Source organism: Glycine soja, chromosome 14 (genome assembly GCF_004193775.1).
Source record: "Glycine soja cultivar W05 chromosome 14, ASM419377v2, whole genome shotgun sequence".
NCBI classification, from domain to species: Eukaryota; Viridiplantae; Streptophyta; class Magnoliopsida; order Fabales; family Fabaceae; genus Glycine; species Glycine soja.
Genome location: NC_041015.1, coordinates 47,035,316 through 47,107,404, shown reverse-complemented (window position 1 = coordinate 47,107,404; position 72,089 = coordinate 47,035,316). Strand labels below are relative to the sequence as shown.

General features: G+C 33.3%; 5 protein-coding genes and 1 long non-coding RNA gene across 7 annotated transcripts in view; 3 read left to right on the top strand and 3 right to left on the bottom strand.

Moving 5' to 3' along the window:
- LOC114384154 overlaps positions 1-7,170 on the top strand; it is a 10,886-nt gene extending 3,716 nt beyond the window's left edge. The window contains exon 6 of the mRNA XM_028343817.1: positions 6,931-7,170. Coding sequence (XP_028199618.1) covers positions 6,931-7,116 — 186 coding nt within the window. The 3' untranslated portion in view covers positions 7,117-7,170. The remainder of the gene's footprint in view (positions 1-6,930) is intronic.
- Positions 7,171-12,879: 5,709 nt separating this feature from the next.
- LOC114383231 lies at positions 12,880-13,541 on the bottom strand. Its single transcript, XR_003660433.1, has 2 exons — positions 13,346-13,541; positions 12,880-13,185 (listed from the first exon to the last, which is right to left on the bottom strand). It is a non-coding gene; the product is annotated as an uncharacterized LOC114383231 (long non-coding RNA).
- Positions 13,542-14,801: 1,260 nt separating this feature from the next.
- On the top strand, positions 14,802-18,967 carry LOC114382960 (transcription initiation factor IIA subunit 2-like). Its single transcript, XM_028342509.1, has 4 exons — positions 14,802-14,930; positions 15,093-15,241; positions 15,337-15,387; positions 18,582-18,967. Exons 2-4 carry the CDS (start codon positions 15,113-15,115, stop codon positions 18,720-18,722), a joined length of 321 nt encoding a protein of 106 aa, XP_028198310.1. The 5' UTR covers positions 14,802-14,930; positions 15,093-15,112; the 3' UTR covers positions 18,723-18,967.
- An 8,733-nt stretch (positions 18,968-27,700) lies between these two features.
- On the top strand, positions 27,701-44,994 carry LOC114384787 (E3 ubiquitin-protein ligase UPL1-like). 2 transcript variants are annotated; one of them, XM_028344578.1, is made up of 17 exons: positions 27,701-27,926; positions 28,162-28,274; positions 31,232-31,327; positions 31,415-31,618; positions 31,752-38,301; positions 38,446-39,500; positions 39,591-39,890; positions 39,970-40,174; positions 40,423-40,688; positions 40,786-41,069; positions 41,195-42,293; positions 42,374-42,520; positions 42,627-42,707; positions 42,784-43,009; positions 43,145-43,284; positions 44,223-44,329; positions 44,483-44,994. In XM_028344578.1, exons 2-17 carry the CDS (start codon positions 28,179-28,181, stop codon positions 44,583-44,585), a joined length of 10,959 nt encoding a protein of 3,652 aa, XP_028200379.1. In that variant the 5' UTR covers positions 27,701-27,926; positions 28,162-28,178; the 3' UTR covers positions 44,586-44,994. The 2 variants fall into 2 exon arrangements, with proteins under 2 accessions (XP_028200379.1, XP_028200378.1); XM_028344577.1 differs by having other exon boundaries at positions 27,702-27,926; positions 28,150-28,274.
- Positions 44,995-47,914: 2,920 nt separating this feature from the next.
- On the bottom strand, positions 47,915-51,590 carry LOC114382973. The gene is made up of 5 exons (XM_028342529.1): positions 51,341-51,590; positions 51,195-51,221; positions 50,729-50,851; positions 49,452-49,872; positions 47,915-49,181 (listed from the first exon to the last, which is right to left on the bottom strand). Exons 1-5 carry the CDS (start codon positions 51,397-51,399, stop codon positions 48,399-48,401), a joined length of 1,413 nt encoding a protein of 470 aa, XP_028198330.1. The 5' UTR covers positions 51,400-51,590; the 3' UTR covers positions 47,915-48,398.
- Positions 51,591-66,356: 14,766 nt separating this feature from the next.
- On the bottom strand, positions 66,357-71,300 carry LOC114382940 (GATA transcription factor 25-like). Its single transcript, XM_028342485.1, has 7 exons — positions 70,767-71,300; positions 70,516-70,605; positions 69,898-70,028; positions 68,010-68,117; positions 67,648-67,753; positions 66,801-66,860; positions 66,357-66,722 (listed from the first exon to the last, which is right to left on the bottom strand). The coding sequence occupies exons 1-7, from the start codon at positions 71,052-71,054 to the stop codon at positions 66,582-66,584; spliced, it is 924 nt and encodes a 307-aa protein (XP_028198286.1). The 5' UTR covers positions 71,055-71,300; the 3' UTR covers positions 66,357-66,581.
- Positions 71,301-72,089: the final 789 nt, after the last annotated feature.

The window sequence follows — 72,089 nt, the reverse complement described above, 5'->3', positions numbered from 1 at the left end:
CCCTAGCTTCTTGTTCTATGGAAAAATGCTCAATATGTTCCCTCTTTTTTTCCCCTCTTAAAATGCAGCACAATATGGGTGGTTAAGCACGCACCATGCACTAAGCAAGGGGATAAGTGGCCACTATTCGCGATGCGTCGGCAAGTGTACCGATTCGCTCAAGTAATAAATAAAATGGTAAGAACCGAGTATCGTATCCACAGGGAATTTGTATCACTCAGAAAATTGTATATTCAGTGAGCAAACATTTGTTTTGTATAAACTGAAAGCAAGTGAATGACAAGTTGGGTTTTTGTATGAAAATTTAGTTAACTATAAACTAAATATCTACGGTTTGAGAAGTAAAAACAGTCAAGTAAAAATCGTTGGGTTGTTATACTGAATCTACCTTGATGTTGTTAAAGATTTTTCTCTATTTAATGTTATCATAGTGTTTTTATGCTAAGAAATTACCCAAACCAAAATCCCTCGGGTGAATGGGCCTAACTCTCTTTAAACCTCGTCCTTGATCCCTCAACAAACTTATCATAAAAGAGTTGCATTAAGTTTACAACATAATATGGACTAGATCGCTCCACTCCATTCCTAGACATACAGTTTTCTAGCTTGCTCTATCAAGTTCCAAGGCTTTAAAACACTATCCAGTACTAAAAATCCTAACTATACATACAAATGGGTGATCAAGCCACAAGCATGCAAAAATAAGCATAGATAGAAGCAATGAACACATAAAAACAACATTAAATAGATAGTAAGAGAATTTTACATCAACGGTTCAGTAGAACTCCCTAACCAAGAGGTTTAGCCTTCCATTACAAGTAATGAGCTTTCAATACAAAGGTCAGATTTTGAGGGAAGAAAATGGCTAAGGAGGGTTGAGTATGTCTCATTCAACCTCTAGAATCCTAATTTCACTCCTTTAACCTAGACTCTCTTGGTGGCTTCGTTTCTGTCGCTCTAGCTTCTCCCTTAGCTCTGTTTTTTCGACTCTTCCTTTAGTTTCCACCAACTTCAGTGTTTTAAAGGCTCATTGACGTTTCAAATTCTGAAGGCTCGCTTAGCGAGAGTAAGTGAATTTTGGCTTAGCGAGTTGGGCGCGCTAAGCGCGAGAAGAGACAAACGACTCGTTGGGCGAGCTTGTGGCACGCTGGGCGAGCACATCTCTGACTGATCCTCTTCTAGGGTTTCTTAACACGCTAAGCGAGCTGCATGCCTCGCTTAGCGGATGTCACTCGCTAAGCACATATGCCTCGCTTAGCGAGATAGCAGCTGCTTGAACCTTCTCTTCTTTTAGCCTAAAATTGAAGTAATTTCAACATTAATTCATAAAATGAGAGTATCTACTATATAAAATCAAACTAAACATGAAAGTATGTACAATTCCTACAAAAAGAACCATAGATTGGAGGAAAGATGTTAATTTCATGTAACTATTCAATACAAAAGTTAGTCGTAAATGACGACTAACAGCCACGCGCTAAGCGAGCATGCACGTGACAGTTGGCTTTCCATGTGGCTTCTCACGCTGAGTGAAGGCGACACGCTTAGAAAGACTGTTCAATTCTTCAACTCCCTTCCATGCCTTCTTGTGTTTGCAAAAAAAAAAAAGATACCACTAAAACACTATAACTTTACCAGTTTGAGCACCTACGAGATAAAAACTCGGGAGATGTTAGAATCCTAATGTTTAACACAAAAATAAGCAATAAAAGAGAGAAAAATCAGATAATTCTTGTGTGATTTACTTACACAATTTATGTATACATAGCAATTATCATTGACGATACAAATAAAATATTTATTTATATCAAGTCATATTATATTATATTTATAAGATGTTGAAATTTAATTATTAATTTTATTTATTTATATTAAATGATACATCAATTTATTTATCCCTAAAAAAATTTATGTACTATTTATATTGTATAAATATGTAATATATATGATTGTATAATTTATATAAATTTATAAAATCCTTTATTTTTATATTTATTTAATATATATTTATATTTAGATAAATATTTTTCTATTTATATTGTATAAATGTATAATATATATGATTGTATATTTTATATAAATTTATTGTGTTCGATAGAATCCCATTACGCAGTAGGAATCCACTTTGTCACTTTCTCCAATTAGCATAAATAACAACTTTATATAAAGGGATACCAATAATGAGTACTTGACTACTTGTCTAAGAATGGTCTATTTGCATATGAAGTGTACCAAAATACACTATTCTTAGACAATCAAAATACATAACAACCAACATAATACCAAGAATATCCAAATTACAACCAACAAATATTTCCAAAATACAACCACAAAACATTGACAGAAACTACAAAGTTCAGTTCACATCTAAGAAAGTTTTTTTTTCATTGGAGACCAGTGCAGAGTTTGTGGTACAGATTCAACTACATTTTGACTGGTTGATGAATGAAATGAAGTTTGGTTGATTGGTGGTGCGGCAGATGATGGTTGGCTACCAAGTGGTGTAGGACCAAAATCGCAAAAATGTCAAATCAAGGGACCAAAGTTGAAATTTAGCCAAAATTTAAATTAACAATATGTTAAAACTAAACCTAATTAAAATACATAATACCCTTCAAATTGTTTTACAAATGCTGCTAATTTTAGCTAACAAAAAATTATTAAACCATTTTTTAAAATCACACAATTTTATAAGTATGAAAAATATTTTAAAGCATACATAGACAAACCAACCCTTACTCTATGACATTATTCGTGCTTATTGAAATTTATTTTTGACCGATTAAGGTGGATGACAACTACCAATACTCAAGTGAGAACAAAGATCTTATGGTTCATGGGTGGATAAGTTCTCGATCCAAAGATGATCCATCCATGGGGTTTTGGGTAATCTTACCCAGCAATGAGTTTTGATCAGGTGGCCTTGTTAAACAAAACCTTACCTTTCACTAACCCTCACGGTAAGTTTTTCATTGTGTAGCTAAAGCATAAACTAACCTATTAATTTAGAGTAAATTCTACCGTGAACCCCTAAATAGGTGGTTCACATGGATCAATATTTTTTGAATTGGAAATTTCATTTTTAGCCATTTTTATAACCATTGGATCTTAGTTTAAATAATTGGATGATTGAGATTTATGAGGAGTGATTATTGTTATCTATAAGTATATTTTGGGATTAAATTATGTAAGAATTGTTAATTTTTCAATCTTATTTCGTTCTTTTTGTGTGAATAATTACAATTTTAACATCATTGAAGTTTCTGTGCAAAAAGTGTTAAAAGTTTGTGAATTTATAGTGTTTGGTGAATAATTGGCGCAGAAAAACAAAGTAAAGCCCAAAGAATCAAAATTGAAGATATGAGATTGTTCGCTCAGCGCGTCTTAAGCGCCTAGCGCGATGCAGTCGCTTAGTGTCAGGAAGTATGGAGAAGTCTGGATCGTGAAGGCATGCTTAGTGAGAATATTAATTTGATTATACAATGAATTGTTTATAGATTATATGTTGAGTAGACCATTTTAACCTTCACTCTCAGATCTCACTTCTACCTAACTCTCTCCAAACCCGAAACCCTTATTCCTCTATACCTCGCCGCCCAGCGCGGCAGCAATGCTACCTCCATGCTCCAAATCTATGCCAAGGTCAACTCTTAAATGACAACAACGTCATTGTTTCTCTTTTCGTCTTCCTTGTCTATGGCCCTCTTTGTCTTCCTTGTCGACAATGAAGGTGAGAGAATGTGAGAGTAGTGGTTGTGGAAGAGAAGGAAAGAAAATGAGAAGAAGGATCTGTGAATTTTTCTTCCACAATAGAAGGATCTATTAATTGAAGATTCATTTCTTGTTGTTGGAAATCGTTGAATCAAATATCCTTTTTGCAAGCTTACGCATCTAATTTACTCCTTTCGGTTTCAAGTTTTGTTGATCTCATTCTAATTTGTGATTCATAACTTGGTTGCATTCATCAGTAGGACATTTGAAAGTTTGGTTGATGTTTGTGATGTTGGATTACATAGGTGGTAGTATGTTTTTCCTTAATAGGGAATCAACAATTGTGTGTTGGTTTTGTGTGTTTGAATAGATTGATTTGTTTATACAAGAGTGAATTGAATTAGATTCTAATGTAGAAAACTCATCTGCTGTGAGACGATTAAATTGTAGAGTGTAAATTGAAAAGAAGAGTTAATTAAAAGAGAATTCTTATAAGTTGATATTTCAAAGTATGGGGTTCACTATGCTCATGAACAAATATATTAGATTCTGTGAAGAAAATAGCTAATCGACATTGATAAATTAAGTTCAATGTAACATTGTTGGATAAACAATTAAACAATTAAATGTCAATTTGAAACACCTATCGAGATTCACACGTGAATGATGGAAATCCCTTTGTATTTGTCGGTTTGGATGAACACAATATTGTTCACTGCCCAAAGTATTGTTGGAGCCAACGAGTACCTTTTTTACTATTAAACAATTTAACTTATTGGATTTGTAATAAATAAGGGCATAATTGACATTTTCTATGTTATCACTAAATATTATTTAACTATTTATCTTATTTTAATATCATTTTCATGTATTATTTGCTACAAAATTTCAATTCCACCAATGGACCACTTGTTACATAATCCACCGAACACTCCTTAATATTAGTTGTTAATGAATGTTAGATTTCAATTTCAGATGGATTCTACCGTGCAAAAGTGAAATAACTTTCACATGGTGCACAAGGTTTTTTAAATCGTCAGATCTACTAGTTTTTAAATAAATGATTGGGATCATTTTTCATTTTGATTTTTTTTTATTTTCTTTGTTATCTTTTGTATTTTCCAATTTAACGCTATCCCTACCCCTTCTCTCCCATCAGAAACTAATTAATAACACCAATGACACCTTTGAAATCGCCCTATGGCAACCAAGTTTTTTCAACACCCAAAATAAAACAAAAAAATAAAATAAATCAGCCAGCAAGCAACACCAAACACCACTCAACAACAACAACACAATGGAGGGTCAAATTTCTGTTTCCTTTTTTCTTTTTTTTTTCTTTGTCTTTCTTCGGTATGTCCTTACCCCTCTCACTCGTAACTTCCTTCGTCATTGTCACGACAACACTGAATTTGTCGTCATCGACGTTCTACTACTTCTATGCACAAAACACCACCACCTCCAGAGAACCATCGATTTGGAAAACTGACGTGCAAGCTTCATTGTGATATCAATCTAGAAGGTTCAAATTCAGATCTTGATGACAATGCTCAACGACTATGCCCTCCCATTCCATATCTGACGGCTATCTCACATTGTATATTCGTGGGTGTTTGATGGATTGTGCTTAAGCATGGCAATGGCGTGCTGTCGATCTCGAGCACAACCTTGACGATGACGACATTGGTGTCAACCTAGACGCCAATGTGACATCAACGTTAGAGAGACACAACACAAAGAGGATCTTGGTTGGGGACGAGGGAGTAGGTCAGTTTCTCTTTCCACACACAAACAAACACCCTTCATCCTCTTTCTTCCGTTCCAATCAAATTCTATGAAACTCAAAACAAAATTTGCAGAAGAATAGATGTATATCAATTTCAAAGAATAAGCAATAATTGTGGTCAAAGTTCATCACCATCAAGGTCTGAATGGATTCCACTATGTCGACGAAGGTAATCAATCAATGGATACAGGCGGTGAGATGGTTCGCCGTCGAGAAGGGAGGGAGAAGAGAGATCCGAAGAAGGAAGGAATTTCTCAAAAGGACAAGTTGAAAAAAGAGAGAAAAAAAGAAAAAGAAAATATTTAACCATAGATTTAATGCTCATGAATATTTAACGGTCCATTTTTACTTTTATATTGTGCGAAAAAAGTTTTTGGAACTCCAGCCTAGCGAGCCGTGGAAGAAAGTTTTTGGACCAACTTTTGTTTATCTTAACACTTTGTTAGATGGTGTGACCCGCTAGAGCTCTGGGAGGACGCTAAGTGTCGGATTTCAATTTCATTATCAAGTTATTAAAATTATGGAGATTTTTTATTCCATGTAGGGAAATTATGTAATAAAGAATAAACACTAGGGGGACGTAGCCCCTCCTCATCAAAGTACAAATTAAAACTGAGTACTAACTCTAAGAAAACCAAAAATGGTTTCTAGATGAACGAGGAAGTTCAAAGTGGGCCCTATGACTTTCTAGCTTCAGAAGATTTTAAAAAATCTAGCCAACGGGGCAGTTTATGTGGCACGTTACTAGTTCGAGTTAGACAGGTATAACAACAAAGTTCCAATAAAAGATTATGAAAAAATTTAAGTAAATAATATTTTTGTAAAATTAAGAACAAAATGTAACTTTTGTAAAGTGAAATTTTCAGGTGTATAAGTGACTGTTAGAATATATATAAGCTAAAAATATAGCTAAAAGATAAATCTAATAAATATAATAATTATAAAATTAAAGATAAATCTAATAATTAAAAATATGATTAATGATAAATCTAATAGATATAATAACATATAAAATTAGAATATATTATTAAATATTTTAATTGTGACAAGAACATAATAGCAGAAGGCGCATACGTTGGACTGGCACCACCAGGAAAAGCTGGATCCTGGCAAAGAGAATGCAAGGTTTAAACTACCGGAGCATATACTTGTTTAAACCCAAAGTTTGAGTTATATATTATTGGTTTAAATATGTCTTTTAAGTCCTTCAATTTTGAGATTAATCTTTTTTAATCTTTCAAATTAAAATTTATATTTTTCGGTTTGGGTACATAATTTGTGATTATTTTTAACTGAAGAGGAATTAAAAACATAAATAAATCTATATTAATTTATTGTTCTATGGAGAATAATTAAACACTTCAACATTTACTTGTCCAAGTAGTGAGTGATTGAGCAGCAATCTTAACTTTCAAGACCTTTTTGTTGGTCAGGGATACCAATTTTGGACTAGAGCTAACGAGAAAGGCTACTTCTCAATCAATAATATATGCGGTGGGGATTACAATCTCTATGCATGGGTTCCAGGTTTCATTGGAGAATATTGGAACAATATTGTTCTCGCCATAACACCAGGTTCATTTAATTATATTTTACTAGAGAGAAGATATAACCCCTGAATGTTCCTTTAAAATAAACCGAATTTGTGAAGTCTTAAAAGAAATTTATACTTATCCTTAATTTAATGTACATCATAATTTTAAAATCGTACATATATGCACTTTACACACACATATGCGGATTTTGTGATATTATGTCACTTGTTTATATTTTAATTCATGTTTATTAAATACTATAAGAACAATATGCAATGTGCAGGTTGTGAAATACACGTTGGTGACATTAGAGATGAGTCAAAAATTAATCAATGTTATGAGAATTGATTTTGAATTTAAAATTAATTTTAAATAAATTTACATATTTAATTTTACATTAGAGATGAGTCAAAAATTAATTTTAACATAAAAAATTAATTTTGAGTTAAGTAACTTCAGGTAATCTTTATATTAAGTTTTATTTTTATAATAAAACATACAAATATAAATCATATCACTTCAAAATTAAATTTAATTAAAATCAATAATCCAAAATGAATTCATTCAAAATCAATTTTGTAAACATGAATTTGTTGAGTATTTTCGCATACAATTCCTTGTCTCATACCTTGACGTTTTTGGTTTGGAATTTAAAGGTTAGAGTGAATGATCCAAAACAAGATCCTCCTCTGTTCATTACTGGAGTGATTGGGAAGGACAGTGCAATAGCAAGACATGGAATTCACGGACTCTATTGGCTATTGAACATCAATGTGTCTGGTCTTCTGCTAGAGAAAGGAGTTAATACTATATTTCTAACACATACTATATTCGTCTAGAAGGTCCTAAGCCCTTTCCTCCCATAAAAAAAAATACTAAATTAGTTTATTAAATATGAACCTGCTCCTACCTACAACACCTTTTACTATTTACTATTGGAACAATAAAGTTCTTATACGCACTCCCACTATGTATTTATTGTCAATGTATTTATTGTCACTCTATGTTAGAGAATAAGAGAAGATGATAAAAAAATTGATTGAGAGAAAATAGAAGGAATTTAGAATTCTAAAAAAAATTTCTGCACTCTCATGCTTCTCATTGAAGATCACTACTATTTTTATACACACTATACATGTAGCTATAACAAACTTCATAGTTGTCAAACTAACTTCAAAATGAATCACTAACTAACTCCTAACTAACTAATTGAATTAAAGCATACATCAACATCCCTCTTTAATTTAGATTTGTCACTCCTAACTTGTCTCTCAATTCCTTCAACTTGATAGACTTCAATGGTTAGTTAGTATGTCTGCAACTTGATCTTCAGACCTACAAAACTCCAATTCAAGCTTCTCCTTACTCACTTGATCACGCAAGAAATGAAACTTGGTTTCAATATGTTTACTCCTGTCATGTGCCACAGGATGCTTGGCTAAATCAATTGTTGGTTTGTTATCAATCAATAACCTCATAGGACTGCAATCTCTCATGTTCAGTTCTTCCATTAAAGCTTCCAGCCGTAGAGCTTGACAAGTTGTCATAACGGCAACAATATATTCTGCCTCACATGTTGACAAAGCAACTACACTTTGCTTCTTTGAGCACCAAGAGATTGGTGATGTTCCAAATTTGAAAACATACCCAACAGTGTTTTTCCTATCATCCTTATCATCACACCAATCTGAATCACTATAATCAAACACTTCTCCTTCTATATTCTTTTGACTATAAGGATATAAAATGCCAAGATCCAATGTTCCTTTCACATACCTCAGAATCCTCTTTGCTGCCAAGAAGTGAGGTGTCTTTGATTTCTCCATAAACTTCCTTATCAACCCAACACAATAGGCAATGTCAGGTCTAGTGTTACATAGGTACCCAATGAGCCTACAATTTGCTTGTACAAGGTAGGATCAACTTCTTTCTCATCCCTATTTATTTGCAGCTTGATTCTAGTTTCAGTTGGTGTGATCACAGAATTGCACTCCATCATATTGAACCTCTTCAGAATGTCTTATGCATACTTCTTTTGATGCATGAAAATCCCTTTACTAGTAGAAACAAATTCAATACCCAGGAAGTATGATAGTTCACCAAGATCAGACATCTCAAATTCTTCCATTATTCTTTCTTTGAACACTCTCATATCTTCTTTGCTACTGTCAGTCACTAGCAAATCATCTACATAAAGACATATTATCAAAAACTCACCAGAATCTGAGTTTCTAACATAAAATCCATGCTCAGTAGTTCACTTGGTGAAATTCTGCTGGACTAGGAAGCTATCAATTCTTATATTCTAGGCTCTAGGAGCCTGCTTAAGGCCATACAATGCCTTATTCAACTTGTAAACTTTATCCTCTTGACCTTCCACTTCATAACTAGGTGGTTGAGTTATGTAGAGCCCATTCAAAAATGCTAACTTCACATCAAGTTGATATAGAGACCAGTTTCTGTTGCTAGCAGCTGCCACAATGAGCCTAACAGTTTCAAGCCTTGCAACTGGAGCGAAAACCTCATTGTAATCCAAGCCATGTTTCTGCAAAAATTCCCTCGTTACTAATCTTGCCTTATACTTGGATACATCTTCATTAGGCTTTACTTTAGTCTTATAGACCCACTTCACATCAATTGGTCTTTTTCCTTAAGGTAAATGGACTAACTCCCAAGTTTGGTTCTTCTCAATTGATCTTTTTCCTTAAGGTAAATGGACTAACTCCCAAGTTTGGTTCTTCTCAATTGATCTCAATTCTTCTTCCATAGTTGCTCTCCAATGTGAACTTTGTGAGGCTTCATCATGACTCATTGGTTCTAATTCAGCAAGTAGGGCAAAGTGCACAAAATTCCCTTCTACAGTGATTGTTGTATCAGGATACAATTCATATTCTTTGAGTGTTTGTGGTACTTGTCTCTTTCTTTGTGACCTTCTGAGTTGCTCTCCACATGATGGTACATCATCTTCACTTTGTTTGTCTTCAAGGTTCATAATCACCTTTATTTCACAACTGTCAGTAGCATTTATTTCCCAATTCCAGCCCTTTGTTTCATCTATCAAGACATCTCTGCTAATCACAGCCTTCCACATTCTAGGATCATACAACTTGTAGGCACCAGTTGGATGATATCCAATGAGTATCATTGGTTCAGCCTTGTCATTAAGTTTCTTTCTGATCTGCTTAGGCGCATGCTTAAAACACAGTGAACTAAATATTCTGAAATGACTCACACTAGGCTTCTTTTCTGACCATGCTTCTTCAGGTGTGTATCCTTGCAATCTCTTAGTGGGACATCTGTTCAAAATATACACAGCAATAGAAGTTTCCTCTCCCCAAAAGTAATGAGGCATTCTCTTCCCTTTTATCATGCTCCTGGCCATGTTCAAAATGGTTCTATTTCTTCTCTCAGCAACACCATTATGTTGAGGTGTATAGGTAGATTTCACTTCATGAATTATTCCTTCTTCATCACAAAATACTTGAAATTCATGTGAGTTATACTCACCACCTCCATCTGTTCTAAGCACTTTGATTACCTTATCACTCTGCTTTTCACTCAATAGCTTAAACTTCTTAAAAATGTTAAACACTTTACTTTTCTGCTTAATGAGATAGATCCATATTTTTCTAGTAAATTCATCAATGAGTGACACAAAGTAACTGTTACCTCCTAGGGATTTCACTTCAAAAGGACCACACACATCAGAATAGATCACTTCAAGCTTTCTTTTAGATCTGATTGGAATTTTTGACTTGAAAGAATTCTTTGGTTGCTTTGACACATAACACTCAACACACAACTATTTTGGTATCTCAATTTGAGGGAAACCAGGAACCATTTTCTTACTTTTCAATTCACTTAAACTCCTAAAATTTAGATGACCAAACCTGTGATGCCACATCCAGCTTTCATCACTTATAGAAGCAACCAAGCATTGAAATTTTGCAATTTGAATTCCAATCTTGAATGTTCTGTTTCTTGACAAAGGGGCCTTTAGAATCAACCTACTATTGCTATCAAATATCTTCATTTGACTGTCCTCCATCTGTATTGAGTAGCCCTTTTCTAGCAACTGTCCCAAACTCAACAAATTATTCTTCATATTTGGAACATATAGCACATCATTGATAAATGAGTGTTGTCCATCCTTCCTCTGAATCATCACCTTTCCAATGCCTTCTGCAGTTACAAAGTTGTTATCTGCAAACTTGATCTTATTCTTCATCTTATCATCAATGTTTACAAACCACTCTTTATATCCAATCATGTGATTGGAACAGCCTGTGTCAAGAAACCACAGATTAACACTGTCTTCTTCTGAGTTTGTAGTTGTCATTTCTTGGAACCTTTTTATTTCTGCATTCATCTGCAAAATGTTCCCATTTCTGATAGTTATAACACTGAATCCCTTTCTTGTTGAATTTCTTCTTGCCCACTTTGTGATTCCCTCCATTTTTCTTGTCAATTTCTTCATTCTGGTTATGATTTCCAGAACTGATGGAGCTCTCACCTGATCCCTTCCACTTATTGTTCTTCCACTTTCCTTTTCCCTTCTTATTCTTGCTACCATCATAGTTGCTTCCTTTGGTTGTTTGGACTTGCATAGCTTGCTCAGCTGATCTTTGTGAATTTCTTTCATTGAGCTTCATCTCTTGAGCTTCAAGTATTCCTTGCAGTTCTTCAACCTTCATTTCTTCAAGATCTTGGCCTTGCTCAATTGCCACCACTATATGATCGAATCTTGGTGTCAAGGTTCTTAATACCTTGTCAATGATCCCCAAGTCTAATTGCTTGTCACCATAAGCATTCATTTGATTTGTAATTGCCAAGATTCGAAAAAAGAACTCACCAATGTTTTCTTGATCACTCATTTGTAAAAGTTCATACTGCCTTCTCAAGGTCTGCAACTTCACCTTCTTGAGTTTGCTATACCCTGCATAGGATTTCTCTAGAGTATCCCATGCCTTCTTTGCAGTATCAGTAGATCTAATTTTCTGGAAATTATCTGCATCTATACACTGATGAATAATGAACCCTGCATTTGCATCTCTTTTCATCAAATCACGGTGAGCCGCCTTCTGTTCATTAGTTGGGTTCTTGTCAGGTTCTTGAACCCCTTCTTGCACCACTTCTGTCACATCTTGAAATCGAAAGATTACCTTCATCTAAGCAAACCAATCATCATAGTTCTTGCCTATGAGAACATGCATAGATGTTGGAAAATTTTCATTCGAGGAAATCATCTCAATTTCGATATCCAAGGATCTTGAACCTCAACTTTGATACCAGATTGTTGGAACAATAAAGTTCTCGCACGCACTCACATTATGCATTCAAAAAAAAACTTTTGCACTCTCATGCTTCTCATTGAAGATCACTATTATTTTTATACATACTGCACATGTAGATATAACAAACTTCATAACTGTCAAACTAATTTCAAAATGAATCACTAACTAACTGAATTACAGCATACATCAATATTTACAAAACTATCATCTCATTTGCTTGTATTGTATATTTTTGTTTTTTGAATTCTTGTATTGTATATAGTAGTATAATATTAGACATTGAACTTAAGATAATTACAAATTGCAGACATTATAGTGATCGCAAAATGTTGTTCCATTTTGCTAGGCCCACGAATTGATGGGTTTGTTTCTTTCTTTTAGTTGCCAACTTGTTAATTGGTTTGATATGCGTTGATTTTTTCGTGAAGAGTATTCATGTTTTGTCCATGACAAGGTTTACTTGGAAAAATCAAAGTTTTTTGGCCATCGCCCGTGACCTTCAGAAATAAAATAGAGACTAGAAGTTACTAATGTATAAAAATGAAGCAAAAAATTGTATAAAAGAAGTTAAGTTGGATTAATTCACACATGTGTAACGAACAAGGTATATTGGAGCTACTAAAAGAGATTTTTGTTTCCCGGCCCACATGCCCGTATGCATCAGTTCCAGTAGAAAGAAAGAAAAGGAAAAAAAAAAAAAAGACAGAAATTTGGTAGTAATTAACTAGTGAAAAGCGAAAAGTTATGCAGATTTATTATGCCTGTTCTTGATATCTTCAGCAGCCTCAACTTACATCTTGGTAGCCTCAAGTTCCGCTTCACTTGCTTCCTTCTCATTTCTTGCAGTAATAGTCTTCACCTGTTTTTCCAAACAAAAAACACCAAGTCTTCCATTACACGAAGTCATGAATTAATAAACTAACATTTCCGAATATAAAAAAGACACGAAGCCATTTCAATTAATAATAATTCACCACAGCACCAAAAAAAAATGCAAAGGGCTTGTTTGGATTTCAAACCTGACCCACAAAAAACGCTTTTACATATTGAAAACCTTCCTGTAAAGAAGCTGCGAAAGACAAACAATCCATGTCTCCTATTGCTACTTGATAAATTAGTTACCTGAAAAAAAAAATTATCCTTCCCTATCAAATTCAGAGTTTGGAAAGAGAAAATAGTAGTAGCAGTATCTTAACATACAAACGGAACCAAATTTTCCCTTTAACAAACAAAATGAGATGAGTTTGGCTTACACGTTTCTGGAATACATGGCTTCTTTCTTTACGTGGCACATATTTAGAATATTGGAGTGTTCATAAACCAATTCAATCCAGCATAATAATAATAAAAATCGATCTAAAACACTGAAAATCGAATGCATCAAGAAATTTAAAAATCAAATTTTTTTATTGGATCGATTTTCATCAACTTTATATATATATATATATATATATTTATAAATTTATAATATCACTCATTTTTATTTTTATTTCTTATAAATTTATAAAATTATCATATAATTTATATTATTTATAAAAATATATTTAATTAAAAACATTTTTACTGATTATTTGGGTTAAGATGTATAAATATTTTATTATTAGTTATATAATGACATAAAATAAATTATTTAATATTTTAAATTTTTATTATATATCTTATCTTTTATTTAATACTTTAGTAGAATTAAAATCGATAGTTGATTCAATCCAAACTATTTTAAATTAGATTGGATCATATCGAATCAAATTAAAAATTTAAACTAAACCAATTCAATTATAAATTAATAAAATCAAAACAATAGGTAGTTTCATTATTAATAGAACGACAGAATGAGTTGCTCGATCGATACGCCAAGTATGAAAAATGAGTTAGATCAAGGTAGGCAAAATTTAAAATGAATTATTTTATTCTGGCCCAACTTGACCAACAGATTAAACTAAATTGGTCTATTTTACTTTTTCATTATCTAATTTTATATAATTTACAATAAAAAAATTTAAAAATAAAATAATATTGAATCAAAATAAATCTGATTAAATTTAAGTCTATGTTTATTGAACCGACCCATCGAGTCCATTAAATCAGATCAAATTGACTTAGTTTTTTTTGGCCAAATTTTTTTAAAGTAGACTTGCCAACAATGATTACTAATAATATATATTCTTTTTTTTAACCATTAAAAGGAAAGAAGATTGCGAGTTTATAATAATATAACTCAATGCAAAGTATATAATATATATAAATATAAGTATATATAATATAACTTAGAAAATAAAATAAAATGCAGTAAAATAGATATAAAAACTAAAAAATGTATTAACGTAAGTTGTCAACTTAACAAGGTACACGGGATGCATTTTTTATGTGCCAGCGACACCTATCACGTGTCAAAAACGTGATCGAGGGCACGATAGTCATTGCGCACTGTTCTCCAACCTTCTCTATATATACCCCTCTCCTCCAAATTCTAGGGTATAAAAAGCCCCAAATTTCTCCAACGCTATCGAGCCAAACCCAAACGTTAACTCAGACGAAGCACCAACAGAAGAAGAAGAAACAAAACCGAACCTCTCTAAACTCTCCAACGTCGCCACCCGATTCGTAATTCGAATTCCGCCCCTTAGATCTCCGTTTTTTGCTGCTTCTGTGCTTTCTCGCTTTCTCCGCAATCGCAATTATTTTTTCTATTATTACTTTCAATTCTCTGAATTCCTTCGAATTGTTTCGGTTCCGTTATCGACGCGTGCGTTTTGTTCGTCGCAGATCGCATTTCGCAGGCTGCAATGGCGACGTTCGAACTGTACCGCAGGTCGACGATTGGAATGTGCCTGACGGAGACGCTGGACGAGATGGTTCAGAACGGCACTCTAAGCCCCGAGCTCGCGATTCAGGTTCTGGTCCAGTTCGATAAGGTAGGGTTTTCTTCAATTGGTTATGATGGTTCGGTTTCGGTTTCTGGATCTGTTTTAATGTTCTTTTATTTTGTTCGCCGTGGATAATATTTCAGTCCATGACTGAGGCTCTGGAAACGCAAGTTAAGAGTAAGGTCTCCATCAAGGTAACATAACTGATTAACACCGTTTATTTTCCACTTATATGTATAATACACACACACACACACACATATATATATATATATTGCATGAGATGTTAAATTTTGGATATGGTTTGGACATTTATTTACTCTTCTGCAGTTGGTTGTAGTTAGGGTTGAAGTGACTTGAGGTATTTGAATCTAATCGACTCTTGTTTGAATTGCTCTTTTTTTTTTGTTGGCTCAATGAGTTAAGCTTGACTCTTTTTTTTTTATGATATGTACAATTAGCTAAAACAATTTAGTTGAAATAAAATAAAATTAAATGCTAATGTTTACTGAATATAAGCATTTTTTATGGTATTGTGCTTGAAAAGTTTTCATGTCAAAGCCAATTCACGTGGTAAGGCTATAACATGTGAAAGTAGAAATTTGTGTTATTTATAAAGAAGCCAAAAATTTCAGCTCATTCAGCGCATCTTTGGTTATATGTTCCGCAAAATTTGATCCATGTCCAACCCAACACTTCCTTTTATAGATTTCATGTCATATTTGACTGGACATGAAAACATGCCCTTGTATGCACATTTGTAACGCCCTTCAAAACATGCTATCAGTCATTAATGAATCGAGCTGCTAGCAAGCTTTCAAGTTAGCAAGTTTCTCTTCCCGCAGTTTGGTGTGTGAGGACATGCTTGCTTTTCTGTTGCTGTTTGCTTTCTTTATTGGTCATGTTAGGGAATAGATAAAGCATGAAGTATATTTTGGTAACTTTATCCTTAACATTAATCATAGTAGTCAATAGTGGACAGCAGCAAAGAGCTGCCAAAAAATGCTATAGCAAGATAGCAGGATGACCACTATTTGAATGTGTGTGTGTGTGTTTAATTATATGTTTTGTTTCTATATATTTAATTATTACATTTTTGTTTGTATGTTCTGTTTCTATATATTTATAGATTATTAAATGTTATATATTTTTCAGTATTTTTGAATGTTCTTAAATATTATTTATAGAGTAGTAAGAGTACGCATTGAATGCAATAAAATTATTGATGATCATAGAACAGATAAAGCTTGATATTTGGTATTTTGCCAAAAGGTGGTGTTGAAATATGGAAATCCCCCTTCTCCCCCTTACAAGCCTGCTTTTTAGGGTTAAGTTAACCTAAACCCACATTGTTACACTTTCATTAAATATTCTTAACAATGTGCATATCTTTTGTTATTTTCATGATTGAGTATTGTTTTTTTGAGTGGAAAAAGTATGTTCATTAAAATTTAAATTTATGGTTGTAAGGAGCATGCTGACATTTATTATTTAACTCAATTACAAGACATTGGTCTTCCTTTTTACAAAATTATTAATACCAACAGATGTTATTCAAATTGAGAATGTTGACATGATTATCCCATCTATAAAATACCTTTTCACACAATTATAGCTTTCGACATTTGTTTGGTGTAAGGTCTACTAATTATATATAATATTCTGAGGGCTGATTTCTGGAAATGAAGCTAAACATATGTCCTTTTTTTGTCATGGTGGCTTGCTGTATTGTTTGTCATTATGACTACCATAGCCATCAGATTATTTGATTATTACTGTTAAGATTTGCTTTTGCAGCCATTCATACTATAGTCTCTCTTGGTCTTGCTTGCTTCCCTCTTTTTTTTTGTTTTTCTTTTTTGGTGGGGGAGAGGGCTAAAACTAGACATATGAATTTGTTTGAGTAGCATTTTTATTTGTGTAGATGCTTGGTTGGAAGAGTTTTGATTTGTTTCTCCCAGTTAGTCTATATGGGGAACAGAATATAGAACTTTTTTGGTTTAATAGACTGAAGTTTTCATTGCTTGTTATGAAATCAATAGAGAAGACCAAAATATTTGTTTTCCAAATATATAATTTTTTTTTCAAAAAATATGGGGAACAAAATGCCCAATCTTTTTATGTGAGCGCTGCAATAATTCTTTAGGCTGATCCTATTAAATAGTAGTAGAATATTATTATACACAAGTTTTTTTTTTTTTGTTTTTTCGTCTAGTTATATATTATTATTGGTGGGTTAACTATTCATTTTATCCATATAGTTTTCATTTTAAATTTTAGTCCCTATACGACAAAGTTTGTCCCTACATGTGCATAAAAGTTAACTCTTGGTCCCTATTGCTAATATCAAAGAAAACTTTTTTGGCAGTGTAAAACTGCTACAAAAGGTTTTTGCCAGTGATAAACCACCACAAAAAACTGTTCAGAAACTTTTCTTGTATGGAGATTAAAACTTAAAATGGGAACAACTATAGGGATCAATGAATAGTTTAACTTTATTAGTGTATAGAAGAAGAACTATAGGGATAAACCACCACAAAAAACTGTTAAGAAACTTTTCTTGTATGGAGATTAAAACTTAAAATGGGAACAACTATAGGGATCAATGAATAGTTTAACTTTATTAGTGTATAGAAGAAGAATTCAACAATGGAATAGTCAAATAGAAAAGGAGAACATGGAATTTTCCTTCTATAATGGCCAAAAAACAAGCAAATATGATAAAAAGAACTACAATATCTGAAAAAAGTTTTCAATCCCTAACTTGTAACTACAAAACAGTTTTTGTTTTTCTTCTGATATTATTATGGTCTTCCATGTTCACTAGCTCTAATGAATGTTCATCTCTTAAAAGTTCTTGAGCTTAGCTATGCATTAGGATTTTACTTGTATTGATCCAGAGCATGATGGAACTACCTGTAAGTTTTAGCCTCAATCTTTTGGGGTTTATTGGTCAGCACAATCATTGTTGATCATTCACCGCCTTCCATGTAGTATGGCTTGGTGCTATTATTTTCTTATATTGCTCGAATGCTTTTGAATGTTTGTTGAAATGGTAATGTTTCTTGTCTAATGGAATATTCAATGTTATTATTGATCACTCGCTACCTTTTGTGTAGTATGATTTGGCATTATTATTTTCTGTATATAACTCGGATGCTTTTTGAATGTGTTTTGAAATGATGATGTTTCTTGTCTAACGGAATATTCAATGTTAAACAATTCGTGGTAGTAGTGAAATCCTCCAATTCTTCTTTTTAACGTATATGCGTTTTGTATTCGATACTGCATATATGATTTAGATTTGTAATTCATGAATTATGCTGAAGCTCAAGTCTAAGCAATGAAATCATTTATTACCTTTTTTCTTTTCATTTGTCAATCACAGGGACATCTCCATACATATAGATTTTGTGACAATGTTTGGACCTTCATCTTACAAGATGCTTTGTTCAAGAGCGAAGACAGCCAAGAGATTGTTGGACGGGTTAAAATAGTGGCGTGTGACTCGAAGTTGCTCACACAATAATGTGCCTAATTTCTGCCATTGTCGACTAGGACAAATTGTTGTCATCTGCTGGTACTATGGGAATGGTGGCCAGACCATAGTTAAAATGGTCTTAAATTCTTGCAGGAACTAGCAACTATTGTATGTTATTATTATAGATTTAAAAGCCATCAGTCTTCATATCATTAGGTAATTAATGCTACAATGAGAATACCGCTTGGAAATTGAATGAATCTACTCCCTTCTTTTAAGTGTATTTTGTTCTATTCTTCTGTGAGTACCAGTAAACTAGTTTATTTTTCACCGGCACAGGCCAGCTCCCTCACCTAACCCAACCAGTCTTTGCTGATTACATCGTAAATTCTGGAAAGTAATTTTAAGTAAGGTTACATCAATGAAAAAATATTACATGGGTGGTATGAGGAGTAGGGAGTCTTCAAAATTGGATGTGTTGGCCATTTGACCTGTTTTTATCCTCGGTAACTCAATACACAGGATTTTTGTGATGAAGTACATTATAAGTCAATTACTTAATGGATTCCATTTTTTAATTGGTATATCCTTAAATTTTTTTAGGCTCAATTTGATCCTCTAAAATTTACGAAGTTAAAATTTTGTTCTTTACTGGTTCAGATATCCAAATCGGGTTGTATATATAATTAATATAAAAAATGATATATTTACACTAGTTATATATATATATATATACGGTGTAAAAAATATTATATGCATATGATGTAAAAATCATCATAGTAGGTTTGGTTATTATTAAATTTTGCTTTCACTCAAAAATGACAGATTTTAATGAAAAAATAGACAAAATTTAAATTTTGCGAATTTTACAAAAGGATAAAAAATATATTTTACCAAAATTTATGATATTTTTTTTTATCCATCCTTTCCAAGTTGCTTATTCCCAAACCTCCATGACCGTGGCTCCCAACCTCCCCCCAAACACCACCACCACAACCATCCAACACCACCTCCACACCACACCAAACCCACCACTGTGCTTCCACCCACCACCACCACGTGACCCATGAACCTCCATGCATCATCTCGCACCACTCCTGCATAGATACTGACTGTGAAATGATTATCCCTCCTCTTAATAAGTTTTTTTTTTTTTTCTTGATACTTCTCTTCTTGAATAAGTTAATTTGACTAAAACACTTCTTATTAACTTATTTTATTCCTAAAAGTAGTTTGGTCTTTAAATATTTTTGTTATTATATGATTGCTTAATGGCAATGATTGTTTTTTATTTTTCTTTTCTGGGTTATTCATGAAACAATACACCCCCTTACATGATTGTTTAATGACCATGACTGTTTTCTGGGTTTTTTTTTTGGGTTATTCACGAAACAATACACCACCTTAACTGGTATCGATCATTATATGATTTTCAATTGTGCATTTGAGGTTGGATATGACAATTTTGGTCTCAGAAAGAAATTGTTTCGAATGAATGTTTTAAGATGTTTCGTATTTGTTTGTCCCAGATTTGTCATGGATATCATTATATTGACAATTAAAAAAATGGCAAGTAATGCTTTTGCTTTTGTGGATGGATACTCTACGTAATTAAGGATTCCAAATCATGCTTTTAAGCTAATCATCCAGTGAGTGACTACATGAGTTATATGAGAAATCTAAAAAGTTATTGTTTTATTTCGAATTACTTTGAATTCTCACGAACCTATATACGAATGTGAAAGAAAAGTTGCACGATGCCTTAATTGTTTTCAATTTTAGTTTTTATTGCTTGAACATGATCAATTGCATAAAGCAAATAATATGAATTGTATGCAAGATGTTAATTTTTAATGTTTTTTAAAAATTAATGAAATCTTATAAATTCATGAAGTCTTTTAAATTTGATGAATTTTTATGTTATAAATTTATTAAAATTCAAACTACAAAATCTTAATAATAAAGTATTTTAAAAAAACTTAAAAATTATTACATTCCGACAAAATATTTTAAAATATACAAAAAAAAAAAAATTTCAAAATAATTTTTTTAAAATCTCAATTCAATACACCTCCTAAATTTACAATGACTAAAATTAATTATTTTAGTTATAGAATTAATGCAATTAGGACGCAATTATAATTTTGTCCCTAGTTAACCTAATTTTCAAAATTGTCAAAATTAGTCCATGTTATGTTTTTAAATTCAATTTTACCTAGCCTTACTAACTCCTTGTTAATGACATTTTTTTTCCTAGTGCTTTTACTCAAACTTTGCCTTAATCCCCTTAAATGTTTTCTTATGAATTTATGTTCATGTTTAACACTTGAATCCAACCACTTAGGTCTTTCAATACTGTTTAATAGCTTAAATTTTTAGCTTTGCATGAGGTTTCCTTTTTAAGTTTTAAAGTTTGCGAAAACGGTTAATAAATATCTAAGCAAAATCATACATACATCAAATGATATCATATTATTGTCACATGAAAAACTAGTTAATTGAATCGGCTAATGCTCCAATATGATTTCAAAATAAAAGTTAAACGATTGACAGTGGGAAGGGAAATATGCTTCTCAACAATGGATTCACAAACTATGAAAGAAAGTGTTTGGTGTAGGTGATGAGAACAAGTTACAAAAATAGTAAAATTAAATTGAAAAGCTATATAAACTAGACATGACATCCACACGGGGCGGGGACGGGGAGTACTCCCTCGCTCCTCGTCCCCGAACCTTACCCTACTTCCCGTCTCCGCTCCCCGTGCCTCGTGGTGAGGGTATATTTTTTGTCCTGTCCCCGTTTTCTGGCTCCCTGGGGACCTACAAGGATTTTATTTTACATTAAAAAATGTCAAAAATTATATTAAAAAAAATAATTTTTTTTGTTTTATCTCAATTTCTCAATAATAATAAATTTAAGGTTTAATTCTAAGTTTAAAACATGACTAAAAATACCAAAATAAATCAATAATAATAGTAATAAAACCACACAAGCATAAAAGCATCCAAGAAATATCCAAGTACACATTAATGTTACAGTATTACACAATAAAACTAGCATAACATTACAAGTCTTCATACAATAAATTAACATCATCATACTAAATCAAGTCTTCATACTTCCATCCAAGTGCAATGAAACATCTTCAACATCAAACCTACACAATGAAACATGTAAATATGTGTTCATAAAATATAAAAAAGTCATGAATTAATATAATAAAATTTTCATACCTTTGGCGTTGTTTTGTCTGCATCGTCAACTATTGAGTAAAATTTCATCTTTGATTTTAAGGAACCTAATGACACACTTATACAATTATTAAAATAAATTAATTGCTTAGAAGAAAAATTTACAAGTAAAATTAAATTTATTACCTTCAATCTCATTACGCAATCAATCTTGAGAGCACATCAATGCCTCAACAGTGTCTTCATTTAATTTGTTACGATGTGGAGTCAGAAACTGTCGACCAATGTTAAATGCAGACTTTGAAGCAACCGTTGAGATAGGAATAGCTAGAAAGTCTTTAGCAATCCTTTGCAAAGTAGGATACTTGACTCCAATGTTTTTTCAATATCCCAAAATGTCAAAGTTACTAATATTTGATTGATTAAACAATACATGTTCCTCCAAGTATAAATCCAATTTATATTTAACACAATCATCAGAAGAAGTTTCTTGAACATATTTTAAAAAGTCAAAACTCCAATCAACCTTTCCGTCATTATTATCCAAACCAGACACTATTAAAGATGAAGTGGAAATAGAAGTAATCCTCTTTTCCCTAGATTGATATTCAGAAATCAAATCTTCTAGTAATTTTGTCACCTTATTCAATTGATTTGTGCTTTCACTTTCATACATGAGAGGAAAAAAATAATTTAGCAACTTCATTTTCAACCTAGGGTCCAAAATAACCACTATTGCCATCACCCCATTGATCATGCCCCAATACTTCTCAAACTTGGAAATTATACTGTCAGCCATGCCTTGAATGGTGCTATTAGAAGAAAAAATCCATTCATTTAAAGCTAATCCAATTTCACACACTTTTGGAAAATAAACACTTGAAGTTGGATATTGTGTACCCGAAAATAACTCAATAACTTTATAAAAGATTTTCAACTTCTCACAAATTTCAGTTGCCATTTTCCAATCATCATCACTTGGCAATGACTTATATTGAAGCTCTCGTTGAGTCAAACGCTTGAAAACTTCAAGATATGGCAATGCAAAAACAAGCATTAAATAAGTTGAATTCCATCTAGTTCTACAATCCATCCTAAGTTTCTTTGAATAAGGAATTTCCAATTGTTCACAAGCCTCAATAAGTTTTTCTTCCCTCTTAGGTGTTCCAACCCAAAAGGAAACACTATCCCTAATCTTCTCAATGGAATCATGGATAATTGACATTCCATCCTTCACAATCAAGTTTAAAATATGGGCACAACACTGCATATGGAAATAAGTCCCTCCCAAAATAAATGAACTAAGTCCAAACTTGCTAAGAATTTTAGAAATCATTACATCATTAGTACTACAATTATCAACAATTATTGTAGATACTTTTCTATCTAGATTTCATTCAAAAAATGTTCAATTATAATCTCTACAAGAACTTGAGCAGTATGTGGTGCACGAACATACATAAACCTAAAATAAAATAATTATTCATCTTAAAACCAAGTTCTATGAATACATGTTACTATAATTACACATATTACCAATTATATAAAATTAAAATCATAAAACTTTCAAGTGAATGATTATTTATATCATAAGCCGACTTTACAAATTCCAATTGTTATCAATGAAATGGACTGTAATAGTTATATAACCACCACAATAGACAATCATTTTACTAGTTATTCAACATAACCCAGTAACCTTTAAAATTAAAGAGTTAAATGTTTATTATTAATTTTATATTAATATCTAATCATAAATTATTTTAAGATAATTTTTTAAAAAATTAATTAGATTTATCTTATGATAAATTGTAACTAAATGATTTTTTTATGTTAGTGCGTAACTTTTTTATCATTATTAAATAAGCTAAAATTCATCAAGTCACCGAAAATTCACTCTTGGGCTTAGGTCAACTTAATTTGGCTAGTAACCACAATCAACCATCATTTTTTTTTTCAGGCTAATCGGTTTGGGTTACAGAAAATGTAAATTTAGGTTTACAAATCATATAATCTTGATAAATAGTTAATATTCAACCAATGTCATCAATGATAAGTAGAAAAAATTTGTGCAAATAATATGGCAAAATGGCAAGATCAAAGCTTTTCATTCCAAGAAGAACATACTCATCAAAATCAATAATTTCAAGAACCGAACTCTGCAATAAGAGTTTTTAACAGAGTCTATCCAAACGTATAAAATCACCAATCTTGAAGATTTCAGAACTGTGTTTTAAAAAATAGCTTCTCTTATCCTAAAGGCGAGTTCATGCTTCTTTGACTAGATATATTCAAGAAAGTAAGAGCTTCTAAGCTGTAACAACCACTGAGACAAACACTCAGGAACCATAAACAAGGGAAGAAAATGAAAATGAATAAAGAAAAAAAGAGATCGATTTCATGCAACCCCAAAGAAAAATAATGGGGAAAGAAGAAGCTTACCAACCCTTGAACGACTTTTAATATTATTTACTATGTGTTATTCTATTTTAATAATAGATATTGGATGACTTTTAATAATAGGGAAAAAGATTGATTACACACACATATTTACTATACCTATGTTTCCCAAAATTAGTTAAAATGATATTTGAAAGCTAAAAGGTTAGCGGGTAGTTGAGAGTTAAAAAAATTAGTTTATTAAATTATAAATATTTGATAAAATTAAATGTTGGAGTAGCCAAAAAGTGTAAAATAAAAAAAATCATAATTTATTTTAAAAGGGTAATTAGAAATTTTGGTAAATATATTATGAAAAAAAGAAAGAATATAAAAAACTAGAAACTAATATTTTTAAAAATGTTACTGGAAGGTTATGTTCAGCTAGACATTTTCAATTAGTTTCTAACTTTTTTTTAATAGTTGAAAAAATTGTTTAATTGTTCAGTAAATGAACAATTTTAGTAGTTTTTAGTATTTTTTAAAACATTATTTGAAGTAACTTTTTTTACAATTTCATCTAACTTCTAGTTTTTTATATTTTTTTTTCTATTTTTATTCTCCATATATTTATCCAATTTTTATTTTATTTTTTAAAATAAATCATGATTTTATTATTTGTCATTTCAGACTTTTCAGTTACTTCAGCGGTTAGTTTTAACAAACACTTGTAATCTAATAAGCTAATTTTTCAGCTTTCAACTATAAGTTTTTGACTTTCAGTTATTAACTAGTTTTCAACTAACTTTTCATCTTTGAGCTAGCTATTCAGCTAGTTTTGTTTAATATTGTCCAAGTAACATTTAAAAAAATGTTAGAAGTTATTAAATACTACTAAAAAAACTTTTTTAGGTAAAAATGAAAAAAACTTTTGAGCTAATAAAAAAAACTAGAAGCTAGCTAAATCACCTATATGTTATTCTATTTTATGTTTGAGATGGATCAAATAATATCAATATATTTATTTATTTATATGACAATGTTACCATTTTGTCATAATTGCCTAATATCTTTTAATAAATTAATTCTAAATATATTTTTAACTTTCAAAACTTTATTTTCTTTTTAAATTATAAAAATATTTTAAAAACGACTTTTAATATTATTTAATGAATTTTATACATTATTTTATTTTATAAACTGAAAAATTTATAATTAAAAATTAATTACAAAATTTAATACTAACAGAGTTAACATTAATTATTTATAATAAATTCTATTATTATTATTATTATTATTATTTTCACAAGTAATTATAATATTATTATAGCATGTCTTAGATAATTGATATGACTTTTTTAATCACAACACAACATTTATATATTTTATTAAATTTACTATTTTTTTAAAAAAATTATTCTGTTATGCTATTTCTTAACTCAACCTCTCCACTATAATAAAAAAAAACTAGACCAACAAAATATGATAGAGGAAGAGATAATATAATTTTTGGTTAAATTAGAACAACCCACAAAGATTCATCTTGGAGGTTTTAAATAACTAAATATATCATTATTATTTTGATAAAATAACTATTCTATTTTATTTTACCGTATCCATGTCATAAATAATAATAATAATAATAATAATAATAATAATAATAATAAAAGAAACATGATGCTTTAGTGTACACATTTCATTTTTTCATTTTATCCCAAAAATTTCCTTATTAATTTTTTTTTCCTTATAACTTCTCTCTTTAACCAACCCACACCTCTTAGTTACATCCTAAAAGCTATTCAATATTATTTTTTTTTCAAAATATTTAAAGAAGCACATAATGCCTTTTCCCTAGTAATAATTATAAGGTTAAATTATAATTTTAATCCTCTTATAATTTTAAATTTGTAATTTTAGTATTCCTATTTCTAGATCAAAATATTTAATATATAATTCAAAATAAAACATTAATTTTGATGTGACGTATTAATGTTGACATTTATGTTTAACATGACACTTATATGATAATAGATTAAATAAAGTAAAAATAATAATCTTAATAGGAGTTGAATTGATTAGTTAGGAGTTAATGAATTGTTTGAATACTATTTTACATGTATCATTAGTTAGGAGTTGTTAACTTTTTTTTGAATTATTAAAATTTAAAAATTAAAATAAAATAAAATATTTAATATTTAAATATATTTAATATTTAATTTTACATGTATTTATTTTTACTATATAATTTTATTTTGATATAAATTAACAAGAAATTGTTCTTATTTTATTATAATTTAAAAAATACATAAACTAATATATAGATTATTTTAAAAAGTTATTTTATGTAATTTTATACAAATTATGTAAATTTAAAATAATATTTAAATAATCTAAAAATGAAAAAATTACATTTTATAATTAAAATAAAAATTTATATTATTTATATATAAAAATAAATGTGCATTATTTTTATAAATTACATAAAATAATTTTTGTAAATAAATTACATATTAATTTAAGTAATTTTCTTGATTTATATAATTGGTATTAACAAATCTTATTTACTAAATAGTTTTTTATAAGTAAAACAAAAGTATTATCATGTAAGTTTTCTAAAAAATTAAATATTAAAATTTTATTAATTTATATAATTAGAATAAAAATAATTTACATATTAAAGTAAATTTACATAATTTGTATAATTTACCTATTAATATTAATTGATGTAATTATATTTATTTATATAACTAGAGTAAAAGTAATCTGTATAGTAAAATAAATTTATGTAAATAATTTATATATTAATTTATGAAACTTAATTATAAAATTATAAAATAAAAATAAAAATATACAAAATGATATATAATAAAACTAAAAATATTTATACATTAAATATTTTTCAATTTATATCTTTTTATAATTAAAAAAAAATAATTATTAACTAATGATATGTATAAATTATAAAATAATGTTTATAAGATTTATTAAAAAAATAAGTATCTTAATAATGTATTATTTTATGTTTAAATATAAAAAGTCTCAAGTTTAATTTCTGTTAATTATTTTTATTTTATTTTATTTCTTATCATATAAATTTTAATGTTAACAATTTACATAAAATGTTAATATTATGTTACGCTAAAGTTAACATTTGACTTTGAATGATGAAATAAAAGAATGATCAAAATTATTTATTTAAAAAAAATTAGATATTTTGATTTAATAATAAAAAAACCAAAATTATAAATTTAAAATTATATAAAAATCAAAATTATAATTTAAGATATCAATAATCAATAATAATATAAAAAAGAAAAGAATAGTGAAGGCGGAATCAAACTATGAAGAAAACAAACGAAACGCCACGTGGGAATGCCACAAAAACCTAGGGGCAAAAAGGGTTAAACGAATCTGAGTTTAGAAGACCCCGCAGTGGAAGCAAAGAAAAAACGACTCAGCCTCAGTCCTACTACACTATATAACACTCTTTCCTGACGCAGAGAGACAGGACACAATTTTGTGTAGAAAGTAAATATAAATTCTTCACACTTCTCACTTCTCTTCTCAGACACAAGCGATTCTCTCTCTCTCTTTGGGGTTTTCGTTTCGCTCTCTCTTCCCATCATCGCACTTCTTCATTCGGATGTGTGTGCACCCTTCCCCTTTCTCTCTCATCTCTCAGGTATTTTTCACTCTCTCTATTCTTCACCATAACACCGTGTTTGGTTATCGTCACCAACCAACTTTTTGATCTGGTTTTCCACGCCAATTGCTGATTCAGTACCAACTCCTTGTACTTACGGAATTGCGTTGGGCCAATCGGGGATTGCTTATTTTGTGGTTCTTAATTCAATTATTATTATTATTATTTTTATTGTAATTGTGATTTTTTTTATAATTTTTAGGTGGTGGTTCAGTGTGCAGTTGAGGTGAGATGACAACCCTAAGATCGAGTTGGCCTTCGAGGCTGCGCCAACTTCTGTCGAGCGAGGGCGCCATTGGTCCTTCCGTCAAGGTGGACTCCGAGCCCGTGAGTGTTTTCTCTCTCTCTCTCTCTCTCTCTCTCTATAATACGCACCGTTTTGTTGTGTTTGTGAATAGGGTTTAATGAGGTATATGAATATATCTTTAACTGCTGGGTAAACACCTCGTTAAGATTCTTATTTGCTTATTCCTTTATATATTGATATATGATATATGCTATGATGAAGAATTTGATTAGGGTGCTCTGTTGCTCGTTATGAAATGCAATTTCGAGGGTTTGTGTTTGTGTTTTGGCTCTTAATGGGGTATATGAGTATATGTTTAACTGCTGGGTAAGCCCCTCGTTAAGATTCTTCTTCCATTATTCGTTTATTCAATATATATGATGAAGAATTTGATTAGCGTGCTATGTAACTCTATGTAACTCGTTATGAAATGCACTTTCGAGGGTTTTTGTGTGTTTTGGCTCTTGGCGGATTGTGTCATACTGGCTTCATTCTTTTGATAGCGAGAACCCGGAAATTATGTTTTTCTTTTCTTGTGAATGTTTATTTTTATAGTGCATTTTTTTTTGGGTAAAAGTGTAGTTCGTGAACTTTTATGTATCAGGGAAATTAGAGCAATATGCATTTGGATGATATTTAATAGTTGAAATAGCCTGGTGTAAGTATTGTGCATTGGGACGGTATTTTTTGGTTGAAAGTCCAAAAGTGGCGGTGGTTTCTTAGATTTGAAGTGTGATAGCTCATAGCTTTTAGGGGAAAAACTGACCTTTTCTTTGCTTTGATGACAAGATTCAATTTGTAGCTTATTCTAAAGTGTTTTTTTCTGGTGAAGAGATGGCTTATTTAATTTAAAATATCAAAACAAGCCACTAAGTTTTTCTTGAAATTGGTATAAAGCCGGGAAAACTAATTCTACAAGTGATTAAATCAATAATCTCTGATGCTGAATTTATTCAATGTACTGTTTTTGTTGTTTATATTTTGTTTGCCAGTGGGTTACTGGGTGTGGATGGCAAAATGAGTTACTTCAGTTTGGTATTGAGATTGACTGAATGGAGAGTTGTCTCTAAACTGTTTGCTACTAACTAGAAAAGAGAGAATAAGCGCTTTTGTATTTTGATTTTGGGTCCTGTAGTTGGTTTTTTGAATTCATTACAGTGTTACTTTCTACCATTATTATAATATATAAGATGCCTTTGAAACAGGTTTATGTAACATATGACAAATAGTTACTAGTTACTACGGAATTTTAAGTTTCACAAGTTGTAATCATTACTGGACTAAAAAGGTATAATTAAGAAAATGGTGTTTTTACACGTATGTTACCTCAAAATTTAAGTATATTACACTGTTACTGGTTTATACTAATTGCTGATTTAATCGGTCATTTACTAGAGTTGGTTTAATTTGCATGTGAAAGTTTGTTTCTCATAAAGGTGGGGTTCTGCTGAAATTTATACAATTATTAATAGATCTCAGGCCTTGTGGATGAATCTCTGTTGCATATCAAATTGTTAAACGTTGAATATTTGAATATGATTGATTAGCTGTAGTTCTATTCCATATGTTTCTGAGCATCTTTTTGTTTCAAAATTCAAACCTATGAAATGTGCTTGCATTGCACATCCAATAAACATAGTGGTCAATCAAAATACTTGCAAGTTGTGTGCCATTGTGTCATTATTTACTGCCATTCTCTGTTTTTAGTCTAGTTATTTGCAATTGATGTACTTGAGACAGCTTGAGGTATACTACACATGTAGTATAATGTAGCTTAGTCATAGCTTCTGTCAGATCTCTCTAACTGACTTAGAGGTAATTAGACAGTCATAATGTTGAAACTCTTTACAGACTACGGAGTTTATTCTGAATTTTCAGAGAGAACTCTTCAGTTTACTCTTAAATTTTCTGCTTCTTATATTTTGTTGCACTCTCTTCGTTTTATCACTCAACCGTAGATTCTAATATGGTATCACATTTGTACCCTGTGGTCTCAGGCTGAGCCCAATGGACTAACCGCAGGTTTGACCGATAGGTCACGGTCCGACCCGACATACTGGGTCCGACCATATCCGTTATCAGCACCTTATTTTATAATCTCAGAAGATTTAATCATATCTTGAACTATATCTTAAATCATATCTTACCTGAAATATATCTTATCTCCGTGAATTATGGGTATAAGATATAATCGGACCTTACCATAATTAGGAAGTCTATATAAGCCACATCTCACCCAAGAGCAACAGAAGATTACACTTTATGCTCTGGATAGTCAGACCCAAACCCTAGGGAAAACTTATACTGGAACAATATTCATAGTTTCTGTTGTTTAACTTCTGTTAGAAGAACACTTACTGACTTAAAGGTAGTTAGACAGTAATCACCCAAAGAGCCCATCACTGAGTTCATTCAGAATATTATATACACAAATTTCAGAGAAAACTCTTTAGTTTACTCTTCTCACTACATTTTCTCAGCTTCTGATATTTTCCTGCATTTTCTCTTATTTTCTCACTAAAACAGCTATTCTAAAATAGAGATTGCATGTTGCGTACAGAATCTTAAGTTTTGGTAGGTTACAGAGTTTGATTTCCTGTTTACAGAATGCTGCAGTACAAACATACCCTCTTTTACTCATAAAGCAAATATAGTGGCTTCTGGTTTTTGTATGGTTTTCTGTGGCAAATTCCTTGTGCTCATCATTTAAATTTTGGCTGCTCCATTTGCATGCACTCTTTTTGGTAAAATTATTGTTAGGCAGTGATGGATTTCTTTTTCTAAAATTTTGATTAATGCTGTTATTCCTCCATCAACATTGATTATCACAGAGAAATTTATGAAATCAAATATGTTTGGAAATTTGCTTCAACTGCTTTTCATAATTTTTGTATTCTTGGAACCATTTGTATTTTTTAACAGTGTAATTATATCTTTAGCATTTCCTCCCCCAACATCCATGTATTGTCATCTTAATTTGGTGATCGATTGGTTTCAGCCTCCTATGGTCAAAGCCTTCATTGAGAAGATCATCCAGTGTCCATTACAAGATATTGCCATACCACTTTCTGGCTTTCGGTGGGAGTACAATAAGGTATTAATGTTAGGTCTGCTAGTTTTGCTGCACCGAGTAATTTATTTTATTTTCCCAGTGCCTGATACCTTCCTTCTTTCAAATCAGGGGAATTTTCATCACTGGAGACTGTTGTTGCTTCATTTTGATACATACTTCAAGACTTATTTGTCGTGTAGAAATGATCTGACATTGTTAGATAATCTAGAAGATGACAGCCCATTACCAAAACATGCAATTCTGCAAATATTGCGAGTGTTGCAAATAATTTTAGAGAACTGTCCAAACAAGAGTTCCTTTGATGGCTTAGAGGTTAGTTGGTCAGAAAAGTCTGGTCTAATTTAATATATTTTCCTTAATTCTTTCCCCTGTTTATTCTAGTCAAGTGGTTTGTTATTTTATTTTTGAAACTTCTATTTCTGATATTTTATCTGTTCCTCTTCAGCATTTCAAGCTTTTACTAGCATCAACAGATCCTGAGATTCTTATTGCTACATTAGAAACTCTTTCTGCACTTGTAAAAATTAATCCCTCTAAGCTTCATGGAAGTACAAAGATGATTTGCTGTGGTTCGGTGAACAGCTATCTTTTGTCCCTAGCACAAGGCTGGGGAAGCAAGGAGGAGGGCCTAGGATTGTACTCTTGTGTTATGGCAAATGAGAAAGCCCAAGATGAAGCACTGTGCTTATTTCCTTCTGAAGAGATTGGTCATGACCAATCAAATTGCCGCATGGGCACTACCCTTTATTTTGAATTGCATGGTCCCAGTGCCCAAAGCAAGGAACATAGTGCAGATGCAGTTTCCCCTGGCTCAACAGTTATACATATGCCTGATTTGCATCTGCGCAAAGAAGATGATTTGTCCTTGATGAAGCAGTGCATTGAACAATTTAGCGTTCCTTCTGAGCTCAGATTTTCATTGCTCACTAGAATCAGATATGCTCGTGCCTTTCGTTCTCCTAGAATATGCAGGCTTTACAGCAGGATTTGCCTACTTTCTTTCATTGTTCTGGTGCAGTCTGGTGATGCTCAGGAAGAACTCGTCTCCTTTTTTGCTAATGAACCAGAATATACAAATGAATTAATTAGAATTGTACGTTCAGAGGAAGTTATATCTGGATCTATCAGGACACTTGCAATGCTTGCTTTAGGAGCTCAATTAGCCGCATATACATCATCGCATCATCGGGCACGAATACTCAGTGGATCTAGTTTAACTTTTGCTGGTGGGAACCGCATGATACTCCTAAATGTGCTCCAGAGGGCTATTTTGTCATTGAAGAGTTCTAATGATCCATCATCCCTTGCTTTTGTTGAAGCACTTCTTCAGTTCTATCTGCTCCATGTGGTTTCAACCTCAACTTCTGGTAATAATATTAGAGGTTCTGGCATGGTGCCTACATTCTTGCCGTTGCTGGAGGATTTTGATCCTACACATATTCATCTAGTCTGTTTTGCTGTGAAAACACTTCAGAAGCTTATGGATTATAGTAGCTCAGCTGTATCATTGTTTAAAGAATTGGGGGGCATTGAACTTTTGGCTCAGAGATTACAGAAAGAGGTACACAGAGTCATTGGTTTGGTTGGAGAAACTGATAACATTATGCTTACTGGTGAAAGCTTGAGATATAGTACTGATCAATTGTACTCCCAGAAGAGACTCATAAAGGTCTCCCTTAAGGCGCTTGGTTCTGCAACATACGCGCCTGCAAACTCTACCAGATCTCAACATTCTCAAGACAGTTCATTACCTGTAACTCTAAGATTGATTTTTCAGAATGTAGATAAGTTTGGAGGTGACATTTATTATTCAGCTGTTACTGTTATGAGCGAAATAATCCACAAAGATCCAACCTGTTTTTCTGCTCTGCATGAAATGGGTCTTCCTGATGCTTTTTTATTGTCAGTTGGATCTGAAATACTTCCATCATCAAAGGCTTTGACATGCATTCCAAATGGTCTTGGGGCAATTTGTCTTAATGCCAAAGGGTTAGAGGCTGTTAGAGAATCTTCATCGCTACGGTTCCTTATTGACATTTTCACTAGCAAGAAGTATATCTTAGCCATGAATGAGGCTATTGTTCCTTTGGCAAATGCTGTGGAGGAACTTCTACGTCATGTATCTACATTGAGAAGCTCCAGTGTTGATATTATCATTGAAATCATCCACAAGATCGCATCTTTTGGGGATGGAAATGGTACTGGATTTTCTGGAAAAGCTGAGGGCACTGCCATGGAAACAGATTCTGAAAACAAAGAAAAAGAAGGCCATTGTTGCATTGTAGGCACATCATATTCAGCCATAGAAGGGATAAGTGATGAGCAGTTTATTCAGCTATGTGTCTTTCATTTAATGGTATTGATTCATAGGACTATGGAAAATGCCGAGACATGCCGGTTGTTTGTGGAAAAATCAGGAATTGAAGCTTTATTGAATTTGTTGTTGCGGCCAACTATTGCACAATCCTCAGATGGCATGTCTATTGCTTTACATAGCACGATGGTATTTAAAGGGTTTGCTCAACATCATTCCATTCCTCTGGCACATGCCTTCTGTTCTTCTCTTAGAGAGCACTTGAAGAAAGCTTTAGCGGGGCTTGGTGCAGCATCAGAACCTTTGTTGCTGGATCCAAGGATGACAACTGATGGTGCCATCTTTTCTTCACTTTTCCTGGTTGAGTTCCTTCTATTTCTTGCTGCACCAAAAGACAATCGTTGGGTGACTGCCTTGCTTACAGAATTTGGAAATGGGGGTAAGGATGTTCTTGAAGACATTGGACGTGTACACCGTGAAGTCCTGTGGCAAATTGCTCTACTTGAAAACAGAAAGCCTGAGATTGAGGAAGATGGTGCTTGTACTTCTGATTTACAACAGGCCGAAGGGGATGCAAGTGAAACTGAAGAGCAAAGGTTGAATTCTTTCAGGCAGTTTCTTGACCCATTATTGAGAAGAAGAACATCAGGATGGAGCATTGAATCTCAGTTTTTTAACCTTATAAACCTGTATCGAGATTTGGGCCGTTCCACTGGTTCTCAACATAGATCAAATTTAGTTGGTCCGAGGTCAAGTTCTAGTAATCAGGTACAGCATTCTGGGTCAGATGATAATTCTGGGACTGCTGATAAGAAGGAATCTGACAAGCAGAGACCATATTATACCTCTTGTTGTGACATGGTCAGATCACTTTCATTTCACATTACCCATTTGTTCCAAGAGTTGGGAAAAGTAATGTTGCTACCTTCACGTCGACGTGATGATGTTGTGAATGTAAGTCCTGCTTCAAAATCAGTGGCTTCTACTTTTGCATCCATTGCTTTTGATCACATGAATTATGGTGGCCGTTGTGTAAATCTTTCGGGAACAGAAGAATCCATATCAACAAAATGTCGATATTTTGGGAAAGTGATTGATTTTATGGATAATGTTCTAATGGAGAGGCCAGATTCATGCAATCCTATTATGCTGAATTGCTTGTATGGACGTGGAGTTATTGAAACTGTATTAACTACCTTTGAAGCTACCAGTCAGCTGCTCTTTACAGTTAATCGGGCCCCTGCCTCGCCCATGGATACTGATGATGCGAATGCAAAGCAAGATGACAAGGAAGATACAGATAATTCATGGATTTATGGTTCTTTAGCTAGTTATGGGAAATTGATGGACCATCTAGTGACCTCCTCTTTTATATTATCATCATTCACAAAGCATTTACTTGCACAGCCCCTTACTAATGGTAATACAGCTTTCCCAAGGGATGCTGAGACTTTTGTGAAGGTCCTTCAATCCAGAGTGTTGAAGACTGTGCTTCCTGTTTGGACTCATCCCCAGTTTGTTGACTGTAGTTATGAATTTATTTCTACAGTTATTTCTATCATTAGGCATGTCTATACAGGTGTTGAAGTAAAAAATGTGAACGGAAGTGGTGGTGCTCGCATTACTGGGCCGCCTCCTAATGAAACAACTATTTCAACCATTGTAGAGATGGGGTTTTCCAGGTCTAGAGCAGAAGAAGCTTTGAGGCAAGTTGGGTCAAATAGTGTGGAGTTGGCAATGGAGTGGTTGTTCTCTCATCCAGAGGAGATACAAGAAGATGATGAACTTGCCCGTGCACTTGCCATGTCCCTTGGAAACTCAGAATCAGATGCAAAGGATGCAGTTGCTAATGACAATGCCCTGCAGCTTGAAGAAGAGATGGTCCAACTCCCTCCTGTTGATGAGTTGTTATCTACTTGCACAAAACTTTTGTCGAAGGAACCACTTGCTTTTCCTGTCCGTGACTTGCTTGTGATGATATGCTCTCATGATGATGGTCACCATAGATCTAATGTGGTCTCATTTATTGTGGAACGGATCAAAGAATGTGGTTTGGTTCCTAGCAATGGAAATGTTGCCACGCTGGCTGCTCTTTTTCATGTTCTAGCCTTAATTCTTAATGAGGATGCTGTGGCTAGGGAAGCTGCTTCTACAAGTGGTTTGATCAAAATTGCCTCAGATCTACTCTACCAGTGGGATTCTAGTCTTGATAGCAGGGAGAAACAGCAGGTACCAAAATGGGTGACTGCTGCTTTCCTTGCATTAGACAGATTGTTGCAAGTAGATCAAAAATTGAATTCTGAAATCGCAGAGCAGTTGAAGAAGGAAGCTGTGAATAGCCAGCAGACATCGATTACCATTGATGAAGACAGGCAAAACAAGTTGCAGTCTGCATTGGGACTCTCTATGAAGTATGCAGATATACATGAACAGAAGAGACTTGTTGAGGTTGCTTGTAGTTGTATGAATAATCAACTTCCATCTGACACAATGCATGCTATTCTGCTACTATGTTCCAATCTTACAAGGAATCATTCTGTAGCTCTTACATTTTTGGATGCTGGTGGTTTGAATCTACTTCTTTCTTTGCCAACCAGCAGCCTCTTCCCTGGGTTTGACAATGTTGCTGCTAGTATTGTTCGTCATGTTCTTGAAGATCCACAAACGCTCCAGCAAGCAATGGAATCTGAGATAAAACATAGTCTTGTAGTGGCATCTAATCGGCATCCAAATGGAAGGGTCAATCCTCATAATTTCCTTTTAAATTTAGCTTCTGTTATTTATCGGGATCCAGTAATCTTTATGCTAGCTGCTCAATCTGTGTGCCAAGTTGAAATGGTAGGTGAGAGGCCATACATTGTCTTGCTGAAAGATAGGGATAAAGACAAAGCTAGGGAGAAAGAAAAGGATAAGGATAAAACATTGGAGAAAGATAAAGTACAGAACAGTGATGGGAAGGTTGTTTTGGGAAATACAAACACAGCACCTACTGGCAATGGCCATGGCAAAATTCAGGATTCAAATACCAAGAGTGCCAAAGGTCACAGAAAACCTAACCAAAGTTTTATTAATGTAATAGAGCTTCTTCTTGAATCTATATGCACTTTTGTTCCTCCCTTGAAGGATGACATTGCCTCAAATGTTCTTCCTGGAACCCCAGCATCAACTGATATGGACATTGATGTCTCCGTGGTTAAGGGAAAAGGAAAAGCAGTTGCCACTGTGTCTGACGGCAACGAAACTGGTAGTCAGGTTGCTTCTGCATCACTTGCAAAGATTGTCTTCATTTTAAAGCTTCTGACAGAGATATTATTGCTGTATTCATCATCTGTTCATGTTCTACTTCGACGAGATGCTGAAATAAGCAGCATTAGAGGTTCTTATCAAAAGAGTCCTGCAGGTTTAAGCATGGGTTGGATATTTTCCCATATTCTTCATAATTTTCTTCCATATTCTCGAAACTCAAAAAAGGACAAGAAAGCTGATGGTGATTGGAGGCAGAAACTAGCAACCAGGGCCAACCAGTTTATAGTGGGTGCTTGTGTTCGATCTACAGAGGCAAGGAAGAGGGTTTTTGGTGAGATTAGTTATATCATCAATGAATTTGTTGATTCATGTCATGACATTAAGCGTCCAGGAAATGAAATTCAGGTTTTTGTTGATCTACTAAATGATGTTTTGGCTGCTCGTACACCTGCTGGTTCGTACATTTCAGCTGAGGCCTCTACCACTTTTATAGATGCTGGTTTGGTTAAATCATTCACTTGCACTCTACAAGTTTTGGACCTTGACCATGCTGGTTCATCTGAAGTTGCTACTGGTATTATTAAAGCTCTTGAGTTGGTAACCAATGAGCATGTCCATTCAGTTCATTCTAGTGCAGGGAAGGGTGATAATTCAACAAAACCTTCTGTTCTAAGTCAACCTGGAAGAACAAATAATATTGGTGAACTGTCTCAGTCCATGGAGACATCACAAGCCAATCCTGATTCCCTTCAAGTTGACCATGTTGGGTCTTATGCAGTTCACTCCTATGGTGGGTCTGAAGCTGTTACTGATGATATGGAACATGATCAAGATCTTGATGGGAGCTTTGTTCCTGCTAATGAGGATGATTACATGCATGAAAATTCTGAGGATGCAAGAAATCTTGAAAATGGAATGGAAAATGTGGGTCTACAATTTGAAATCCAACCTCATGGCCAAGAAAATCTTGATGAGGATGACGATGAGGATGATGATATGTCTGGAGATGAAGGTGAGGATGTAGATGAAGATGATGATGATGAGGAGGAACACAATGATTTGGAAGAAGTCCATCATTTGCCACATCCTGACACAGATCAAGACGAGCATGAGATTGATGATGAAGATTTTGATGATGAAGTGATGGAGGAAGACGATGAGGATGACGAGGAAGATGAAGATGGTGTTATACTGCGACTTGAGGAGGGAATTAATGGAATTAATGTTTTTGACCATATTGAGGTTTTTGGCAGAGATAATAGTTTTGCAAATGAAGCTTTACATGTAATGCCAGTTGAGGTTTTTGGATCCAGACGTCCGGGGAGGACGACATCTATTTATAGTCTTTTGGGCAGAACTGGTGATGCTGCTGTGCCTTCTCGTCACCCACTCTTGCTTGAACCTTCTTCATTCCCTCCACCTACAGGGCAATCAGGCCAGTTTCTCTGAATTGTTTGTTATCGATTTCATCTATTAATTGTTTTTGTCAAAGTCATTAATTACTATTTAAATTATAAAAAAGGATTTGATGTTGTTTAATGACATTTTGGCTTTTTGGTATCTTGCTAAAATATTCCAGATAGTTCAATGGAGAACAACTCAGTGGGTTTGGATAATATATTTCGATCGCTGAGGAGTGGGCGCCATGGACACCGTTTGCACTTGTGGACTGATAATAACCAGCAAAGTGGTGGGACAAACACTGCTGTTGTACCACAAGGCCTTGAGGAGTTGCTTGTCACTCAATTAAGGCGACCAACCCCTGAAAAGTCATCCAATCAGAACATAGCAGAAGCAGGTTCTCATGGTAAAATTGGAACAACCCAGGCACAAGATGCAGGGGGTGCAAGGCCAGAAGTCCCTGTTGAAAGTAATGCTATTCTGGAAATTAGTACTATAACTCCCTCAATTGATAACAGTAACAATGCGGATGTCAGACCAGCAGGGACTGGACCTTCACATACAAATGTTTCAAACACCCAATCACGGGCAGTTGAGATGCAATTTGAACATACTGATGGAGCTGTGAGGGATATTGAAGCTGTCAGCCAGGAGAGTAGTGGTAGTGGAGCAACTTTCGGTGAAAGCCTTCGGAGCTTGGAAGTTGAGATTGGAAGTGCTGATGGCCATGATGATGGTGGTGAAAGGCTGGTTTCTGCTGATAGGATGGCAGGTGATTCACAGGCTGCACGCACAAGAAGAGCAAATACACCTTTGAGTCACTTTTCTCCTGTGGTTGGAAGAGATGTGTCCCTTCATAGTGTTACTGAAGTTTCAGAAAATTCAAGCCGTGATGCAGATCAACAAGGTCCTGCAGCAGAGCAGCAGGTGAACAGTGATGCGGGATCAGGAGCTATTGATCCTGCTTTTCTGGATGCTCTTCCTGAGGAGCTACGTGCTGAAGTCCTTTCAGCTCAGCAGGGTCAAGTGGCTCAGCCATCAAATGTTGAGTCTCAAAACACTGGGGATATTGACCCAGAGTTCCTAGCAGCTCTTCCAGCTGATATTCGAGCAGAAGTTCTAGCTCAGCAGCAAGCACAGAGGTTGCATCAGTCTCAGGAGCTGGAAGGTCAACCTGTGGAAATGGATACAGTCTCAATAATTGCAACTTTTCCATCAGATTTACGAGAAGAGGCAAGTTTGTCAGTTCATAGCTGTTATATAATAGTGAGATTGTTTCTGTGGTTTTAAGTTTTCTTTTCTTTTTTTTCTTTTTCTGTTCAGGTTCTCTTGACATCACCAGATACTATCCTTGCCAATCTTACACCTGCTCTTGTTGCTGAGGCAAATATGTTGCGGGAGAGGTTTGCACACCGTTATAGTCGTACCCTCTTTGGTATGTATCCAAGAAGTCGTAGAGGGGAGACTTCAAGACGTGAAGGTATTGGTTCTGGTCTGGATGGAGCAGGAGGAACCATTTCTTCTCGCCGCTCCAGTGGAGTTAAGGTTGTTGAAGCTGATGGAGCACCTTTAGTTGACACAGAAGCTTTGCATGCTATGATTCGGTTATTTCGTGTAGTGCAGGTATTAATTTGTGATTTGAAGAAGTCCTTTAATGAGTCATTCTTTTATTGTCTATAATTTGTCTATTGTGTTTTTGCAGCCACTCTATAAAGGCCAACTCCAGAGGCTTCTATTAAATCTTTGTGCCCATAGTGAAACAAGAACCTCTCTGGTGAAAATTCTCATGGACTTGCTAATGCTTGATGTAAAAAGGCCTGTCAGTTATTTTAGTAAAGTTGAGCCACCATATAGATTGTATGGTTGTCAGAGCAATGTAATGTATTCACGTCCTCAATCTTTTGATGGTAAGAATACTTGATTAATCTTATGTTGTGATTGTAAACAACTGTCCTGGTTTTGATTATGCAACATAAATACAATAACTTGTTGGTTCTTATGGTTGTCAGTCGTCCCAATTATGATTTTTCTGTAATGTCTTTTATTTTCTTAATTCACAAGCTCCTTACTGGAGTGTCTATTTATAATATTTGGACGATTTTTTTGTTAAATGGTTAATGAATTTATTAATACCTTTTCTATTGTTTAATCACAGGAGTTCCCCCATTGCTGTCTCGTAGAATACTTGGAATTCTCACTTATCTTGCTCGCAATCATCTGTATGTGGCAAAATTTTTGCTTCAGTGTAGGCTGTCTCATCCTGCAATAAAAGAACCAGATGATCCACGGGGAAAAGCTGTGATGGTTGTTGAAGATGAAGTAAATATAAGTGAAAGTAATGATGGGTACATCGCCATTGCAATGCTATTGGGTCTGTTGAACCAACCACTTTATTTGAGGAGCATAGCCCACCTTGAGCAGGTGATGCTTTGGTTTTATTGGCTTCTTCGTCATTTAATTTCTTGTGCATTCAGACAGTGCTGACATAATTGTCTTTGTATCTGTGTTGTGTTTTCAGCTGCTAGATTTACTGGATGTTATCATTGACAGTGCTGGAAACAAGTCATCTGGCAAATCCTTGATACCTACTAACCCATCATCAGCTCCACAAATTTCTGCTGCGGAAGCCGATGCGAATGCAGATTCTAACAATTTACCTTCTGCGGATGATGCATCTAAAGTTGATGGTTCCTCCAAACCGACAGTCTCTGGCATTAATGTTGAATGTGAGTTACATGGAGTGTTGAGTAATCTTCCAAAAGCAGAACTCCGGCTCCTGTGCTCACTGCTTGCTCAAGAAGGGTATGCATTTTGGCCTATGTTTGTTGCCAATAAAGCTAGTTTTTGTGTATCTATACACCATCACTAGATACAATGTTGTTTTAGTAACCATGGACTTGATCTGACATTTTGTCTATTCCTCCCAGTTTGTCAGATAATGCGTATAATCTTGTAGCGGAAGTAATGAAGAAATTGGTGGCCATTGCTCCAACACATTGTGAGCTTTTTGTCACTGAGCTGGCAGAAGCTGTTCAAAAGTTGACTTCATCTGCAATGAATGAGTTACGTGTCTTTAGTGAAGCAATGAAAGCTCTGCTTAGTACCTCTTCTACTGATGGAGCTGCAATTTTGAGAGTCTTGCAAGCCTTGAGTTCCCTTGTCACCTTACTGACGGAGAAAGAGAATGATAGAGGTACTCCTGCTCTTTCTGAGGTTTGGGAAATCAATTCAGCATTAGAACCCTTGTGGCATGAGCTTAGTTGTTGCATAAGCAAGATAGAATCCTACTCAGAGTCTGCATCTGAGTTTTCGACATCTTCTAGTACCTTTGTGTCTAAACCGTCTGGTGTAATGCCTCCACTTCCAGCTGGCTCTCAAAATATCTTACCATACATTGAATCTTTCTTTGTGGTTTGTGAGAAATTGCATCCTGCTCAGCCAGGTGCTAGTCACGACTCAAGTATTCCTGTTATTTCGGATGTTGAGTATGCCACCACATCTGTAACTCCCCAGAAAGCATCTGGAACTGCTGTGAAAGTAGATGAGAAACATATGCCTTTTGTCCGGTTCTCAGAGAAGCACAGGAAGCTACTAAATGCTTTCATAAGGCAAAACCCTGGTTTGCTTGAAAAATCTTTCTCACTCATGCTAAAGGTTCCAAGATTTATTGATTTTGATAACAAGCGTGCCCACTTCCGATCAAAAATTAAGCATCAGCATGACCATCACCATAGTCCCTTGAGAATATCAGTAAGAAGGGCATATGTTCTAGAAGATTCTTACAACCAGCTTCGCATGAGATCAACTCAAGATTTGAAGGGAAGGTTGACTGTCCACTTCCAAGGGGAGGAGGGTATTGATGCAGGTGGGCTTACAAGGGAATGGTATCAATTATTGTCCAGAGTTATTTTTGATAAAGGAGCACTGCTTTTTACTACAGTGGGCAATGAATCAACATTTCAGCCAAACCCTAACTCTGTTTACCAAACAGAACATTTATCTTATTTCAAATTTGTTGGTAGAGTGGTGAGTCCCCTTTCAAGTGTTCTGAATGTTTGCTGTTAGTCATATGGTTCTAGTTTACACTCTTTTTCTATCTCATTCAGGTCGGTAAAGCATTATTTGATGGTCAACTCTTGGATGTTCATTTTACTCGGTCATTCTACAAGCACATTCTTGGAGTCAAAGTTACATATCATGATATTGAAGCCATTGATCCTGATTATTTCAAAAATTTGAAATGGATGCTTGAGGCAAGTGCATTTATGTAGTTCCTCCCCTTTCCCATTGTGTATTCTCATCTCATTTTGTTTATTGTTCAATTTGTGATGATTGTCTGTGTTTCTGGTATGATTGCAGAATGATATCAGTGATGTTCTGGATCTTACTTTTAGCATTGACGCAGATGAGGAAAAATTGATCTTATATGAACGAACAGAGGTATTGACTGTGCCCTTTAAACTGAGATGGAAGATTGGATTTTGCATTATTATAGTCTAATCATGAACATGTCTAGGTGACTGATTATGAGTTGATTCCCGGGGGACGGAATATCAAAGTTACTGAGGAGAACAAGCATCAATATGTTGATTTGGTTGCCGAGCATCGGTTGACAACTGCTATTCGACCTCAAATAAATTATTTCTTAGAAGGGTTCATTGAATTGATTCCCAGGGAGTTGATATCGATATTCAATGACAAAGAGCTGGAATTGTTGATCAGTGGACTTCCTGATATTGATTGTGAGACTTCCATTACTTTATATGACTTTAACTGATGTGATTATTTTTCGTTTGCTCTCCCCACATACTATCTTTACTGGTGTCTAAATTGCATGGAAGGGCAAATTAATTGTTGTGTATTTTATTTTCTTTCAGTGGATGACTTGAGAGCAAATACAGAATATTCTGGATATAGTGCTGCATCGCCAGTTATCCAATGGTTTTGGGAGGTTGTTCAAGGTTTGAGCAAAGAAGACAAGGCTCGACTGTTGCAATTTGTGACAGGCACATCCAAGGTATATGGCTTGCTATCCAGGGCTTTTGAACATTTGAATTTTTTCTAGGCTACTCATTTTCTGGTTATTTTCCAAGTGTTTTCTAAGTGCAATTATACCGGTTTATGCATTCAATTTGTTGAAGCCTTCTCTAATGCAATGCTATTCTAAATCCTTTCTTCACTTTTCGATCTTGTTATAAACCACCTCTCATTTGTACTTCTCTGCTCTCTTGAACTGACTTGTCTGTTGTGTTGGGGCATCTGTTCTTTGGTCTGAGTTTTTTGTTTGTCATGATGATCAGTGTCTCTTTTCTTTCTGGTCTATTGGTGTTCTACCAGGGCCAGCTGAACTGCCGAAGAAGCTCTTATTTTTTTGTTCCTGAAGCCGACAAATTGGGCTTTTGAGGCCTTCATTTGAAATACAAGATATCTAGACTATTTTTCATGTCTGTTTTCTTTCTGCTGCCTCCAACCCCCCCATTGCTATGGAATATAAAATACATTGAAACATTAAAAACCAGTGAATTTTAATGATCATATGTATTAGTTAATTATATTATAATATTTTTATACTTTTGGTAAAGATCTTATGATTGGTGTTCCAATTACATGAGTTCTTTCATTCCTCTCCCCGTAAGATCCCAATTTGACAACCTTGGATCAGAGCTTTCTCTCTGTGCTGGGATTTGTTATGATATATTTATGATGTTGGCATGTTGGGCCAGTTTGTTTAAACTTATTTGTTGAAATAAACGTTTATTTTAATAAAATGAGAAACTTTTTGTTTTTTTAGTGTGTTTGTCTAAATTGTTTCTGCTTATTTTAAGAAACAAATCTTATCTGCTTCTTAAATAAGCACTTAGTTTAGTTTAAAGTTGCTTATTTTCAAGTTTAAACAAATGTACCCATTTTTGCAAACTTGAAGCTGTTATAACATTTTTTCTACTAATGTTTCAGGTGCCTTTGGAGGGCTTTAGCGCTCTCCAAGGAATTTCAGGCTCCCAGAAGTTTCAGATACACAAAGCATATGGAAGTCCTGATCACTTGCCTTCTGCTCATACTTGGTATGTCTTTTTCCCCGTTACAAAATTCCCTATAGGACCTATTATCGTTCAGTTGTGATTATCTGTAAGCTATAGGCTATATTTTATCTTTTGATGGATCATTATAGTCGTGTGATTTGAAATAATAATCAAAACGGAATTTTCTTCATGCAGCTTCAATCAATTAGATTTGCCGGAGTATCCATCTAAACAACATTTGGAAGAGAGGTTACTGCTGGCAATTCACGAAGCAAGTGAGGGTTTTGGATTTGGTTGAGAAGCTTCAGTGCGGATGGGACAAAATACAATGTATTACATTTTTAGGTTAGGACCTATTTTAAAATGGAATTGAGTGGTACAGGGCAGGGGGTCGAAGTTTTTAAGTTCATATCATGTTAATATGTTGTACAGTCGTATATTTGCAATGGGAAATGCCATTGGCAGTTTTTCAATTCAACAGTTTTACACTGCTATGATGCCTTGTTTATTTCAGTAACTCAGGTTAGTGGTTTTGCGAAATCAGCTAAGAGTATTATATGCAAATGTTACTTCCATGTAACAATGAATAAACTCAGGACGTGGTCATTTTCGTAGGGATACCGTCATGAATTGAAGGTATAACTTACTAAGGTTGTTGGTGCGATGGGTAATGGTTTATTTTGGTGTGAGGAACAAGCCATTTTCTATAAAATTTGTACAAAAAATTGTTCGAGTAGATTGATATAAGTTTATGTTAATAATTTGGTTTACAAATTTTTCAGGCTCGTTCGTAGTGTAACCAAACTGATTATAGAGAAGTTGGGAGTATAGAAGGTATTATGGTGTAGAGTGAATTTTGTATTGTGAACAGTAGTGAATGAATGAAAATAATAAGAATGAAAGAAATAAAATATAAAAAAATGGACGAATTTACATGGAGATTATTTTACATTCACAAAAAATTTAATTAGAAGCATATCTAACTAACGTGTTTGAGGCGAGTGAAATTATTAAACACCAATATTTAAGGCTCTTGCTATTTACGCCCCCTCTTTCTAAGTACACTCCCATATTCCTTTTCTACCTTAGTTATCTATTATACATTTTTCTTAAAGAAGTATATCCCTTTCGGAATATATATATATATATATATAAAATAAAATATCATAAGAAATTAAGATGATTAACGAGAAATAAAAAAAATGATAAATGATTATATTATATTCATGTTTGTTAGTTTTATTTTCTCTCTCTAAATTATCCATTATATCTTTTTTCTTAAAAAAGTATACCCCTTTTGCATTTTGGAAATGTTTTTTATGGAATTACATATACCTATTTCGGAAATGTATCTTCAGAACTATGATTCATAGTTTCAGAGATATACTTCTAAAATAGGTATATTTTTTTTTAATAAAATATCACTTAAGAGTTAAGATGGTTGGTGAGAAATAAAAAAATAAATACATTTTATCTTATATTCATATTTGTTAGTCTTATTTTCATCCTATTATCATTGTTTTTTAAATCTTATATGAAATCTTATTACCTTATCTTTATTATTCTTTAAATTATAATTTTAAATTATCTTCATCATATATTCATTATATAATATTATATTTTCATTATTATTGTATAATATTTTTTTTTTTTCATACGATAGTGTTTCAAGTACCTTCATCATTAAAACAAAAACAATAGCTTCGTGATTAACATGACGAGATATACATATTAAGTTTTTTCTCAAGATGTAGGCAATTGGTTCAAGTTTGAGTATGCATAATGATTGTAGAAAAATGAACATAAACGGTGAAACACATCATTTGAAGGAACTAAAAAGAGAACAAAAAATTACACTTTTGATCATACTCGTCCTCTTATAATCCAAATATCTTTTGCTGCAGAAAGAAAAGGGAAATCAAAAGTTAATGCTAACGTTGAGCTATCTGTAATGTAGGAGACACAAAAGTCAATAGTTCTTGTTGTGATAGAATTGACACATGTCAAGGATGAATAAAATAAGTAGAGAGAGTTGGAGATGGAGAAAAAGTTTGATTTAGAGATCTTCGATGATACATTTAGGATGACAAAGAGACAACTACGAGATCATCAAATGTTATGTAACTTAATTCAAAAGGAAACGTGAAATTATGTAATGTAACGATGTTAATCAAAGTAGTTATTCAAATTAATTGTTCAAAGTGGTCATCATTTAAACTAGTTGTTATGTTATCTAAAAGGATTTTCACACCTCTTAATTATGCAATCTTGTCTCATTCTTATCAAATTCTCTCAAAACATTAACTCTCCAATTATTCCTCAAATAGACTTCAACAATTTAAACCTATGAAGAATGTTTGAGTGAGAACTTATTGAAGATTTTATAAATGATGACTACGACGAACAATACACAAGGTTGATGCAATGAAAAACCAACATCAAAGAGGAGCAATTCTGGTAAAGATTATTCAATGACTACTTTGAAAATCCACTTTGAAGAACTCACATAGAACAAAGTCATGAAGGACATAATTGATTATTCAATGACTACTTTGAAAATCCACTATACAAAGAGGAGCAATTCTGGTAGAGATTTTGAATGAGGGATGCATTCCTTCACATTGTACAAACCCTTGATAATCATGATGAATATTTTCAAAGAGTTGATGCGGTCGGAAGAATGACCCTTTCACCGTTGCATAAATGCATTGTTGCTATTTCTATATTGACACATAGAAGACACTTTTTAATAATATGAATTGATGAAAGCATTGTGGTTTATCTTTGAGTATCCTATATCTTTTAGCATACTCGTTGACTAATTAATATAGTAACTCTCCTCTTCTTTTGCTCGACTTATTAAGATGCAACTTATATAGTAATATGATTTTGGGATTAAGATATTTTTTGTCTCTATAAAATAACATGTTTTTTTAGTCTCTGTCATTACTTTTTTATTTATTATATAGTCTCCGCCAATAACTTAGTTGTTGATATGAATTTTTTTGACTTTTAGTCCATATAAAATAGTGATTTTTTCATTTTAGTCCTTGAAAAATTTTTAGTCACTATATTTTTAAGGAGTAAATGGATAAAATACAACTTTGTAGGGACTAAGTACTCTATTTGTTTTGCTGTAAAACTAAGTACTATATTTTTATTTATTTAACGAGACTATATTGCACACAGGGTAAATATAAAGACTAAAAGTGCTCGTAAAATTTTATATAGGATACTATTTTACGATAACAAAATTCATATGATGTTGTTTACAAGCCTATCAGTGCTTGTACCAAGAAAACACTCCTCTATATTTGCTTACAAAATTTTATAGGGTAAATATAAAGACTAAAAGTGCTCGTACCTTAAGATGTAGACTAGCTTGAGTGTCTGCAAAACATTATCCATTTTTCTCAGTCACGTATTATTTTCTATTTTCCTTTTCTTCTCCGGAGGTAACAGAATGAGAAGAGAGAATTAGAGGTTCAATGCTATAGAAAATTTAGTCAAACAAAATTAAATTTTCCATATCAACAAAAACCAAGGGTAGCTCTATCAATAGCAAGTACAGCTAAGGAAGCATATTTTTAGGAAGAAAAAAAAAATGAAGAAACTTAGACTGGATGATCTACTAAATATCGCAAGAATATATATTGCACCTTTTATCCATGATTGCAAACCAGAATTCTAAAAGATTTTTGACACCATTACCATATAGCCAAGCGTGATAGGATCTTAACACTCCCAATATCAGGACTAAGATTTTCCGCACCATAACAAAATTGAGAATGGAGAAGGCATAATTTAACTACAAAACATAACTTATAAGGATACTTTGGCCATTTACTCAGACAATGTAGGATCATAACAATATCACTAAGCAGTAAAAGTCTAAATATGCTATCTACAACGTAATTAACGTCACTTGCTGGTGGCAGCAACTCTATATTCATCTTGAATTTAGTGGAGCCTAAAACAGTGATGTTAACTCCTCCAAATGGAAGCTGGAGCATAAGTTTCCACTCAGGGCTTTCTAATTTTGTTTCTTTTATCTGTACTTACCTTCCCATCAACCCATTCGCAATCTGAAACTAACCTTGAGAGTTAGATATCATCGTCTACGATATTTCGTTCCTTTGGCATCATCTTCAATGATTCTGGAAAGGCTAGGTGGAAAATCAACTGGCGACAAAACCACATCATTTGCCAAAAGATCCATCTTAGCAAGATGATCTGCTGCCCTATTAGTTTCGCGCCACGAGTGAGAAATTTGATATTTATCAAACTTCTTTAACAGTTTCCATATCTGGTTCAAATAGCCAACAGCTTTTGGACAAAGTTGCTTTCTATTAACCGTCCTCACAACACTCATGGAGTCTGATTCCACCCATATTGCTTTAATCCCAAGACCCAAGGAAAGAACAAGGCCTCTCCATATGGCCCACAGCTCAGCCAAGAAAACATCTCCTTGAGGAGCTTTGGAGACAAAAGCACATATTGGTTCACCCCTGTAATCTCGAAGCAGCCCACCAAAACTAACAGTGTTACTATGAATAGAACCATCAGTATTTAATTTTGTCCATCCAAACTCTGGCTTTGTCCATTCACACCATCTTATGGATCTGGAAACTGGATTGAGAATGCTTGCAATTTGGTTGAGATTCCTTAGTAGAACCATCCCTTTGATTCTTTTCTGAGTAGAGGAAAACTCAACTCTAAGCTCATTTTCCTTATCCTTGTGTTTCCTCCCTTTAAGATGTGCCCTTAAGCAATTTTCACTGGTTGTACTAATCTGACATAATGCACAACTCCATTCCTTCTGGACTAGATTTTTAATAGTTAGCCTTGTGTAACTGCTTTCTGTCTTGTCACAACCAGCGATATCATCTGTCTCCTGATGCAAACAATTTTTCAAAAAGTCTACATTAATATCTATCCAGACAATGACACAATAGAGTTAGAGTAGATGAAAATCAGATAAGCAGTCACCTCCTTGAGTCCTTGTAGATGGTGAAAACTTATATGTAAACAAATTTGAAATATTTGCAATATAATTGCAAGTGAAAATTCATCATGACATTTAGTATGACAATTGCATATTTGGAGTTAACAGATAGATGAGAAATTAAATGAAAATACTGGGGCAAAAACTTGAAACCAATACCTGATATGCTTCAAGTTTCTTTTCTTCTATTTGACTTGTCGTTATTGTCTGGTCAGTGACGTTAAAAAGTTTACTATCCTTATCTGATTCCAAATTTCTGCTCTTCTCACTGAAGTTGTCAGTAATTTGCTGTAAAGGCATGAAAATACTGCGGTATAAACTTGAAACCAATACTTGATATGCTTCAAGTTTCTTTTCTTGTATTTGACTTGTCATCTGGTCAGAGACATCAACAAGTTTACTATCCTCATCTGATTCCAAATGTGTGCTCTTCTCACTGAAGATGTTTGATGTCCTTGTAAATAGGCTCCAAGTAAAGTAGTGTCTAATTAAGAATTTATAGACATATGGTGCTGCACCAACATAAGGTATCAACAGCAAGATAGTTGCTATGGATTTCACATGAGGCCACCATGGGAGGCTGTGACAACAACCAATTAAAAATGAGAAAATGGTAGCAGAAAATCAAAAGATCAGGATATTCAAACATAAGCATATGTTATGATTGGTTTCATGCAATAGACAACGAATGCAGGGGGATGAACTGTCATGTTTAGTAGTCTATATTTTCTTTTTCTTTCCTAACCCTGCCAGTGACATACAAAAAATTATCCCTAAATGCATGCTTTTTGCAGATGATATGCTTTTAATTGAGGAATCAAGGGAAGAAATTAACTCTTCACTTGGGCAGGCTCGGACACATTGAGTACATCCTATACATGTATCATAAATCTTTACTGAATGTGACATTGGATCATAATCCTTGAACTTAAAAAATTCAACATTTTCAATCTAGTAAACTCGTAAACTAATTTATATATATATAGACCAGTTGAATTTTATGAACGTGAATGTTGAATTTTATAGACACAACAAGAGAAAAACATGGGAATAACATAAGTATGGTAAGATGGATGTGTGCTAAATGCTCACAAAAAAGGACATGATATGAAATGACTATATAGGAAGAGATATTTTATATTTGTCCAATGCCTATTAAAGAAAAGTTTATTAAAAATCAACAAAGTTGTTTGCACACATGCAAAGAAAAACATCATTCCACTAAACAAGACTACAATCAAGCTCCAGCAATCCAGAAGCTAACCATGACTGATGATTAAAGGAACCAAATTTTGTAGTTATAGTGGAAATTAAAATTATCACAATATGCATGAACAGTTAAATGAGCTTAATGATTAAACTATACTAATTACACTGCGGATGCAAAAAGGAGTTTGCCAAATTATCAATTAATTCTCATCTGAACAAAAAATTACCAGTTAAATAGCACTGAAAGTTCCCCTTCCATGATCATACACAAGGAATACAAAACCCAAAAAGCGAGACATCGCTGGTTGCTGGACCGGGAATCACTCTTCATTACCCGAACAGAAACAAACCTGCAAAAAATAAATAGATGTTAAAGTAAGAATTTCACAATTCTCTTTCTCTTGCTGTCTCATAGAAAGAAAACAAAAAACTATTTTTTTAACGAAAAACTAGCAGAAAGACAGGCATGCCTTGTCTTCATTTCTTATTTTTTTGAAAAAAAATATATAAATTAAATTTGATTTAATTTAAGATGAAAGTTTTAAAGAGAAAGTGAGTGGTTTGAAGAACAGTTAAAGGATGAACAAGTTTAACAAAAATGTGTAAACCAAATGGGGATATTCCCTTTATTATTGTTATAGATTATAAATTTATAATTTATATATAAGAGAACCAAAGAGTATAGGTACTTACAATGGACAAAGAAAACTGACTGGAGGCCTGCATGTCCAAAAAAATAGAAAAAATGAAGACATCAATGTTAGAGAATAAGACCCAATGATTGTAACTAAATTTTGAAATAACTGGTTGAAAACAAAAAAGAATGAAGAGAAGAGTACCAGGAAAGGACGGTGAATGATTTGGTTAAAAGCGTGTAAATGGCTTCTATCCAACCCATTGTTTCACCTTCAATCTCACTTCTATTCTTTTCTTCAACCAAAGTCCAAAGACAAGAACTTTATGGAGAAGGAAGTAGTAGTAAAAGGAAGTAGTAGTAACAACGTAGTGGCGAAGGAGAAGACCAAAGGTCAATTTAATCATTGCTCCCTCTTTCCTCGTATCTCTCCCTGTTTCCAAATAAGCCAATGAAAGAAAGCGAAGGAAAAGACGGGGAAATAATTGAGAAAGAAAAAGATATGTTCGTGTCGTTGCGCTAAAAAGCAAAAATTAAGCAAAGTTTGTTTTTTAAAAAGAAACAAAGGATATTGTGTATTTATGTTATTGAAGATAAAAAGTCACGATTTTCATTCAAAAAGGAAAAGGCACAAATCTAATTGATTATAAATCTAATAATAAGCCTTCAAAAAAAAAAAATCTATCAATCATATAACGTACAGAACTTATTTAACAACTGCGGGTCTCCTATGAGTAAGGTGGATAAACAGACTCAGATCTATGGATTGGTCTGCGGTCTGCACGAGTAACAGATCAATTTTTTTAAGTGGTTATTGGTTATGTCATATTTTTGGGTCCGTCCCACTTAATCCGCAAACTATGCGGGTTTGACCCATGGGGTCCGCGGGTTGCTTACATTAGGATTTTATTGCTTCAAATATGAAATCATTTGTTGTTGAAGATGTTTAAGTTTCATATTTTAGATTTATTACTTGGATTTTCTTTTGTTAACACATTATTTATTTTATTGATGCAATTGACTAATTGTTAAGATTTTATTTACATTTGTATTGAACTTAATTTGATTGTGTTGTATTTTTATTGAAATTGAAATTCTTTTAAAACTAGGCCCGCAGACCGGCCCGTTTGATCCGCGGGGTCCACGGGGCCGGGACGGACCAATTTATTTGGTCCGTGTAAGAATGTGGGGCGGGCTGGTCTGGTCCGCTACCAATGCAGGCGGACTTTACGCGGGGCGGACCGGCCTGCATACCCACCCCTACCTATGAAGTCTGTTCTTGGATTGGTCTCATCCATGCATGCCACATAACATTTTCATATGTCTCAATTCTCATATCTCAACCCCTAAGTTTCGACTTTCAATTATTATTAAGAAGGTAAATAGTCATTTTTATCTGGAATGGCGATAAATTTGTTTTTGAAAGATGAAAATTTAAATTTTAAGTCTTAAAAGTAAAAAAAAAAAAAATACGACAAATCTATGCATCCGTTACTTTCATATGTTACTGTTAACGAAAGAGCTTACCTAATACATTCAATGATAAATTGTTAGCGTTCTACACATTTAAAAATAAAAATGACTATTTACTTAAAAAGAATATGGGAAGACTAATGCTATACTACATTGGTAGGAAAGCTAGGAAAGAATATAGCTTCTTCTCCTTTTGCTATTTTATTCTCAAAATCCAAATTTATGATATTTTAAGAAACAAGATAGATTTACCCCCAAACAGTTTGGTAACATGCTTGCAGGCATCCAAAGCACAAAATGCCAAAGCTAACCCTGGTATTGGTCTAACCCCCGAGTTGAGAAAGACATCTTCTTTTGACAAGACACAGGAACATACCGTGGCAGAATCTGTAGCTTATGAATTTGTTGCACCAGATGAAGCATCCAACAATAAACCAAAAGATTCCAAAGGTGCTATTGTTTGATGGATTGACAAGTGCATCAATTTGTCTCAAGTAATAAAATTAAAACGGAAGTTCGAGTGTCGAATCCACACAAACTTTGTTTGTACTTAGGTAGATGAATATTTAATTAAGAAAAAGATTTGAAAAGATTATAGAAAACAATAAATTAAATTGCTGAAAATTAAATCAAACAAGAAAAAGAATTAAACATGAATTTAAATTAATTAAAGATAGAAAATATGAGAAAATCCAATAATGTTGTAGAAGGAAATTGAGAAGATGAAAATGTTGGGAACTTAGCCTACCAGAGTTATTATTTGATATAATGTTAATGATTTTTCTCTATTTATAATTATTTCAATTTATACTTACATCTACTAGTATACTTTAACTTTGGTCAAAGAGCCTAATTAGCTTCCTTTCCTTAATTATTCTACTTTCCTTAATTATTCTACTTTCCTCAATTAGTTTTCTTTCCTTACTTAGCTTTGATTTCCTTAATTATTCCTATTTTTCTGGACTTTATTTTACTCACTAAGCTTCATAAATTCATTACTTTTAATATTCTTTACACAAAAACTTAAATGATGTTAATTTAACAATTATTTGCTCGAAAAGAAAAAATTAGAAGAGAAAAATTACAATTTCTTCTATAATTTAATCATCAAAATATACTTATAATTAGTCGTTATCAGCTATGCCACTTGAAGAGAAGAAATCTAGACCACAAAAGATAATGGAATTTCACAACATCAAAATTAGTAAGATCGATAGTAGTTTTGGACCATTTGAAAGTTGTCACCCATCACATTTCACTACCTGTGTTGAAATAATTCCAATTTCTTATGAATCATACATTCTTTCTTGCAGGTGGAATTATGTATTACCTATGAAGGGTCAAGATTTGTTGCGAGTTATATGAAATTATTGATGGATCAATTTCACTGAGTGGAGTTTATGGGAACTTGGCGAAGACTCTTCTCTCGAATTAAGAAACATATCATATGGGGAGTCCTGAAATCTGTGATTGGAATGCAAGTGATGAACAAATTAGAGTTTCCTGATCTCCTTTCATTTTGTTGTTAACCATAATGAATGGATGTATACCCATTGTGTTTATCTTTGTAGACAACTATTCATACCTAACTACCACTGCAAATTTATAACGACGTTCTAAAACAAACTTGAGTGAAATTGTTGTTTGATTCCATTTAAAATGGCTTTTGCCAATTGTTGAGTGGAAAAGAAAACACATGACAAAACTACAAATACCCTAATTGCCTAGTTATCAACTTATGTAGATCCTAGAATTACCTTAATTAGACATATCTAACGATATCCAACGCTCTTTGTCAAGTTGAAGCATATAAATCATATACACCAAGCTTGTTACATAAATAATCAATTTGTAGGCCCCTCAAAAACTTGGTGAAGACATATGCCAATTAGTTATTGGAATTGACAAAATTAGTGGTGATATCACCTAATAAAATTTTCTCTTAGATGAAATGACAATCTACCTAAATGTGCTTAGTTCTCTCATGGAATACCAAATATGTGAACTAATGTGAAAGACATCTTAATTATCACAAATGAGTGTTCCCAAACTTTAGTTCTTTAAGCAATTTTTTAAGCTAGCCAAGTGCTCTAGTGGATGAAGCCATGACTTTATATTCCTCTTCTACACTGGACCTTAACATTTTGTATTTTATTTAATGATTGCTTAGCCTATACTTCCTTTGTTCCAAAATGACAAGAGGTTTTTCACACAAATTAAGAAAAACAAGTATTCCAAGACAATAGTATTTATTAGGGGAGAATTTTATTAAATATAATTACTCTCTTTCTTAATTTCAATAAATATATTATCAAGTTTTTCAAGACAACGATAGTATTTATTAGAGGATAAAATTGGAATAAATATTTAAATATCTCAATGAATACTGAAAATATCAGTCAATATGATTTTTTTAATACAAAAACATCAGTCAATTCAGAATGGAGGGAGTGTATTGTAATGCTATGAACAATTTCAGTATGGAGGAGCAATATTTAGTTTTTTCGTTTCCTTTATACTCAAGTTGGTGAAATTCTTTAACTGATTATGCTTAATTCATTTAAATGTCTTATTGTTGTGGATCATGTAGTGGAAGAAATTTAAAGACAAAGGTCAGATTCAGCTCCCTAGTTCTGCTCCGGAAATGGACCTTATTTTGAGTGACAATGAAGGCCAGGCAGGAAAATCTGTTAAGCTTCCACCAGCTTGGCCTAAGCATCCAAATGACGAAGCAGCTAATGGATTTGTAACATCCATTAAAGGAATATTTAGAACTCAACATCACAAGGAAAAGGCATTTGTGCACAAGACAAAGAAAGGAGAAGTGGAGAATGAAACTCAAGGGGATTTCAGTGAATATGATGGAGAGATTGCTCCTTTTGCTAGGCATCTCACGAACACACAAGCTAAAAAGATTATTAGGAAGCACACCAAGAAGTTGCAGTCTAAAGCACAAAAAGGTTTGTTCTAGAGCTCACTTCCATGTTTTTTACTTCTCGATTCACTATGATTTGTGGATAACTTTAAATTATTTGGATAAGATACACACACACACACACACACACACACACACACACACACACACACACATATATATATATATATATATATATATATTATTGTGAGGAAAGGAAATACTCCTCAAAGAACAACCAAAAAAAAGTCAAAATGGCTCAAGATTTCAATAAAGTATCTGATCTCTCCCTAACACCAATGTGTTTCAGCCAAGGATTGTACTTTATTCTGTTTGCCATGTGTTCTATCCACTCACTTACTTTGATTATTTATCCTAACTTTTTCTTTCTGAATTATGCAGTTACTTGAGTAGTTTGAATACCCTAACATTCAAATTATATTGGCTTTTTATTTTTATGGGACAAATATAAGCTATTAGTTTGTTAACAGGGGATTTGAACCCACTACCTATTTCCTTCACCCTTTAGTACCAAGTGAATCTTATATCTCCCATTATATTGGCTTCGTGAGTTTAACCCTTAAAACAAGAGTACATTATCCGTCTGTACTTTTGAAAATAAATCCCATCAAATGACTTATTTTGATAACTTATTTTCTAATCTTGCTGATTTTGTAAGCCATTCAATTCTTCATGACTTAATAGCTCAAGGACTAAATAGTAAATGCTTTACATGTTCCTCCTCACAACAAACAGAAGCACTAGCATCATCTCCTAAAGAAGAAAACATTACATTTGACAGTGATTCTTCAAGTGGATCCTCATCTGATGATGAAGCTTTTCATGAATAGGTTATCTAAAGGAATTCTTACTTTTCAGCTGATCATGAAGCACGTTTTATCTTATTCTTAAATCACTAAATCAGCAAGTACCTCAGATAAACACCTAAATTAACAGAAAATCTTGAGGGTAGGGACACCAAAAATGGAAATAGAACTTTGGACTTAAAATTTGGATAATGCATATTGATATTGATTTTTATTCAATGGATTACCTGGAAACCTCAGTCATTGTTGATAAAGAACCTTGCATTCTTCTCGTTTGTTGGTAAGTTTTGCAATTTTGGGCTCCTTAATATTTCACAAGAGGAGAGAATATAATGCAACTTCATGAGATTTTTTTAAGAGACCACAACTAAGATTCAAACTCAAAAAGTTGTAGACTTGTCGTCCAACTTGTAGCAACACACGTTCAAATACTAATCTAATTGTTATGAAAGTGATGAAGACCAAAACAAGAACAACAACAATTGGTGAACCAGTATGTCATACACATAATTAGAAGTAAAACGAAAGAGAGAAAGAAGATAAAGAACACATAGAATTTTACGTGGTTCACCCTTAGATTAGGCTGCATCCACGGGAGGGGCAAAGAGAAATTTTATTACTAATACAATCCAAAAAAAAAGGTCCATCCAATATAGAACAAGCTGACCTTTAAATTAGAAAGGATCATAAATAATAGAACAGAAACAATAATAGAATTAACTGCCATATGGATTTTAGTCACAACCCAACAATTCACCACTTTGAACTAACATCCATATACAACACAAACTGCACCCTCCAAACACACATTGAACTTAATCCCAACAATCAACATTGAGCAAGCTTAAATAGTGATCAAACTTGCACTTTGGAACTGGCTTTGTGAATATATCAACAGGATTATGCAGAGTATTGATCTTATGAACCTTAATTCTTTTTTCTGACCGGATGAAGTGATATCTAACATCTATATGCTTGGTTCTATCATGATGAACCTAATCCTTGGCCAAGCATATAGCACTAAGGCTATCACAGTAGATGTTAGCATATTCTTGATTAATTTCGAGATCATTTATAAGACTTCTTAGCCAAATCCCTTCCTTTTCCGCTTCAGTAAGAGCCATATATTCAGCCTCAGTAGTTAAGAGGGCAACAAAATGTTGCAGTGTTGCCTTCCAACTCACCTAACAGCCACCAAGAGTGTAAGCATACCCAGTTAGGGACCTTCTCTTGACAAGATTAGCAGCAAAGTCAACATTAAAATAGCTAGTGAGACAACAATCCGAGTTAGATCCATAGATCAAACCTACATTTGTAGTCCCTTTAAGATATTTGAAAATCCTCTTTACAACCTTCCAATGTTCCTTCTGAGGTTGGTTTAAGAACCTACTAACCATGTTAACAGCATAAGCAAGGTCAGGTCTGGTGCACACCATGGCGTACATGAGACTGCACCAGACCTGAGTATGGAACTTTTGACATATAGTCCTAATCAGCTTAGTTTGAACACTTATTATAGCTGACAACTTCTCTCTTTCTAAAAGAGGAGTACTGATAGGTTTAGAATCAACCATTCCAAAACTCACAAGTATCTTCTGAATGTAATCTCTTTGAGACAAAAATAACCTTTTTTGAGTTTTGTCCCTATAGATCTCTATTCCTAAGATTTTCTTTGCAGCCCCTAGATCTTTCATATCAAACTCACCACTCAGGAGGATTTTCAGATTTTGTATATCACACATGATTTTAGCTGCAATAAGCATGTCATCTACATAGAGTAGAAGATAGATCATTGATCCATCCTCCACCTTGTTGTGATAAACACAACAATCATAAAGACTTCTCTTGAATCCTTGGCCGGTGATAAAGCTGTCAAACCTCATGTACCATTACCTTGGAGATTGTTTCAATCCATACAAGGATCTCTGTAGTTGACAAACATACCTTTCTTTTCCTTGAACTTCAAATCCTTCAGGTTGTTTCATTAAAATATTTTCTTCCAATCTTCCATGGAGAAAAGTAGTCTTGACATCAAGTTGTTCAAGTTCCAAATCTTGGTTTGTCACTATAGCAAGCAAAACCCTGATGGATGTATGTCTAAAAACATGTGAAAAGATTTCGTTGAAATCTACTCCTTCTTTCTAGTTGAATCCCTTGGCAACTAACCTAGCATTGTATCTTATCCCTTCCTTTTTTGAAAGACCAGGTTTCTTTTTGAATATCCACTTGCAACCTACCACATGTCTTCCTTTAGGTAGTTCAACAAGTTTCTAGGTTTGATTCTTATATAGAGATTCCATTTCCTCTTTTATAGCTAACAACCAATTTTCAGCTTCAGGATGATTGATAACTCCTTTGTAAGTGGCAGGTTCATTTGAATCTATTTCTTCAGCTGCATGTAAAGCATAGGCAGCCATGTCTTCAAAACCATATCTTTCAGGAGGCTTGATGACCCTCTTAGGTCTCTGATTGGTTCCAGGATTGAATTGAGTAGAATCAGGTTCAACATTCTGATAAGACTCATTTGCACTGAAATCTTCTGATTGCCCACCTTCTTGAAGAAACACAAGAGATTTATCTATATGACTTTTTTTTTCTGAGTCTTTGGTTATAGATTCTACATCTTCTTCTTGGGGACAGTGACACTCTGTGTTTCAGTAATTAGAACCTCAAGTTTTGGATGAAACATATGTGATTCATCAAAAATTACATCTCTACTGAGAAGAACTTTCCTTTCAGAAGGTGACCAGATCCTATAACCTTTCACCCCATCACCATAACCCATGAACAAACCCTTTCTTGATCTAGGTACCAGGTTTCCTTCATTGACATGAGAATAAGCATTGCAGCCAAATACTGTTAGATTTGAGTAGTTTGCTATTTTGCCATTCTAGATTTCAATAGGAGTTTTAAGTCATATAGCAGTAGAGGGTGTTCTATTGATCAGAAAACAAGTTATATTGATAGCTTCTCCCCAAAAACTTATGTTGAGACCAACATTAGATAATAGGCATCTTGTTCTTTCCAGAAGTGTTCTGTTCATTCGTTCAGCAACTCCATTTTGCTGAGGAGTGTTCATGACAATAAATTGTCTAGCAATTCCTTCATCCTTGAAAAATTTGTTAAATTCTGTTGAGCAAAACTTTAGGCCATTATCAGTTATGAGTCTTTTAAATTCCCTTTCAGTTTGTTTTTCAATCAGTGTCTTCCATTCTTTGAAGCATTTGAAAGCTTGACTCTTCTGACTCATGATGTAGATCCATGTCATTCTTGAGTAGTCATCAATTATGGAAAGGAAATACCTTCCACCACCTAGTGAAGGTACTCTTGCAGGCCCCCAACAGTCAGCATGAATGTAATCAATAGTTCCTTTGGTGGTGTGAATTGCTTTAGGAAATTTAATCCAATGTTGTTTGCCGAAAACACAATGTTCACAGAATTTAAGTTCACCCAGTTTCTGATTTCCCAACAGATGTTGTTTTTGAAGTATCATCATACCTTTTTCACTCATATGGCCAAGCCTCATATGCCATAGTTGAGTTAAGTCATGTATGCTCTTATTAAATTTTGGTGCAACAACTACTAGACCATCATCATTACATGTTGTACCTTGAAGTATATAGAGATTACCCTTCTTTATACCTTTCATCACCATTGTAGAGCCTTTCTGAATTTTCATGACCCAATTTTTAGTGTTGCATTTGAACCCCTTTCCATCCATAATACCTATAGAGATTAGATTCTTCTTCAGCTCTGGAACATGTCTAACTTTAGTGAGTGTTCAGATAATTCCATCACGCATCTTGATTTTTACTGTGCCAATTCCAACTGTCTTGCATGAGATATCATTTCCCATGAAGACATTTCCACCCGATTTCTCTTCATAGGTGTCAAACCAGGTTTTGTTAGGACACATATGAAAGGAACAACCAGAGTCTAATATCCACTGATCTTTAGAATGTTGGTGGTGATCAGCAACTGAGAGAACAATCTCATTTTCAGATGTGGAACCTTCCTTGGCAATAACAACAGATGGTTTGCCCTTTTTCTTAGGACAATCTTTCTTCCAATGACCTGGCTCCTTACAGTAGTTACAAATGTCCTTTGGATTGACATGAGTCTTCTTCTTTCTTTTAAACACCTTTTTCTTGATGTTCTTGTTAAAGTTAGAGACCACAAGATCAGATCCATTTGATTCTTTAGAATTTTTGGGTGCTTTAGATCGAAGTTCCCTTGAGTATAAGTTGGATTTCACCTCCTCCATGGTGACACATTCCTTACCAACACTAAGAGAATTGACAAAGCTCTCATATGATGGTGGTAGAGAGGCTAACAAAATCATGGCAACATCTTCATCCTTTATCTTAACATCTATATCTCTTAATTCCATCAAAATAGAATTCAATTCATCAAGATGATCCTTAAGAGATGTACCTTCTTTCATGTGTAAACCAAATAGACTCCTTTTCAAGAAGAGCTTGTTGCAGATTGACTTGGTCATATATAGCTTTTCCAACTTGAGCCATAAGCCACTTGCAGTTTCTTCATTAGCAACCTCATATAAAACTTCATTAGACAAAGAAAGCAAGATTAGTGAGTGAGCCTTTTCTTCTTGTTCCGCAAGTTCTTCAATCTTTGAAACAGAGACCTTTTCTTTTAATTCAGAAGCCACTTCTTTCTTCACAGATGTTGAAGCAACAGGAGCCCAAACACATTGTTCCTTCAACAAAGCACGCATCTTGATACGCCATAGATTGAAGCTATTCTTTCCATTGAATTTCTCAATCCTGATTGTGTTTGACATGATTTCTTGAGTGTTCTTGATCACAATGAAGCAACGAAAGATACCAGAAACAAGACTCGCACAACTTGATCTTCGTATTCAGACGAGAATCTTGAATTTCCTTGATCGCAACTTGAGCTCTTGATACTAATTTGTTATGAAAGTACCAAAACAAGAACAACAACAACTGATGAACCAGTATGTCATACACAAAATTCGAAATAAAACAAAAGAGAGAAAGAACACACAAAATTTTACATGGTTCACCCTTAGATTAGGCTACATCCACGGGAGGGACAGAGAGAAATTTTATTATTGATACAATCCAAATAAAAAGGTTCATCCAATACAGATCAACCTGACTTTTATATCAGAAATAGTAGAACAAAAAACATAACAGAATTAACTGTCATATGGATTTTAGTTACAACACAACACTAATAATAGACCACAGCCAAAATAACGGTCCTGATCCATTCACAAACATAAATTTGAGGATGCAAATGTTTATGGAACATAGACTAATTAAGTTAGGATAACTTTATGTTTGATTTACATGTTTGATTTACATGTTTGGTGATGACTTCATGAGATTTAAGAATGTCGTCTTTTCTTTTGGTGAATGTATGTGGTTTTAAATTTGCTTTTGCTTTTTCTTTTTCTTTTTTTTTTTAAAAAAAAAGGAAGGTTCTTAAATTTACTATAGACTAACGGATTACGATGCTAATAACAATTATTATGAAAGTAAATAAATAAAACGTTAACATGTATGGGAATGAGAGGTCACGGGGAGAGAAAGAGATGTATGTAGTGCAACTATTTGAGCTATATACTTATCATTATTGTTTTGTTTTGTGTTTTGTCAGCACCAATTTAGTTTAATCCTGTCATTATAATGTGAAAAGAAAATAAGTTTGTTGTTTCGCTTTTTTGTGAATCGCTAACTTATCTCAAAGAAAACTCAAAAGAAAAACGATCGAGGTGATTCAATTTCAATTGGTGGTAGAGGCATTCAAATATACAAACAATTGCAAAACGAAGGAGACGGATATTGAAACCTCACGACGGTCAAAACTCAAAAGCACGCTACCAGCTACAAGACAATTTAAGGAGGGACTTTATTTAACGTATCCTTTATGACAAAGAGAATGAAACTCCTTGAATATTTTTTTTTTATCATAAGAGATTCCTTGAATATATAGGACCACTGCTCTATGCAATCCACTGTTTATATTAGTTTATTTTAAAATATTTATTATTTAGAAAGGGGTTTTTGATAATTAATTTTCTTTTATAATTAAGATCTGTTTATTTCATAATTAATCTTCTAGATTTGGTTGTAAAACATTGTTGAACATTAGTTTAAACTATGAAGATAAAATATTAATTTGTGTTTCAAAATAATATTTTAAAGGATAGTTTAAAAAAAAGTAGATGCGGTTATTTTAGTAGAATTGATTTTGAAAGAATTAATGCTAAGAAAAAATTGTATTTGAGCATAATATTTTTTAAAAAAAATCCTATTTGAATAATAAAATAAAAACACTTTTAATATAATTTTAATCTTTCTCAGAAAAATCATGCTAGATGGATGCATGAACTCCAATTTCTTCAAGTTGTCTTCATGCTTACCATTCATTTGCTTGATCAAAGCTTCTTATTGACTTCTTCTTGACTCTTCATCACTCAAAGCCTTCATTTTTCAAGTTTTAAAGCTAGATTTTACCGAGTTTCAAACCTCCTTAATTAAAGTCTAATAACGCACGAAGAACACATCAAGAGTTCTAAATGATAAAACTACACAAACGTAAATAACAATAAACAAAAAGTGATCTGAAAACATTAACATATATAAACAAACAAAAAATAAAGATAAAGAATGAAGAAAGGTGGAATTAATGAAGCCTCCACCACACATGAAACATTAAAATATTTTTTTATTAGAAATTAATTACATTGGGATGCATTTAAATTATAGTAGAATTGTATTAATAAAAAAATAAAGAAAACTTTTACTTTTATTTTTTAATCATGTATTGTTAGATTTGTAATTAAAAAAAAAGATTATTATGGGGAGAATATAGATAAAAAAAAAGGGTGTATTGGAAAGGATTCTAATATATTAATTATATATTTTTTAATTTGTATGCTAAAATCTTCAAATAAAAAAAACAAAGATAATAGAATTTCACCCAAAACTCAAGCATTTGACCAAAAAGAAACAGTAAACTTGAGTAAATAAAACATTATACTATCAAATATAAGGAATTCAATGGAACATTAATTATGATAAAATATAGGTGCATTATTTTAAATGATTTTATTTTATTTTAATAAAACCATAGCTTCATAGTGATAATTTGCATAATAAAAATTAATGTTAAAGGTTGTGTTAGTGACTAAAGTGAAAATCTAATTTTGATTTTAAAAAAAACAACAAATAAAATAATATTCAGCATAAGCTTTGTCCTATTAGAAACTACTGAAAATAAAAACTTTCTAATTAATATATAAACCCAGGGTTAGATCAAATCATCTTGAAATTATAATCCTAGTCAAAACACTATTTTTTTTAAAATTTCTTTTTATCAGTTCATTTTAGAAAACAGCATACAGATTAGAAAATATAATTAGTAAATGGAAAATGTTGTTCAGTAAGAATGAAAATCCGCACTAAACAATGACATGCTTGTCTGATGTATAAAGCGATTTCAATTTCAAACATGAAACCCGCTCATGTCTCTCTTCAGATCCCGTGATTCTTGTTGGTTAATATTGAAAAATTGAAACATGCAACCGTAAGCAAGAGCTCTGCTGTAAGCCCCTAAGAAATAACAACACGTTCAAACCAGAATCAGGATGGCTTCTCTTTCCATATTGTCACACACCTAGATAGAGAGGTGGTTCCACACGATGAATAATGAAATATATTAAAATCTCACATTCAATAAACATAATATCAAAATAAATTATCTCATGTAGAACTGTAAATATTATTTGTCTAAGTGTGATCACATTTTATTCTATAATGTGTTTTCCCCTTCAACCAGTAGAATTCCAATTGATTCTTTTTTTTCTTCTTTCTTTCTGGAATATGCTTTTGTGTGGATATTTCCAGTTTCTTCTATTTAAAATTTCAAAGAATAATAAAAGTCCATATAGCTTGAGTTCAATCAAATCGTTATTTTTCTGGCTTCAGGATTATTGACTATCTTCCCAATGAAATAGAAGTTCAAAACGCCATATAGCATGAGTTCAATCAAATCAAAATCATTATTTTCCTGGCTGAAATTAATGATATCAAATTTTTAAACAGTTATAAGACAAAGATAGACTTAGACCTCAATTTTGCAAAAGAAAGATTCGTGATTATTGAAAGCTTTGAAGAGGCAATATGCGACACTACGCCAAACGAAAAAAATTACAATTTGTCGGGAGTAATTGTTATTAGGTTTTGTTTATTTTGATTTTGGAGGGATAACTTCCAGGATAAACGAGATTTGATTACAAAAGATTTATTTATTTTTCTTTAATTATTTTTATTTTTTATTTTATAAAAAAATTACTGACCGAAAATCATGAAACTAAACCCTCAAGATATATCAATTATTGAAGCGATTTTATCTCTTACAATAATGTCTTCCTTATATGCACGATTTAGGAATCAAATTCTTGTTGGCATACTTAAAAAAACTTGCTATTTACTACTCGGTTGGGCCTTGTTAGTATTATTTTATAAAATAATAACATGATTTTTCGTGCTTTAGTACTTTAGAATTTCGTACTATATAACAGTACTGGTATATATTTATCATTATATTAAAAGTATTTTTTAATCCTCTAATAAGACATTTTTGTGTAAAACTACTATTTAATTTATTCATTTATGATTAATTAATGTGTATACTATTTAATAATTTAAGTAGAGATAAGAATATAATTGAAGAGTTTATAATTAGTAGTGTTGTTTTTTTTATGTGAAAGCGTTGCTTTTTTATAATTAGCAATATAATTTTTCTATTTTTTAAAACCTTTTTTTTAAAAAAATCTCTATAACAATTACCTACGGATTGATTAAGCTACCTATGAACGTTTTTATCCACTGAAATATTTTTATACTAAATATTGACAACGGTTTTTTTTTGTATATTATAAAAAAATTAAACTTAAGTGCAACATATTTATAAAATAAAAAATTATATATCTTTTTGTTGTGAAATTATAATTTTTAAATAATTTTAAATAAAAATCCAATATAAAAAAGAAGTTAGAGTAATTTATTCTCTTTTTCCTAAAGAATAATTCTAAATACTCCAACAATATCCTTCAACTTTCTTTATAAGTATGAAATATATTTTATAGGCTTAAATAATCTATAAAAAATATAATTTTTATTTTATTTTAATCCTTTAAAGATTTTTTTATTTATTTTTGTTTTGATTTTAATGATGACTTAACAACTACGTTAAATGATGATACATTAAATGATCTTTAAAGTTCTTTTTGTCACCTTATCACCACCTCTCCTTTTCTCCCCAGCTACTCTGTCATCTGCCACTGCCACCGCTCGCCGCACACTGGACTTTGTCTGTGCCACCATCGTGGCCCTCGAGAATGTCAAATCAAGCTTCTACAATGCCGACTCCACGAAGCAGAACACCACTTACCACCGCCAAAAACACAACATCATCATCAACAACATAGCCCCTGCGAGAGGAGTTGCAGTCAAAGAAGAAGACCTACTGTCCATAGGGTCGTGTGTGGTAGTATAGCGCATAATGCTATGGAATGAGATCAATTTAAAATCATTATTTTTTTACTCTATATGCAAGAAAATTTACTTTTTCACTGTAGCCTGCGCCTATAAATTATGCGTATAATTTAAATCATTAAGAAAATTAAAGTAGAGGCAAAATATTGTAAAATATAACTCGCATGAATAACAGAGCGTAACTTATTACCCTATGTAATAGTATAGAGTAATACTTCAAGGGCTATCTTCCATGTATATTCCATTGTTAATTTTGCATCAACTTCTCTAACAACCGTGATTATCTATCGTTTAAGATTCGGACATCATATGTTCCCTATAGATTCATATACATTGCATATAGTCTCCGCCTGTTGTAAAATTAAGGAATCGAAATTGTTGGCTTTTGCTTTGCATTTGCAAGACTCGTTGTGTTGCCAAATGTCCCAATTGTGGCAACCCACAGGAACCCAATGAACAAAAAATCTACGTGTAAAATTAAATTCAAGGTATTGGGTGAGACCATCACCAAGTCATCATTCAAGTTTCAGGTTATACATCCAGAGATCAATGGTTAATGCCATAGATCCAACCATATAAAAACAAAGTTCTTGCATTGATGGGAGTATTGTTATGTCTGTACATTCCTATTGGTCAATCTGAATGGAAGAACTATAGACCTACTTATGCCAGAGTAAACTACTTCAACATTTTCTGAGACTGGAAAACTTTATGATCAGCTACCAAAGCTGGATTATCATGCTCTGAGAAAGCAGGAAGATTGTTATGTGCAGGGTCGGCAGTGGCAGTCCGACAGTCCGAGTCATTACCTTCATCAACCTGATTATCAGATGCAAAAAAAGGTTAAAAGGATGCACATATTACCATTCTGATTAATAGATAAGAAATGAATGCTACCTGCTCAACTGGTGGAAGAGAGTGTTCCTGATTTCTCTTAGAAAGGTCTCGCAAAGCACCCTGCAGAATACCATTATCAAAAGGTGGAAACACTAACAACTCAGCAATCAGCAAAAAAGAAATTGCAAATTCACAATTCAGCAAATTTGAATTCATGCTAATGAAGAATATATTTGCACCTCCCTCTAGGCAAGATAACACACCTTGAAGATAAAGGGGAAAAAAATTAAATTACCCCCCATGACTTTTAATAGAAAACAGTTCAAAATGAGTTCAGAATAAATTTCAACAACACTTCCAAAGAATTTGGTATTCACAAATAGTGCCAGAAAAGATCACACACAATACATGATTCCCCCACTTTCTTGTTAAACTCCAGATATTATGTATTCCCACTGTCAAGTCCACAAACAGACAGGGCTTGAGGTCATATGCATTTCACATCATACCCAGTGTGGTTATTGGATCATTCATATATGTAGCTACAATACATATTAGAACATCTATAATAGACAAACAGACAGCTCATAAATATTTTTATGCAGATAAAACTAAACACTCCAATATGGACATTAAAGCTTAAATAGATTTTAAAAATCTTACGGCATATACAGAAACAAGAAAGAAAAAAACTGAAATTGTAGCTTTATATCAACCAACTCCTTCCAAATTCAATTACAAATGAGGTGAAAGAGCAGGCCCATGCTTGAGAAATTATATATTAGTCTCTACTCATTAGTCATAAATATAAATTTAGTTATAGGAATATATACATCTAAAAAAATGAATTAAAACTCATACATAATTATTTTCCCAAAAACAAAAGCCATTTGATGAAAATACATACCCTATTTGCCCAAAAAAGCCCACAAGCGTTGCAAAGTGACCTTGGACCAGATGGCCCTCGCCGCATCATTGGGGTGGATTTTGAACTAATGCCACAATGTGTACATCTATAGAAACATGCAATAAAAAAGATATGATAAAACATCTAGTTAGAGACTGCCTAGTCAAGGGAAATTAGCTTCATCAAGTAATAACTTCATGATACAAGTCTCTAATAATGTGAAATATAAAACTGTATCAAATAAACCCTAAGCTAGAATAGATAGCAATTAAAAAGGCAACACTAGAAACTCACATTAAGTTACAAAATTTCAGAAAGAAACAGATCATTTGGCTAAAAGATGCAAGTAACACAAAACTCACGAGGTTTCGGATTGACTATCATCCTGTCCTGAATCTTGGTCAGTACCATAACTATTAGCTCCATCTTGTTTCTTAGATGAAGTAAACTGGCCCTTGTTACGGTGCATCCTACATATATTCATCAAATAAGTAAGAAATAGGCAATGAAACAAATAAAATATAACAGCTAAAATGATGAGCAACAAGAGACAACATTGAAAATTAATGAGATTATGAAAGACTCCTTTTAGGTACATATGGAATGGAAGCAATATGGAGTCCAAGAAAAGTTCCCGCTAAGACAGTTAACATCTGTTGAATTCAAGTCATTTGTTAAAACAATGCATGCAACTATATATACCAAGTTACCAGGCAAATCACAAGGAACTATTCGGCCTTCACTCTAGCAGATTTAAATTATCAAGGTATGATCTATCCAATATTCCAATGTACTGATGGATGATGCTGTTACAGTGTAGAACATCAATGCCCTAGTGGTAATTTCTTGTTAACAGTACTATGTAATATTTGTCTCACACATTACAAACATAAGATTAAAAAAAAAATCTTTCATCCGATTTTCAAATCACTGCATGGAAATCAGCCATTTACAAGAGCACGATGGAGTAGCTGTAAAAATCTTGGCTTTAAATGTAAAGCTTGTTTCATTTTCAATAAAAATAGAAAACAGGCTAAAAAATGTTTTTGGCTCAGTTTTTAATGAAAATGCTTATGAAACATTTCTTGAAAAGGGACAAATCAGACAAGTAGAATTTTCATCGTTTCTGGAAACAGGAAATTGAAAACACAGAAGCAACTTCATAATCATAATAAAAACAATGAGCCAAGGAAAAGCATTAGTACCCAATCCATAAAGGTACACACCCAAAGTGAATCGCCAGACAATTGCTGGTTAGTGGTTTCACAATAATCATTTAAAAATTAATTTAACAAAAACCATATAATCAACAACACAACAGACAATAAATGTTTGACAATTAACCTGAACACCAATGCCCTTGAAAAAGAAACATGGTGTACTAAAGTAATCCTCTTTTCCCCATCAACCAATTACACTTTCTAAAATTTGAAAATCTGAAAGGAAAATCATTTCAAGGAAATATATAGAAAATGAAAACATAAAATGTTCACATTTAAAAGAGGAATGATGGAGTTGATTTAGGAATTTATGTAATGAATAGAAAACCTAGGATGCAAAGGAGTGAATTACAAGAATAACAAATATGCTCATTGTAATATTCAAAATAAACGATATGAAGAGAGAAAAAAAATATACTATTACATTTAACAAAATTTTTCATTAATATGTAAACATAGCTTAACAAGATTAGACACTAAATTCAGATTCAGTTCTTCCAGAACCCAAAAAGGACAGGCTTCAGTATAGTTCAGTTAGAGATTCCTCCACAAGTTAAAATCACCCCCCACTAACTACAATGTCTATAACTCTATTTTATGCTGGTTCAAACTTCAAAGCGAGATAGCAGTTAAGCACATATTTCTGTAATAGAGCAGTTTATACTTAATAGGGCTGGGATTGGGCATTAACTTTGCCAATTCCCAAAGAGTTGAACACATATCTATGGAAAAAGAAGCTCAAAGGCAACACAATTCTATGTATAACAAAGTACAAGATCCAGCCTGCTATCAAATCTATTGTTTAGCATACTGCTCATTTATATTATATTATATTTACTACTTATCAATAAATGGGTTTGAAGAAGCAACATAGCAAACTCATTCCAAATCATCGTTCACATGATGGATTTGTCACACAAGCCGCGTCAACTTTTAAACTCAGACTGTAAAGAGCTTTGTTTATGCTCAAAGAATTCAATCTAACACTCATAGGTTTCTATTTCAAACGACAGTATGCTAATTATCAAACCTGAGCGCAACTTCTTGCCGCACGCTATATCTCACTTTTTTGTCAAAGCATCGCTCTTTCCTCTTCTGCCTGAACCTATGTAATGAGGCAGCTCGGTGTGGTAGACTACATTTAGGAAATTCCATTGAACCCTGCAACAAGACCCAAAGAATTAGAAAATACCACTCAACACACAGCAGTTGAACATTAATAAAGTTCTACCATGAATAATACTACTCACAGCCCCTTCCACTCACTCACATCAGTTTATCATTGACTAAGTAGCTTTACCATAATAATCACGATTCACTTGATGATACATCTACCACCAGATACCAAACATTATCAAACTTTGTCAACCAATGCTAGCAAGCCTTAAAGTTGGGAAAGTATGTATTACCTAGATCTGCTCACTACATAGCTTTAAGTTAATTATTATTCAACATCAAAGTTACTATTAAGTATTTACTACCTAACTCCAATTAATGAATATACAAATTACAAACTCTCACTTTATTATGTATGGTGGGGTAAAGTACCCTGCATCAGGTGATACTAATAAATAAATGGTAAAGTGATGCAAGTGCAAGTGTGTGTGAACAACATTAATATTATATTCTAATAACTATCAGAAAATACCCTTTGATTATGTTGAGCCCCCGGATCCACACATGGCGAACCACCTGAAGATAGTTCACATCCACCCAACAGTAACAACACCGCTTGAACCTGTCACGTGAAGCCAAACACAGATTACAAATTTTTGAAATAAATAAATATATAATTAAATTCACGCTCTCTTCAATGTGTTCATTCAATTGCAACGTTGGATCAACGAAAACTAGGAGAAAATTGAATAATAAAATCACGGAAAAGGGGGGAAACGGTACCTTATCAGGCGTAACGGCATCGAAGACGTACACTTGGCCACGAAACGACAGCGTAAGCTGGCTGGACTCTACGGGGCCTCCACCGCCGGAGACATAGACCGCATCCGAGGTAACATCCTCGACGACGACGGCGGCACCGTCCTCGAGCGCGTGCGTTTCGTACTGAATGTGGTGGTGGTGGCCGTCGACGGCGTGCTCGTTTCCGGAGCCGTCGTCGCTTTCGCCGCCGCCGATCTGCGAGGGCATGCTCAGGGGCTGGGAGTGTCCGTACATTGCTGATGGCTCCATGGTAGTAGGACCCGGGAATTAAACTGCATTACAGGGATAATTCGAGGGGAGTTGGAAACCCTAACCCTAATTTGATTCGAATTTGGGCGTGTTTTGAGAATGACAAGTGTGCGTGTGCGTGTGAGGCGAGGGAGAATGAAAGGGAGTGAAGAGGAACTGAGGGAGGAGAAGGACAAGACATCAATTGATTCAGGAAAAGGTGTTGCCTGTTGATGGTGATATTTACGAGGCTTGCCCACTCCAGGCCCAATAAGCATGGCCTCATGGGATTTGATCTTTAATAACCAACTTTAATACCAAAAAGCAACATTTTATTTATATTTTAACTTTCTTAATTTCTCTAATTTTTTAGTGGACGGTGTCCAGGGGTGCACCACTTTCTCATGTGGTCTATGGTGTACCACTATTAGTGACCCTTCGATTGATCTGAATCTCACAATATTATGTTGCACGTTTCACATTGTAACACTATTGTTCCGGCAGTTGACCACCATTTGTTGTTGTCGGAAACCGCCTCCGGCAATGATGTTTCATTTTTTCCTTTTAATTCCTCATGCCTCACCACACCCCTGTCTCCCTCGTTGTCTTCTGTCGACGATTTCTGGCAATGAATTTCAAATTTCCCCGCATTTTACAGACTTGACAACCATCATCGCAACCACGTCGGCACAAGGCACCACAACCATGACGGCCACCCTTTGCAATTCACCATCGTAGAGTGCAGGGATGGTGAATTGCAGTCATCCTCCACAAGAGTCAAAGAGGAAGGAGTTTCTTGAAAGTTTGGAGGGCGGCAAGGAGTCGCAGCGACGAAGATCTGGTGAGTGGGATGTCAGATCTGGGTTTGAAATCTAATAGATTTTTGTTTTATCTTTCATATCTATTTTCTTTTATCATTGTGTTCTTGGAGTTTGAATTCACATATTTTCTTGTTTATTTTGCCAATATCTTTTGTTCTGTAATTGAATTCTTTAAATCATTAAGAGTATGTTTGGATAGAGAATTTTAACTGAGTACAGTAATTTATTAGAGAAT

What these genes read in the sequence shown, in the direction of transcription:
- LOC114382960 (XM_028342509.1), top strand. Translation starts at nt 15,113, where the DNA reads ATGGCGACGTTCGAACTGTACCGCAGGTCGACGATTGGAATGTGCCTG. An exon ending in TTCTGGTCCAGTTCGATAAG is followed by an intron (nt 15,242 to 15,336) that starts GTAGGGTTTTCT and finishes ATAATATTTCAG; the next exon opens with TCCATGACTGAGGCTCTGGA. An exon ending in AGAGTAAGGTCTCCATCAAG is followed by an intron (nt 15,388 to 18,581) that starts GTAACATAACTG and finishes TGTCAATCACAG; the next exon opens with GGACATCTCCATACATATAG.
- LOC114384787 (XM_028344578.1), top strand. Translation starts at nt 28,179, where the DNA reads ATGACAACCCTAAGATCGAGTTGGCCTTCGAGGCTGCGCCAACTTCTG. An exon ending in ACGTCCTCAATCTTTTGATG is followed by an intron (nt 40,175 to 40,422) that starts GTAAGAATACTT and finishes GTTTAATCACAG; the next exon opens with GAGTTCCCCCATTGCTGTCT. An exon ending in ATTTGAAATGGATGCTTGAG is followed by an intron (nt 42,521 to 42,626) that starts GCAAGTGCATTT and finishes GTATGATTGCAG; the next exon opens with AATGATATCAGTGATGTTCT.
- LOC114382973 (XM_028342529.1), bottom strand. Translation starts at nt 51,399, where the DNA reads ATGGGTTGGATAGAAGCCATTTACACGCTTTTAACCAAATCATTCACC. An exon ending in TCATTCACCGTCCTTTCCTG is followed by an intron (nt 51,222 to 51,340) that starts GTACTCTTCTCT and finishes TTGGACATGCAG; the next exon opens with GCCTCCAGTCAGTTTTCTTT. An exon ending in CTTTCAGTGCTATTTAACTG is followed by an intron (nt 49,873 to 50,728) that starts GTAATTTTTTGT and finishes TTGTTGTCACAG; the next exon opens with CCTCCCATGGTGGCCTCATG.
- LOC114382940 (XM_028342485.1), bottom strand. Translation starts at nt 71,054, where the DNA reads ATGGAGCCATCAGCAATGTACGGACACTCCCAGCCCCTGAGCATGCCC. An exon ending in GGGCTCAACATAATCAAAGG is followed by an intron (nt 70,029 to 70,515) that starts GTATTTTCTGAT and finishes GTCTTGTTGCAG; the next exon opens with GGTTCAATGGAATTTCCTAA. An exon ending in GGCTTTTTTGGGCAAATAGG is followed by an intron (nt 66,861 to 67,647) that starts GTATGTATTTTC and finishes GGTATTCTGCAG; the next exon opens with GGTGCTTTGCGAGACCTTTC.